The sequence below is a fragment of the Eleutherodactylus coqui genome, chromosome 4, assembly GCF_035609145.1.
Source record: "Eleutherodactylus coqui strain aEleCoq1 chromosome 4, aEleCoq1.hap1, whole genome shotgun sequence".
Lineage (NCBI taxonomy): Eukaryota > Metazoa > Chordata > Amphibia > Anura > Eleutherodactylidae > Eleutherodactylus > Eleutherodactylus coqui.
This window is the reverse complement of record NC_089840.1, coordinates 229,042,811-229,114,899: the sequence shown is the minus strand read 5'-3', so window position 1 is coordinate 229,114,899 and position 72,089 is coordinate 229,042,811. Positions and strand designations below refer to the sequence as shown.

The window sequence follows — 72,089 nt, the reverse complement described above, 5'->3', positions numbered from 1 at the left end:
TTTGGCACATGGGCCTGTCGCCAAAATGGTGGAGGCAAGCGCAGAAGCTGGGGAGGGCCTGGGAAATTTAAAATCTCCTTGCTCCTGGCTACTAAAGGTAGCCGAGAACCTGGAGCAGTGACCGAGGGCCGCGGTGAGCGGTTTCCGGTCACATGATTGCCATTATCCATTGGATAATGGTGATCACATAAAAGCTAAAAGACAGTTAAAAGTTGATGAACCATTCGGTTTGGTCCCCATTGTGCATTCAAACAGAAGATTGGGGCTACAACGGGTATGTTTCTGAACACAGGACAAACGGGGGTATCCATTTTGGGGTGAAAGTCTTCATTCATATATATGCTGTACAAAAAAACCTATTTTTTAAAATGACACAGTTGCCAGAAAAATGAAAATCGTAATTTTTTCCTCCTGCTTTGCTTAGATTCATTCAAAAGCTGTGGGGTCAAAATGCGAAGTACACCCCTAGATGAATTCGATAAGGGGTCTAGTTTTCACAATGGGATCATTTGTGGGGGTTCTCCATCGTTTTGGCCGCTCAAGGGCTCTACAAGTGTGCAGTAGGGCCTAAAACAACTTTAAGCAAAATGTCTGTTCTGAAAACCACTGGCTGCTCCTTTCGGTTTGGGCCCCGTTGTGCATACGGACATAATATTAGGGCCACAATGGGTATGTTTCTGAACATTTTGGGGTGAAAGTCTTCATTTATATATGTCTGCTGTACAAATAAAAAACTTTTTAAAATGACAATTGCTAAAAAAAATAAAAATTGTATTTTTTTCCTTCTGCTTTGCTTAGATTTATTCAAAAACTGTGTCGTCAAAATACACAGTACACCCCTATATTAATTCGATAAGTGGTCTAGTTTCAAAACGGGGTCATTTGTGGGGGTTCTCTGTCGTTTTGGTCACTCAAGGGCTTTACAAGTGGGCAATGGAGCCTAAAACATCTTCAAGCAAAATGTCCAATCCACTGGCTGCTCATTTCGTTTTGGGCCCCGTTGTGCATACAGTCAGAAGATTAGGGCCACAATGTGTATGCTTCTGAACACGGGACAAACAGGGGTACCCATTTTGGGGTGCAAATTGTCATTTTCATGTGCACTACAGAAAACATCCTGTCTTTAAAATGACATATTTGCAAAAATATGACATTTTATTTTTTCTCCTCTAAATTGCATTAATTCCTGAAAAGAAACTGTGGGGTCAAAATACTTCTGACCCCCCTCAGTGAATACATTAAGGGGTGTATTTTTTAAAATTGGGTCATTTGTGGGGGTATCTATCATTCTGACACCTATGATTCTTTGCAATCTTGGCTTGGTGCAGGAAAATAAAGTGTTCCTCAAAATGTTAATAATGTTAAATTTGTACGTCTCCTAAATGGTTAAAAAAAGTTAAAAAAGTTTTTACAATGTGCATCCAGAATAAACAGATGGAAATATATATCTTAGCAAAGATTTCTATATTATGTTTGCACATATTTGAGATATTGCAGTTAAAAATGTGAAAAAAAATTATGATTTTTTTTTCAAAATTTTCCCAATATTGGCACTTTTAATAAATATACACAAGTTCTATCGGTCTATTTTTACTGCCTAAATAAAGTACAACATGTGGCGAAAACACAATGTCAGAATCACTTGGATATGCAAAACCTTTACAGTGTTATTCCATGTTAGGCCTTGGTCACACGGGCGTTTTTTGCCGCGACTTGCAGATCGCATGACGGATGCGCATCCACAAATCGCGTGACCGGGGCCGAAAAAATCGCCCAAAAAATCTGCTCCTAGCCGCGTTTCATTAGAAACGGGCCGGAGCAGTGCAGCGCTGTCCAGTCCATTTAAAGCAATGGGCTGCGGGCGATCTCAGGATGAATTTTCGGGAAGAGCTTAAAAATATAAGCCCTTCCCTGAAAATCATCCAAAACTGTGTAAAAAGTAAAAAAAAATATATACTCACCTTCTCCCGGTAGACGGAGATCAGCCGCGGCTGGCCGGCAGTTCTCCTGAACTGCTGTGAGTAGTATTCAGCAGTATTCAGCATCCGGGGATTTAAAATCCCCGCCTGCTGAATGAGCTGCCTCTGATTGGTCACAGCCCTCACCAATCAGAGGCAGCTCTCACTCACCCATTCATTAGTTCATGAATGGGTGAGTGAGTGCTGCCTCTGATTGGCTCAGCGCAGGGACCAATCAGGGGCAGCTCTCAGCGGCTTCAGACAAGTGTAAGCGCAAAAAAGCATGCAATAGTGTGACTTTTGCGCAGTGAAGGTCACGCTATCACGCGTATCTGCGCTTTTGACTGTACTTTCTGCGCTGCCAGGGACCATTCACATTGGCGAGCTGTGATTTAAAAAGCTGTGTAGCCTTAATTAGGCCCTGTCATGTGGACCTGTTGTGGGGGCACATTTGTGCACACCCATAGACTCCTAAGGCATGTCATGGAAAGTGAGAATGAACTCATTGAAAACAATGGGTTCTATCCTCTGCCTATTGCGCCCGCGGACATGCTCATGTGAAGCTGCCCTTGTGGATGTTGATGCTGATTTACCGCAGAATTGCTGTAGATGATTCCCTTTGCAAAGGGTTAATTCTGCAACAATTCTGTATCAAATCTGCATCAAAATCTGCATGTAAGGGCGGCTTCACACAGATGTATTTTTTGCACACGCAATACGCAGGGAATAGAACCTATTGATGTCAATAAGTTTCCCCATCACGTGCAGAAAATTACGTGGTTTGCTCTATTTTTGTGCACATTTGCGTACCAAAAGTCCCCACAGAAGTCTATGTGGAATGCGCAAATGCGCACGCAATATGCGAGGGGATGCGTAAAACACTGCGCAACTCCCCTGGAAAAAGAACCCATCTGAACAGTATTAGATGACGTAGCTGTATAAATCGGGGCGTACTTCTCTCCCTGAGCAAAAAAACCATGACTTGCGCCCAGAAAAAGTGCAGTAAAATATGCAGAGAGGTACGCAAAAACGACTCGTTCACGGCTTCACATGAGCGTACGTGCAAATGCGCGTGCTTCAGCGCAACGTATTTGAGCTGTGTATGAGGCCTTTTTTTCCCGCTCTGTCTCTTAGCGGCGTTGCATATAAACGCTGCACATGCGCGTAATATGCAGTAAAATAACACATGCTGTGTTCTATTTTAAGCACGTAATATACGCAATAAAAAACCGTTAGTGTGAGTGAATCAATAAAAATCTATGTACTTTGACTAATAAGCGGTGAAATTACGCTCGCGTGAGCCTGCCCTCACTATACTCTTTGAGCGCGCAAATCGTGTGTATTTGCATCTGCAAAAAAACATGCACTGATGCTCCGGTTGATTGAAATGAGCAATTAGTGTAATTAGTTCAATATGCGCTCTTTCCAAAATAGAGCGTGCTGTGTATTTTTTTTTGCGCAAACGATATGTGAACGAACCCATGGCTGCGCTATTTTTGACTGCTATGCGCAACAATGACAGATTGTATTTTAGACAGCTTATATAGGAGTGTGGTGCGGGCTACTTTTGTGTGGCCCATCCTGTATAAGCCATATATTTAACATGTAAATGCAAAAACTATAGCGATACCTGCAAGTAACAAGCTTACAAAGATGGGTCAGAGTACGGGGCATCCCCAAAGAGCCTGCGCTCAGCCAATTTCTATTGTCTTCTTCCTGACCAGAATGAACTTTGCATCACATCTGCTTATATGATCAGATTATGTTTAATCACATTTCCTGTCCACTCCCCTCTCTGGAAATGGCAATACTGGAGCGTCTTCAATGTATCACTGGCTGCAGCCAATAAAAGTGGTGACCTTTGCCGCCTCCACAGCCGACCTCCATGCCTCTCCCTAAGAACTCAGTGTAACAACTTCAACATCTCTTAACTTAGATTGCTTCCTACTGCTTATATACTTAAGACACACAGAGACGGCATTAACTCCTTGCATATCTGGCAGGAAGATAATCCCTAGATACATATGTGTATAAAACATTTTGCATAAAACTGACTAAAATAACAGAACGATACAAAACGTATTTATCATATTTCACATGCAGCGGATTCATTGCAGAAATGTCAGTGATTGAAAATGACTTCCATTAATATGAATGGGGAGGTTTCTGCAGAACATGCATGGATTTATTCAGCTTAAGGATTTATTCACATCTATCTATCTATGTCATATTTATATCTATCTATCTATCTATCTATCTATCTATCTATCTATCTATCTATCTTATATCTATCTTCTATCTCATATCTATCATCTCACATCTATCTATGCCATATTTATATCTATCTATCTATCTATCTATCTATCTTATATCTATCTTCTATCTTCTATCCATCATCTCACATCTATCTATCTATGTCATTTTTATATCTATCTGTCTCATATCTATCTATCTATCTATCTTATATCTATCTTCTATCTCATATCTATCATCTCACATCTATCTATCTATGTCATATTTATATCTATCTATCTGTCTCATATCTATCTATCTTATATCTATCTTCTATCTTATATCTATCATCTCACATCTATCTATCTACGTCATTTTTATATCTATCTATCTGTCTTCCATCTATTAATCTATTTATCTATCTTCTACTATCTATCTGTCTATCTCATATCTATCTATTGATCTATCTATCTGTCTTCCATCTATCTGTCATCTATCTATTCATCTATTTATCAATCTTCTACTTTGTATCTATCTATGTATCTATCTATCTGTCTTCCATCTATCTTCTACTATCTATCTATCTATCTATCTATCTATCTATCTATCTATCTATCTATCTATCTGTCATCTATCTATTCATCTATTTATCTATGTTCTACTATCTATCTATCTATCTATCTATCTATCTATCTATCTATCTATCTATCTATCTATCTATCTATCTATCTATCTATCTATCTATCAGCACCAGTCTTCTGTAATACGCTACCCCAAACTATCTGGGCAATCCCTGACACACAAAACTTTAGGTGTGCTCTAAAAACGCACCTCTTCAGGGAGGCATACCACATCTCCTACCTAAACCAAACCCCTCTATACTCCTGATAACACGCTCCCTGTCCTACTGATTGCAATACATGCTGGTTGTCATCATTAGCCCCCTGAAGTCATACTGTATCAGCCACTATACGGCTCAACTTGACCATTGTTTATGTGTATAGCATCCTACACCCCCCACCTCACAATACCGCGCACATCCCCAGCCCCCTTTACCTTCTGTATCACCCCATTATTTGTAGTAAGTAAGCTCGTTGGAGCAGGACCCTCACCCTCCCTCACCCCTATTGTCCCCATCAATTGATTACTATGTAACAGTGGTTTTGTCTGTTTGATTTGTTTCCCCCTGCTTTGTAAGCGCTGCGGAATATATTGGTGCTATATAGATAAAGATTATTAGTATTATTATATCTATCTATCTATCTATCTATCTATCTATTTCCTCACTATCTATCTATCTCATATCTTTCTACGTATCTGTCTATCTATCATCTCACATGTATGTATGTATGTATGTATGTATGTATATATCAAGCTATCTCATATCTATCTACTCAAATCTATGTCATATCTATATCTCTATCTCATATCTATCTATGTATCTATGTATCTATCTACTCACATCAATGTCATATCTATCTATCTCTCTATCTCATATCTATCTATCTATCTACTAACATCTATGTCATATATATCTATAGATATGACTATAATGGGGTCCGCCTGCTTTCTGCCCAGCTTTTGAATGGAAGAAAAAGCAACGCATGCTGGATTTGGAGGCTCTGACGCAGATGTGGACTACGGCTTTAGGCCTCCTACACACAGGCGGAATTGTATTGTGAAATCCGGAGCAGGATTCCGCCTCAGGATTCTGCAGCAAATCCAGCCCATAGCATGAGAAAACGTGATTTCCTGCCCACGAGCGGAAATCGATTGCGATTTCATGCTCGCGTGGGAGAAATTGCAGCATGGTGCGATTTTGTGTGGGCTACGCACGGCCAGCTTTCATCAAAATCAATGGAAACCGTCCGTCCCGCGGCCATTCTGCAATCCTCATTGCAGAATGGCTGCAGGAGCTGTGTCATCGCCTTAGTGATGGTGCGGCGTCCTCTCTACTGTGGATGACCGGCCAACGCTCTGGCCGGCACATTTGCAGCAGAGGAGGCCGCATCATCGCCACAGCAACGGCGTCCTCTCTACCGTGCTGGCCGGCACATTCGCAGCAGAGGAGGCCATGTCATCGCCATAGCGACGGCGTCCTCTCTACCGTGCTGGCCGGCCGGCTCTCCGGCTGGCACATTTGCAGCAGAGGAGAAGACCGGCGGAGCAGTAAGCTGGGGTCACCGGCCAGGCGCTGCGGGAATCCCACATACGGGGTCCGACCCGCCCGTGTGCAGGCATCCTTAAACTGTGGATTTCACACTATGCAGTTCTTATGGGTGAATTCATTGGCAAATCTGCAGCAGCATTTTGTAGCAATCCCGCATGTAAAATGCATATTTTGCTGTCGCATTTTTTCCACTGCAGAAAATATATCCCAAGTGGACAGACCCTATTGTGGATTTGTGCAGTACAATATGTAATATAGTGGCCGCAGAGTTTTAGGACTCCTTGCGGTACTTTTTATAAATACTGCCTCTGTGGGAGAATAGGAGGTCACACGGAGTGCATATGGGTTCATGAACTGATGGTGACATACTCTTTTTTAACATTTTTCTGCTAAACCTTGGAAGCGAGCCAGTAAAGCTGAAGAGGAAGCTGCATGTAGTATTTCACTAAAGCAGAAATGGATTGGCAAAATATTTTAGTATCATGTGACATTTACTTACTGCATGTGAGATATAGTAGCCACTGAGTCACTTCACACAATGCACACAAGCAGCTAAAAATCTATTACCATTAAAGGGGTCTTTTTTATAGTTACGACAATATGCGATAATCTGTCAATTGTATAACAGAGAATATACTGTATTGCATATCTGTCTATCTATCTATCTCATATCTATCATATCTGTCTATCATATCTGTCTATCATCTCATTTCCAATCTACCTATTGATCTATCTAATTTATCTATTATTTCCCTTCCATTCAATCTATATATCTCATATCTATCTATTTCATATCTATCCATCTTTTATTTATATATCTATCATCTATGTATCTACCTCTTCATTTATCATTTCACTTTTAATCTATCATCCCAAGTCTATCTATCTAATCTATATTTTATCTCTCTATCTTCTAATCTATCATCTCAAATCTATTTATCTATCTTCTATCTTTCTAATATCTGTTTATCTTTTATCTCACTTCTAATCTATCAATTTAATCTATATTTTATCTATCCATCATCTCACGTCTGTCTATCTGTCTATCATCTCAATTCTAATCTATCTGACCTATCTTCTATCTATCTTCTCATTATCTAACGTCTCACAACTATTTAATCTTTTATGTATCTATCTCTTCATTAGAGATGAGCGAACACGTTCGGCCCCGCCCCTTTTTCGCCCGAACACCGAACTTTGCGAACACCTCGGTGTTCGGGCGAAAAAGTTCGGGGGCCGCCGTGGCAGCGCGGGGGGGTGCGGCGGGGAGTGGGGGGGAGAGGGAGAGAGAGAGGGCTCCCCCCTGTTCCCCGCTACTGCCGCCCGCGCCGCCGCGCATCTCCCCGCCCCCCGGCGGCACCCGGACACTTACGCGCGAACACTGCAGTGTTCGCTAAAGCCGGTGTCCGGGTGCGGATGTGTCCGTAACGGACACGTTCGCTCATCTCTACTCTTCATCTATCATCTCACTTTTAATCTATCATCTCAATTCTATCTAATCTATATTTTATATCTATCTCATATCTATCTATCTATCTCATATCTATCTATCTCATATCCATCTATCTCATATCTATCTAATGTCATCTCAGTTTTAATCTATCATCTCAATTCTATCTCATCTATATTTTATATCTATCTATCTATCTATCTCATATCTATCTATCCATCCATCTCTCTATCTATCCATCCATCTCATTATCTATCTATCTCATATCAATCTATCTCATATTCATCTATCTCATATCTATTTATCTAATCTCATCTCACTTTTAATCTATCATCTCATTTCTATCTAATCTATATTTTATATCTATCTATCTATCTTTCTACCTCCTATCTATCTCATATCTATATATCCATCCATCCATCTCATTATCTATCTATCTATCTATCTATCTATCTATCTATCTATCTATCTATCTACAATACAAGCATCTTACAGAGAGGACTAGTGTCTGTTTCCCACCTCCTTATGCACTCTTCACGCAGTGAGTAAATGTGTGTACAGACGCAGCTTGTGGGGGTTTCCAAAGCAGGGACATTCATCTGAATATATTAAGCTATGACTCAGTGTTCCACTCTTTGTGAAAAATAAACTTTAGAACCAAATGGTCGCTGGAAAAAAAAACATACAAAACAAAGCCCACTCGCAGGATACATATTTTTAGTACGCTTTCTATACTAAAATAAAGATTCAGTTAAAAACGAGTGAGTCTTGTGGAAAGTCTAAAAGGAAATTGTGACAGTGTGAGCCCACTAACCATGAAGGGTCTACAGTACCACCAAAAACAGGTTACCGAGCTACACGTGAGTGACAAATGCTCAACACATATAGTTCTTATGCGTAGCTTAAAGGGAAAATGACTAAGAAAGCACTAATATGGGAATCTACAATTCTGTGAGGACGTAATAACACACATTCAAGAAAACATTCGGCTAATTGATTTTCGAAAAAAATAAAAATGGAAGAGGCTGTCTCATCTAAGCAAACACTTTCCATATGTCCACATGTATTAGGAAAAATGCATATCATAAAGCTCTATTAGAGTGGAGAGCTGCTGCAAACAGCCACTCTTGCTGTGGTGGACCCACCCAACTTATCCATGCCATTGGAATGGCCAACATATAATACTGCATTTGCCTTGTAGCAGCTGGATAGGAGTTGACCTCCAGGCTAGCTTTAACATAAAAAGGGGTGGTCATGATGAAACCATTTTAACCCCTTAAGGACCAGCGTATTTTGATCCTAAAGGACGAGATACTTTTTGAAGAATTTTACCCATGTGCTTGTTTTACTGCCCAATTTGTTTTATTTTTGCGTTTTTTTTTCTTTCTCATGACACTTAGAGCTGGTTTTTTTTTCTAGCTTTTTTCACTGAGTTTTCTTGGGGGTAAAAAGTGTTTTGTTTCAGACGTTTTAATATATAATTAGTATAGTTTTGGATTATAAGGTGCATATGGTGACGGTTTTGGTCGGTGTTGGCGGTGGGACATTTTCTATTTTATGTATATATTTTTATTTTATTCTGTATTTTTTTTTAACTTATTTTTGTAATGATTTTTTTAACATCCATGTCCCCCATGACGTCATATAAGGCCACTGGGGGTCATTCACATTGTCTTTTTTTTAAATTTCACACTTTTCCACTCTAGCTAGGGCATCTATAGGGGCCACATCCATAGCAGCCCCAGTTACAAGGGAAAACATTCCCCTGTAGTGACAGTAGTCACTGTGAGAGCTGATCTAGGTCTGCTAAGAGCCTGCAGCACTGCCATAGCAGGGGGCACCCAGTGGTCACGTTATTGCAGCGTTAAATAGTGGAGCGATATGTAGCCTGGAAAGGGGAAGGCAAAAGTGGTTCTCCCTTTTCCCCTGAATCCTTGTCTCTATCTAACAGCCGAAGATCTGACCTGCTCCCACTTGACTGCAGGAACAGAAGCTTTAATCCTATGCTATAATTTTGCTATCAGCTGGGATTAAATCCCAGGACTAAGCGCTGTACATTTACCACGCTGGTCCTTAAAGAGTTAAAGGGGTTGTCTCACGCCGAAACGGGTTTTTTTTTTTTCAATAGGCCCCCCGTTCGGCGCGAGACAAACCCAATGCATGTGTTAAAAAAAAATAAACGTTTAGTACTTACCCGAATCCCCGCGCTGCGGCGACTTCTTCCTTACCTTACTAAGATGGCCGCCGGGATCTTCACCCACAATGCACCGTGGGTCTTCTCCCATGGTGCACCGTGGGCTCTGTGCGGTCCATTGCCGATTCCAGCCTCCTGATTGGCTGGAATCGGCACACGTGACGGGGCGGAGCTACGAGGACCAGCTCTCCGGCACGAGTGGCCCCATTCACCGCACAGAAGACCGCACAGCGCAAGCGGGTCTAAAATCGCCAGAAGACGGCGATTTTAGACGGATCCATGGCGACGGGGACGCTAGCAACGGAACAGGTAAGTGAATAACTTCTGTATGGCTCATAATTAATGCACGATGTATATTACAAAGTGCATTAATATGGCCATACAGAAGTGTATAACCCCACTTGATTTCATGAGACAACCCCTTTAAGAGGAGAGGTTAAGGGACCATGGCACAGTAAGATTATTAGGTGATATAGAAATGATCCAATAGAAGAGTCCTACAAAATAATAAAACTTTTATATCCTGTTTTTTTAACTACAGCTAGTAAGTAAAAAAACAATGAATCATAGCTTTTGTAAAGGTTACTGTAATAATTAATGGCATTCTCATAAATATAGCTAAAATAACAGATCACAGGATTTCCTGGACTTGTCCATAGAGATAAGTGAAGTAACGACTATAGGTTGACTATAGAAAGTGCTTTAAATTCTGCTATAAGAATAATAACAATAATTGAATCCGTTGTTTTATCACAGCAATCATTCATGTAATTCATCTAAAGTAAAACTTATTAGATCAGATATTAGACTTTTTGCAGCCCCTCGTCTCTGATTGTAGGCTAAAGGTGGCCATATACATTAGATAGAAGTAGGTTGATGGTTGAACAGCTGGTGAACAATGGTTTCACAGACACAGGCATGCACATTTTAATCCATATTGGCTGTTAGAATTTAGTTCATGTTCAATTATCCCGGGTGACGGACAAGTGATCTTTTTCGAGGAACAGCCTTTTAAGGAAAGAACTTTCATGGATTACAGATTTTCCATCCAGCTATTGCCCTAAAATTACTCTTCTTTCCGGACAATGACCGTCTATCATCAGTTGGCTAGCACAACTGTTCATTCTTATATTTCACCCAACGAATGACGCTTCTGATTGAAACCAATTGAAACCATCCACTCTCATCAACCTAAAGGTGCCGATAAAAAATTAACAACTAATAGCCAAACCATCATTCACTTGTTTCCCCGAGGTTGCCCATGCACATGAATGTTCAACTAGGTCGAGTGTTCTTCATTTTTTTAGCGAGGTAAGCTGTAGCCATACAGCTTTGGAGCCAGCTTATCTCTTGGGGAACAAAAGGATCAGGTGTTGAACGTCACCGTTCCTTCTTACCCCTGAAACCATCAGTCAGAGGAAAGCCCATCCACATTAGAAAGTCATCTGGCCTGGCTGTTATACACTAATGTGTATGGGGGCTTTTAGTCTAATGTGTATAGGCACCTTTACCTTTTAGCTGTAACTTGGTCTTTCTACATCCAGTGGAAAGATTCAATCTTTCACCCCTATATTCACCCCTAGTGAATATAAGTCTATACTATGTTCATTGTGAATGGAATGTGAGGCTGATGATGTTCAGTTGAATTTGTTTTTACAAAGCTGCAAGTGCTGAACTGAACAAAGGTGACCCCTAGAGATGAGCGAGCATACTCGCTAAGGGCAATTTCTGGAGTGAGCATTGCCCTTAGCGAGTATCTCCCCGCTCGGAAGAAAAGATTCGTCTGCTGGCGCGGGGGAGTGGTGAGTTGCGGGAGTGAGCAGGAGGGAGCCGGGGGGAGAGAGGGAGAGAGAAATCTCCCCTCCATTCCCCCCCCCAACTCTCCCCCGCCGCTCCCCGCCCCCCGCCGACACCCGAATCTTTTCTTCCGAGCAGGCAGGTACTCACTAAGGGCAATGCCCACTCGAGTAATTGCCCTTAGCGAGTATGCTCACTCATCTCTAGTGACCACCAACCAACAGGTCCAATGTTTATGAACATATGATGACCAACTTAATTTCAGCACTGTGAGCGGCATTACTAAATTGATCTAAGTAATGCATGAATAATACATTTTGTTAACCTTTGAGGACCAAGCACCGTAGATATACAGTGCTTGGTCCTGGGCTTTAATCCAGTGCCATCGTAAATATTCAATGCAGGTTTTAATCTCCTTCTCCTGCAATCTAGTCAGAACTGGTCAGGTGCTTGTCTGTCAGAGACAGCAGAGGACCCCGAGGAGAAGACAGAAACAGTTTATAACTGCTTCTGCCTTCTCTTTTGCAGGCTACATAGATCCCAATGAGTGTTATGTAGTGAATAGAGCAAGTGTCAGTGCTGTTTCCTCCATAGGACTGGGCTATCAAGTGATCACTCACGACCCCCTCTGTGGCCGAGCTGCTGGGTCTCAGCTGACCCCAGGTCAGCTATGCCAGTGACTACTCACACTAGAGGGAGATTTTCCCTGTAACTGGGGCTCCTAAAGATGCTGCCCACATGGATGCCCTATTTACAAGGGAAAACTGAAATGAGAAAAAAACTGACTTTGTGAATGTCTCCTAGAGGTCTTATATGATGTGGGGGAAAAAAGTAAGTTTAAAACTTTACAGAATAAAATACAAAATAAAATACACTTTAACCCCTTCCCTCCCCATGACGTAAGGGTATGTCATGGGAGCGGGGTACTTCCCGCAAAATGACATACCCTTACGTCATATGGACAGCGGGAGATCATAGCAGATCTCGCGCTATCCCACAGCGGGAGCCGGCTGTCACTAGTAGCCTGTCTCCCGCTGCGACAGCGGGGTTGCATCGGAGATGCGCCCCCTGCTGTTAACCCCTTCCCTGCTGCGATCTAAGTAAATCGCGGAAGGGAAAAGGTTCATAGAGGGAGCATTGAACACGCTTTTTATGCTGCATAGCAAAAAGCGTTAAAAAAAACTTTAAAAAACTGGGGGAAAATGCTAATTTTTAGCATTTTGCCTCCCAAAAAACGCAATAAATGTGATTTAAAAAACGTATGTACCCCAAAATGGTACCAATAAAAACTACAGCTCTCTCGCAAAAAATAAGCCTGCACAGAGCTCCATACATGGAAAAATAAAAAGGTTATAGGATTTTGAATGCAGTGATTTTAGAAAAAAATAATAATTTCCAAAAAAAAGGGTTTTTATTGTGGAAAAGTGGAAAAACCTAAAAAAAAATAGGAATTTTGATATCGTTGTTACCGTACTGACCTGCAGAAAAAAATGTAGTGTATCATTTATGCTGCATAATTAACGCTTTAAAAAAAAATAAAAATCTATGGCAAAATTGATGAGTTTTCTCTCCCTACGATCATAAAAAAAATAATAAAAGTTTTACAATGTAGTCTATGTACCCAAAAATGGTACCAATAAAACTACAGTTCGCCACGCAAAAAACAAGCCCTTATACGGCCGCATCGACTGAAAAATAAAAAAGTTATGGCTTTTGAAAAATGGAGATGAAAAAATACCAAAAATTGTTTGGTCCTCAACGCCAAAATAGGCCATGTCATTAAGGGGTTAATGACAAGTTTTAGCTCATCTATATACTAGCTCTCCATGGTACTCCCATAAATCACTTCCTAATGAGGTTTTAAAAGAGATTGAGGTATAAAAAGTCAGAAATATCTTTTACTATGTGTTGTCATGTGGCCATTTGGCTTCCACTAAAGACGCTGGTCACACTATACCAGGCTTTGTATCCCCTCACTTATTGAACCATTTACATTCAGATGAACTGGTGAGTCAGGAGATTGTCATACAACAGCTTGTACGCACACCTTCCAGAAATAGTGACAATCTGGTCATGGAACTTCTATTCTTCAGATTTAGTATATTTTGCAATCATTCTGTTCCCTTTTCTTTGGAGGGAAAAAAAAAGTTACAATGCTTAGAGGAACAGATAATTTCCCACAAAATCTGAGCCTTGTAGCAGAGTGTCTTTTCAATGAATCTGTATTTTCATGAGTAGATCCATGTACAGAATAGTAGGAAATCCTTCTTTCTTCCTTTTTCTGGGATCCATTCCCATTAACTTGTGAAGTGAACATGAACCTACCATACGAGGGGCTGCTGATAAGTCTTTGGCTTTACCCAGAAAGAAACGAGATAGGAAGATGAAACTTTACATTTATTCCACATACTCTCCACTGATGTCAACACACTTCTTACATCGGTATTCCAAGTTCTGCAAGCCATGCAAAAAGAAGGATTTCGGTTGTGCCTCAAGCCAGTCATCCGTAGCAGCCATGGCATCAGAAATGGTGTGACATTTGGTCCCCGTAAGGTGTTTCTTCAGGTTTGGAAACGGATGATAGTCAGAGGGAGCTAGATCTGGTGAATAAGGTGGGTGGTCGACCAGCTGGAAGCCTAGCTCCACCAGTTTTGCCGTGGCCGCTTGTGCAGTGTGAGCGGAGGCATTGTCTTCCAGGAACAAGATTCCTTTGGACAGCTTGCCGCGCCTTTTGGCCTTCAGAGCTGCCTTCAATTGGTCCAAAAGTTCAATGTAATACCTTGCATTGATGGTGGAACCATTTTGAAGGTAGTCCACTAGCAGCACACCCTCCCAAAACACAGACACCATCACCTTAGTGGCTGATTTTTGCACCCTGAAGTTCTTTGGGCGTGGAGAACCACTGTGCCTCCACTCTTTTGACTGCTCCTTGGTTTTAGGGTCATACAAATAAATCCAGGTCTCATCCATAGTGACCAGTCGATCCAGGAAGTTCTTATCAGTCCAGAAACACTGACAAATAGACTGCGAAGTTTTCACTCGCATGCATTTCTGATCTGTTGTCAAACAATTGGGGACCCACTTTGCAGATAGCTTCTTCATGTTCAAATGTTCATGGATAATGACACAAACACGTTCACCAGAAATCCCCATGATGTCTGCTATTCCTTTAGCTGAAATTGACCGATTCTCCAGTATGAGGTTGTGCCCAGCATCGACGATCTCCGGAACAACAACCTCTCTCGGTCGTCCAGGACATTCCTCATCATCGGTGCTGAAGTGGGCCGTTTTAAATTTGGCAACCCAGTTCTTATCTGTAGAATATGAAGGGCATTGATCCCCCAATGTCTGCCATATATCACCATGAATATCTTTCGCGGACTTTCCTCGCAGAAACAAGAATTTTATCACTCCTCTGCCCTCCATTGCTGTGAATATCGCCTTAGACTCCGCCATTTTGTTTTCCCCTGTGCCTAGATCACTGTTTCCATAAGCTACAAACACAAAATTTTGAAAACATATATTAGACACATAAGGCTTTCATGTGATGTAACATTCGTTACCATAGAAACAAAAAAAGAACACAAAGCCAAAGACTTATCAGCAGCCCCTCGTATAAACATGGTGGTTATACATCTGTGTCGGTGGTTCCGGTTCCATTTGGGGAGCAGGAAAGGGGAATCCCTGTGGTCAAACGGCTCTATCTCAGGATGGGACCAAACAGTGCAGAACAGATCCCATTGACTATAATGGGGTCTGTTTTTTTTTCAAGTTAGCTGCCTGTCTTTTAGATGGAAGAAAAAGTGCTGCATGTAGTGCTCTTCCTCCCGGTATTATGAGCCGGATCTAGGGCGGTACGCCCGATCGAAGGTTCCAACACAGATGTGAAACCCACCATAGTGCTCACCTTTTAAAACAATGCTACTTTAGGTCCAAAATTCTCTGCTAATTAATTTCTTTATTTTTTATGGCACTGTGAACTTCCAAGTCCCTTGTCTAAACATGGATTTAAAACCTGAATATATTTTTAAAAATATATATTTGACAGAAAAGGAGATTTAAAGTCGGGGCTTCTGCCACCAATAGATGGAACATGCTGCTCCCTGTAGTGGTGGCTGCAGGCGGACAGAATTTTATCATTCAAACAGGTATGTTCAGGACTGGAAAAAAAGATTCTGATGTCTTTCTAGAAATAGCACCCCATCTGTCCATGGGCTGTTTCAGTATCTGGTATTGTATCTCATCTCCATTCAAGTGAATGGAACTGAATTGCAATACCAGAGACAGCCTATGGACAGACGGGTGCTGTTTCTTGAAAAACAGAAGACCCTTTTTTGTAGTACTGGAATACCCCTTTGGCTCTATGTCCATGCAGTTCCTGTAAAACTCTCTATCAGACAAACAAAGCTTGGATCGCTATAGGTATATATCAAAAAGCCAATCAGCACAGAGATTTTAAAACGTGACTAAACTTTTTACAAACTTCTGACATGTCACAGTGACAGGTCAGAAATTTTGATCTATGGCAGTAAAGATGCTGGGACCCCTACCAATCTCTAAAACAAATGCACAGAAGTTCTCATCTCAGAGCTATGCCCATTTAGCTGTTTCCGTCACTGCTCTGAAAAGTGTATGGACTCCATAGAAGGGCATGGAGTCCGTACACGGCTGGCGGTGACAGAGGAACAGGCAGAGCACTGAGATGATAGCTTCAGCTGTTTATTTTAACAATTGGTGGGGTCTCAGCACCGATCAAAAGTTTTGACGTGTCACTTTGACATGTCAAAAGCTTGTAAAAAGTTTAGTCACACTTTTACCTATTTCAATTAGACATTATGTTCCACAGACAACATATTGTGAAATTAAAGGAGTATTCCTATCTCAGATATTTAATTCACAAGATATGCCATAAATCTCTGATAAACATGGGTCCCACCTCTGATACCCAGACCTATTGCCAGAAGGAGAGAACTCTGACTCCATCCATGGCTCACCTATGTGGACATTGGTGGGCTGAATTATGGAAACATGTGAACTGGTTGTTCTGTGTTGTTCTCATAACTTCCATAGAAGTCAATAGGACTGTGCATAAACAGTTTGCACTGCTTCTACATCTAAGAGATTATGAAAACTCTGCAACTCTCATTACCTTCTAGAGACATTATCGAAAAACAGAATAGAACAGCTACTTTGTCTGTTTCCGTAATTCTTGCCAGTGGTGGCCACCACCACACCAGCGATGGAAATATTCCTGTAAGAGCTCTTTCTTATGTAAATTAAAGGGGTCGCAGGGTGGGAGATGATTTTTAAAAAAAAATCCAAATCTGTCAAAACAATAAGAACAGTGGCACACACCCATCTTTTCCCCCCAGCGCTCCAGCCCCACAGTCTTCACGGCCTGAGTTTACAAACATCTGACTGTTGCAGCCAATCAGAGGCAGCAGGGGTCAGGTGCTGTTCTCCTGGTATCAAGAGAATATTGCCTGACCACTGTGGCCTCTGATTGGCTGTAGTGATCAGGTGGCAGCTGTTCATAAATAAAGTCCAGGAGGACCATGGGAAGAGAATGGCTGAATAATGCTATTGTTTAATAGTTTTGAAAGACTTTGATCCAATAAAATAAAAAATTGTCTCACGCCTAGACAACGTCTTTAAGAAAATCAGTTCTGCTACATTTGCAAATTACCATATATACCCGAGTATAAGCCTAGTTTTTCAGCACATTTTTTTGTGCTGAAAAAGCCCCCTCGGCTTATACTCGAGTCAGGGGCGGTGGTGATGCAGTAATCTCCCTGCTGTCATCCCCCGCTGTACTCTCTGCTCGGCTCTGTTATCCCCCGCTGTCAACACTGTGATTGGATCGAGCGCCAGCCAATCATAGCCGGCGCTCGATCATTCACAGCCAATCAGTGAATGACATTCACTGATTGGCTGTGAATGATCGAGCGCCGGTTGTGATTGGCTGGCACTCGATCCAATCACAGTGCTTACTTATACAGTACTGACAGATGACAGAGTCGAGCAGAGAGGACAGCGCGGAGAATTCAAGCAGCTTGTCGCACAGACACAGATCCCAGCTGGGAGGTGAATATGGAGGTTTTTATTACCCAGTATATACTCAAGTATAGCTTGGCTTATACTCGAGTTAATAAGTTTTACAAGTTTTTTTGTGGTAAAACTTATTGACTCGGCTTGTACTCGGGTCGGCTAATACTCGAGTATATACGGTAATTGCCAATTCAATATGAACAGTTATATAATTTAACTGATTCAGTAGCAGCCGCGATCCCAAGTGATTGCTCTACGCTTTTTGATCGAATGTACTGTCAACATAAAAATGTTGATAGTACACTGCAAACGGGGACAGCGAAGCATGTGACTATATAACTAAATGGTTACCAATCAGATATTGCCAAAAGATTTATTGCTCATTTGTTGCTGAAGTTATTATTGGGATCTTGCAGAGATGAATTCTCTTGAGAACAACCTTCCATACATAATAAAACAACACTACAAAGTAACCCTGCCACATTCAACAGCTTTCATTAGAACATTTTTTTTTTTTTGCACAAAAATGCATAGCGGGGATGAAGGCAATTAACTTCCCTTTTGCATTAGGAAAAAGGAACTGTAATGATATACTTTCTTTATTTTCAGGAGGAAAAAAAATCATACAGCTGGTTGGAGATTTTGTGACTTCATACAGGCTCCAAATTAACTGTAATTAGGCTGTTAAACACAATACCATTATGGAAAGTGAGGTATAAATACATGTGCGTCCAAGGCAAACTAGGATTATTTTTTGCAGATGATATCATGGGGAGGAAATCTTTTAGTACATATGATTGCACCTACTTGAACAATACACATGTGGTTCTGCCGCGAATCTTTTCGGGGTAAAAAAGCGGAGAATTTTCAAGCCGCAACAAGATGTGGTTATTACTGCAAACATTTACCCTTGGACACATAGAAAGCTCATTGTGTGCAAAAAGCCATCGAAATGTGATAGGACAAGGGGGGCCTGTGTAACACAACTTTCTAATTTGCACGCCTACGCCGTGGCTTGTTAAATCAAATTGATTTGCTTTTAAAAAAAAAAAACAAACATTGCGATTTTTGCTTTTCTAAGAGGTAATTTAGGAAACTTTAGTTTAGTGATGTATTTTATTCTTTAGGCAATCACAAAATTAATAGGAAACATCTTACGGCTAAGAGCTCTGGAGGGTCTTGGAAAGATGATTACTTTTAATCCCTTTTTAATCTTTGATATTTAACATACTTATATGCCGTATTGGTTAAATAATCCCGAAAGTCCCAAGTTATACTTTGTGCACGCTACTTGCCAGTTATCTAGTGCTTAGAGCCTTAGACATTTCGAGCTGTAATGTATTTCCAGTCATTCTACACCCAAAAATTTATTTTTCATAAAATCGGTTTGCCATTGTGGTAAGGATCTATCCACACCTCAATTCGTCATATGTATATTTACCTATAGAGGGGAGTCCCGAGCGGACAGCCACTTCTATGACGTCCATTTGTCGAAGGCAGGAAAGTGCAACCCAATTTTTGCTGCATAGCTTAAAACTTTACTACTATACATATTTACATCCCTTGGAGAGCACAAATACTTTAACTGTTGCAAACTGTCCGGTTAACCATTTGCAGTCTTTTTTTCTTATTACTAGGCCTTATGGCCATATAGGGTAGCAGTCTCTATATACAAAGTCTCTGTGACTCCCAAGGGAAAACTCCCTGATACAGGTGCAATGACATAGTTGGCTGGCTTGGCTCAGGGTTTCTCCTCACCTAGAGCAAACTGTCCGGTTAACAATTTGCAGTATTTTTCTCTTACTACCAGGCCTTATAGCCATATAGGGTAACGGTCTCTATATACAAAGTCTCTGTGACTTCCAATGACATGGCTGGCTAGCTTGGCTCAGGATCCCTCCTCGCCTAGAGCCGTGTCATTCACCTGCAGTTCTGTGGCCACTAGGGGCTGAGGTGTGGGCCAGAGTAGTAACTCCCATTGACCCAGAGGCACTAACTCTGTTGCTGCGCTCCTCTTGGATCCACTCATTTTTTCTGGGTTGCAGTTGTCTGTGGCTGCTTGCAACCGCAACTGAAGTGACACTTCTGTTTTCCCTACCCATGGATCACAGGCATATCCCAATATCTCTACAGCTGGAGGGAGACTATCTTTCCTCTTGAACCACTACTTTTTAGCAGCCCACTTCAGAAGGCAGGCCGCTCATTTTGTCCCTAGCCAGGGACTAATTACACGTAGATCTCACTAGTCTTCTGGTCTTTTGGGTTGTACTACCAGCCAAACTTGATCTCATCAGAAATTGAAGGCCCAGCTGCATTGAAGTGAATGGGAATTTGACCTGCAATAGCAATTCCAGCCACTGCAGTGAGAATGGAGCTGTTTGCTTCCTGTAGAAATCAGCTAATTGTATGAACATACCAACCCAGCAAACAGCTGATCGGCAGGGGTCCCGGGTGGCAGACCCTCACCAATCTATTGTCTACTGTCCTGCTGATAAGCCATCAATAGTTTACAACTGGACAACCCCTTTAAGTTAAGTTCACACTTAACTTCTGAAATACAACCTAAAGGCCCATATACACTGGACGATTATCGCTAAAAATTTGCTAATCGGCGATCGTTTTAGCGATAATTGGTGCGTGTAAATGGGCGCGGGGCACCCGCATTTCGGCACTGTTGGCTGATCTCAAAATCAAGCTCACCTAAAAATCATCACTCACTTTTATCTTAGTTCTCCATGGGAAGTGCTGATAGCATTGTTTCCCTGTGGAGAACAAAGTATCTGAGCGCAGATAATAGCCTTGGGCAATTTAACTGTGTTCAGGGAAGGCTTCATTTGCATATATTATTGGTATTTAAGTAGCTACTTAAATACCAATTATTTTTTATGCAAAATATTCGCTCAAACTGTCCTTTGAGCAATCTTTGAGCGATTATCTGCTCATGTAAATGGGCCTTAAGGACTGATTCACACAGGAGTATGTAAGCAGTGTATTGCACAGGTAATATGCAGTGTAAAGAACCCATTGATTTCATTGAGTTTGGTCACGTGTGTATTTTTCACATGATGTTCGGTTGCATTAACATTAAACTCAGCATGTCCTATTTTGGTGAGTGTTTCACATCGAAATAGGCTATAGAAGTAAATGGGGCAAAACAATAGGCTCATTTGCATGTTTTTGCTTGTGCGTGTAAATACGCAGTGTATTTAAGAGCACTAAATCCCCACAAGAACTTCCGAAAGCTTCACTGTCTGTTTTTTCCCTCAACTCACTTCCAGTGTGCCCTCAACGGAAGACAATACATGAGAAGTCTGGTTATAGGGACTAGCTGTCTGACAACCCCATATAGAAAACGCTAATTGTTAGGCTGTGTCTCTCTAGAAACCAATACTACAGCAAAACGTGGCTCATGTCCCTGAATTATGGGAAATTACATATTTAGAATGTCTACTGTATAATTATCATGAGGTTTATATAATAACACGGTGTAGAGGCCAATCATTGGATCCATTTAGGACTACCCTTTCTCATTATATGGCATGTTTAAATAGCCAGGAGGCTTCCCCTATTAGTCAGAGCGGAGTTTATTCATAGTAAACAGAAGATCTGTACACAACACTATTGTTTTACTACAGACGAACTGCTAGGATTTGTTAAAGGGACCCTATCATCACCTATGAACCACATAAACTAAAGTAATGGGTTCATAGAAGAGTACTGAATCTGGGGTTGCCTCTCTTATACTTGCATTTATTCTTTCCCCACTGCTGCCTCGCTGTCCACTTGTAAAGCTGCCACTCCATGCATCTTGAGGCCTATGCATGCATGTGCACATAATGAAGGGACTGGTTCTCTCATTATGTGCAGCACCAAAGCAGTCCGCAGGACTGGCAGTTTTGCAAGCAGGCAGTGAGGGAGTGCGGTGGGGAAAGTAAGTATAAGAGAGGCATCCCTGGACTCAGCAATGCATGCCCTATGAGCCCTTACCTTCATTTATGGGAAGTGTTAAGCAAAAGGAACCATTACAACTAGAGGCGTAACTTAAAGCTTCTGGGCACCAATGCCAAAGCTGTAACAGGGCCCCCAACTATAAAGCTTTATTCATACTTCTAGGCTTACTATATGGAGAAGTTAGGCCTTATGGGCCCCCTAAGGCTTCTGGGTCCGGGTGCAACTGCATCCCCTGCATCCTGTATAGTTACGCCCATGATTACAACCCTGATTCAGGTCAAACTTTTCAAAAAGCTTGGTTCAGCACAAACCAAACCAAACTTTTAGAAAAGTTCTACCCGATACTTAGACAGTGTTATACACCAGTTTTAGGTGTTTGGGTGAACTCCTGGTTCGGTTTGAACTTATTAAGACCGAAGCAAGTTTTTTGCAAAAGTTTCGCGTATTGGCCGAAGCAAACTTTTCAAAAGTTTGCCCATCACTTTTTATGGGGTTCATAGGGGATGATAAGGTCCCTTTGAGTTTCAATAGTATGGTTCATGAATTTGCAGCTTATTAGTATGTATTTGTGTACATGGAGGGGAAGGATTGAAGGTTTTTTTTAGTGGAATCCTATCAGCTTTGATACCTAACTGCCACATCCATCTTCGGACAGGCAGGACTAGGCCTTCAATGCTATGAAAAGTACATCACCTGACAGCCAGACCAATCCTCATTAAAGGGGTTGTCTCGCGAAAGCAAGTGGGGTTAAGTACTTCTGTATGGCCATATTAATGCACTTTGTAATATACATCGTGCATTAAATATGAGCCATACAGAAGTTATTCACTTGCCTTCCCTGCGCTGGCGTCCCCGCCTCCATGGCTCCGTCTAATTTCAGCGTCTAATCTCCTGATTAGACGCGCTTGCGCAGAAGGGTCTTTTCCCATCTCTTCGGCCCGGCACGAGCGGCATTCTGGCTCCGCCCCCTTGTGCACGTCATCGCGTAGCTCCGCCCCCGTCACATGTGCCGATTCCAGCCTCCCTGATTGGCTGGAATTGGCTGTATTGCCGGCTGCATTGAATTCAATGGGCAAACATCGTTCTTCTCTGCCACAGCTGTTACAGCTGTGGCAGAGAAGAATGATTTGTCTTCTATATGTTCTCAATGGGGTCGGCGCTGCTGCAGCCGGCCCCATTGAGCGCATATAGAGAAGAGAACAGGAATCGCAGATCGCAGATAGGTGCGATCTGCGATTTCTGTTCTATAATTTATCGGACGAGCGCATAAAAAGCGCTCATGTGTCCGATACCATTGCAAAGCAATGGTTTTAAAAAATCGCCAGACGCATGCGCAAATCGCGCGAAAAAACGCCCGTCTGACTAAGGCCATAAGCGTTAATCATGCAGCATAAATGATACAATGCCTTTTTTCTGTGGGCCGGTACGATTATATTGATACCAAAATTCTTATATTTTTTTCGGTTTTTCCACTTTTCTGCAATAAAAACCCTTTTTTGGAATTTTTTTTCTAAATCGCTGCATTCAAAGTCCTAAAACTTTTTTATTTTTCATGGACGGAGCTCTGTGAGGGCAAATTTTTTGCGAGACAAGCTGTAGTTTTTATTGGTACCATTTTGGGGTACATACGGCTTTTTTGATCACTTTTATTGCGTTTTTGCCATAGTTTTTTAGCATTGTTTTAAACGCTTTTTGCCCCGCAGGATAAAAAGCATGTGCAACTTATTGTAGACGCAGTTACGAACACGACGATACCAAATATGTGAAATTTATTTACTTTTTTGAGTGCTAATATGAGAAAAAGCCCAAAAGAGGGGTTTGTTTCACATTTTTTTTACATTTTTATTTTTTGTACATTATTTAAATCTTTTTTTTTTTTACACCATTTGTGTCCCTCTGGGGGACTTACAGCACAGCACAGCACCTAGAAAAAGCCCAAAAGAGGGGTTTGTTTCACATTTTTTTTACATTTTTATTTTTTGTACATTATTTAAATCTTTTTTTTTTTTACACCATTTGTGTCCCTCTGGGGGACTTACAGCACAGCACAGCACCTATGATCGCTATGATAAGGCATGGCAGGACTTCTCTCCTGCAATGACTTATCACCTGTTATAGCGATCATAGGAGGTGGTAATACAGGACGCCTGTAGGTCGTGTCTTGTTACCATGGCAACCAGCCGAGTTCTCTGCAATTACATCGCGAGAGCCCAATGACGTCACAGAGGAAGTGTGCTCCCTCTGTGAATCCTTCCTGTGCCACGATCTACATGTTGCAGTGGGAGGCTGGCTTTTTACTTACAAAACAGCCTGGTCGTTAAGGGGATAAGAAGAGTCAAATATTATGTACATAATAAAATTCTAATTAATAAGAAATTAGAGTATTAGGTTGTGCTGCTGGAGCCTGCAGTTCTCTGGGAGCACACTGCCACATGTGTGGGAAGTTTGAGCTGGCTGGGTGTGGAGTTCTCCAGCCAGCCAATCTCTACTGGTCTGCTGCATATAAATGCCAGCCCATCTGGCTAGAGGTTGCTGGTTTGCTCAGTTCCCTCACAATACCCTTGTGTTTGCATCCAGGTTTCTGTAAGTGTGAACAGCGACGTGTTCTGTGTGTTTGTGCAGGTGGCTGGACATGTTGTGAACAGTCTTACTCCATCTGGTATGCATTCCATTGTGTGTTGGAGGGAACTATGTCCTGTTCTGCTTAGATCATTTTCCATCTAGGGCAAGCCAGGTCCTTAGGTTTTAGAGTGGGGCCATCCCTTTTGAGAGAATTGTCCCGCTTGCATGCAGGATTCATGGAGTAAGTTATCTTGTGAGAGTAGGGACCCACGAGACAATGAGGACCCTTGTCGCAGACTTGTGGGCTTAAGTATATTGGACAAAATACAAACCCATACCTCGTACGTACTGCAGCGAACAATCGTTTGTTTGCGGACGACGCAATTATAGCCCTTACCAACACACAATCTCTTATTACAAGCTAAACATCACCAAATCTCAAATCTTAGGCATGTATATACTTGACTCTGTTAATTCCAGTTTAAAAAGCAAATTCTCATATTCCTGGGTATCAGACTCACCTATTTAGGGATTAAAGTATCTTCCCATCTCGAACACTATTTGCGAATAATTACATTCTATTACTCCAAGATATTGAGCATGATTTAACCAATTTTCTTAAATATGATGCATTATGGATCAGCAGACCAGCAACCATTAAGATGCTAATAATTCCAAAAAATCATATATATGTTTAAGACTCTCCCTATCCCTGTTTTACCTCCTTAAATTACAAAAAATTCTTAACAAACATGTCTAGAAAGGGCAATGCCCCCATGTGGCAGCCCACACTTTATATCTTCCCATCCATAAAGGAAGATTAGGCTTACTACAAGTTTCTTATTACTACTATGCGACCATAATTGATAAAGCCAGATACTGAAATCCAAACCATCACATAACATTGGGTGAATATGGAAAAGTCATTTCCAAACACTATACCTGCGATGTTTTATTATGTCTAATAACTCTGGGAGATTCTGCACCTAAATCTCCTAATATTCCTATTGACACTGGGATCACAGCATGGAAACGTCTAATAATTTCCAAATCTGTTATCAGCTTCAGACTACCTGAATTATCTTTAGGTTGGGTTCACACAGGGTGGAATTGCCGCGGAATTTCCGTGTGGACTTTCCGCACAGAAATTCCGCTGGCAATCTTAAGCCCGAGCCCAACCAGCAAAGTGGACGACATTTACAAAAATCTTGTCCACACGCTGCGGAAAAGCCATTGCGGCCAAGCCGTGTTGAAATTGATTTTCAGTGCGGAATTTAAAGCCGCAGCCTGTCAATTCTATCACCATTTCCGCAATGGCCTCTCTCCTCTCTATAGGAAGAGATGGCTGCAGCAGAATACAGGCGGCAAAGCCTCTTCAAAAACCACGGGATTTGAAGCTGCATTTCTGACATGGAAATCTCGCGGTATTTCTGTGCGGACCCACTAAGGTCATACCGCAAGATTACCGTGGGATTTCCATTCCCGTGTGACCGCAGCCTTAGAGGAATAAAACGTTTACATTAGTAAGCTCACTTTCAAAATGTACATGTCGTTTAGAGTTGACTAAGAAGCTTCTCTGACGTTGGTATCTTACTCCAATACGCCTTGTTGCCATTTATCCTACGAGCTCAGATAAATGCTGGAGATGCTCTAATGGCAAGGAAACCTTGGAACACATTTTTTGGAATTACCCAAGTATTGACTGTTTTTGGAACCAAACTAAGTTCTTTCTTAAAAATACTTTAAGTATTCCAATAATATAGAGCTGCTCCTTAGCACTGCTGCACATAGGCATTGCAAGTTTAGCCCCTACTGATGAAACCATAGTTTTTCATATCCTAGTAGCAGCAAAGGCTTTGATTGCAAAATTTTGGCCTATGTTAGCAACATTTGCAGGTCTGAGGGTACATTAGCAATAGAGATGAGCGAGCATACTCGCTAAGGACAATTACTCAAGCAAGTATTGTCCTTAGCGAGTACCTGCCCGCTCAGAAGAAAAGATTCGGGTGCCGGCGGGGGGCGGGGAGTGGCTGGGGAGAGCGGGGAGGAACGGAGGGGAGATCTCTCTCTCCCTCTCTTCCCCCCGCTCCCCCCTGCTCACTCCCGCAACTCACCGCTCACCCGCGCCGGCACCCGAATCTTTTCTTCTGAGCGGGCAGGTACTCGCTAAGGACAATACTTGCTTGAGTAATTGTTCTTAGCGAGTATGCTCGCTCATCTCTAATTAGCAAGTATGCATGGGAACTATGCAAAATATACTGTGGATAAATTAACCCCTTTATTCTTCGACCTTGTGTTAACATTACATAAGCTCACTGAGTTTATAGATAGAACCTTATCGGAGGAATTTCATATTTGCAAGCCAATTGTCATCTATATAGTTTTAATTGTAAATGAAGAAAAAGAGTTCTTTATTAGAGATGAGCGAACGTACTCGGTAAGGCCGATTTCGCAATCGAGCACCGCGATTTTCGAGTACTTCACTACTCGGGTGAAAAGTACTCGGGGGCGCTGTGGGTGAGCGGGGGGTTGCAGAGGGGAGTGGGGGGGAGAGTGAGAGAGAGAGAGAGAGGGCTCCCACCTGTTCCGCGCTGCTACCCCCCGCTCCGCCACGCCACGCCACGCCCCCCGAATCTTTTCACCCGAGTAGTGAAGTACTCAAAAATCGCGGTGCTTGATTGCGAAATCGGCCTTACCGAGTACGTTCGCTCATCTCTATTCTTTATACGTAAAATTATCTATCGGCTACAATTATCTTTTGATGAGACTTTTTATCATTATTTAAAATTGTAACTAACTTTTCTTGCTCAATAAAATGTATTAACAAAAAATAAACATCCCGTAACCGAAATACCCCTTTGACTCGCATGAAAATCTACAACAATGAATAGTACAATACATTTGGAGGTCTCTATTAGTATAATATAGGCTTAAATGATAAAAATCTAGATTAATAAAATTCCAAAAATAACAAAATATCCTAATTCTAATACAGATGTGCGATTGCCAAATTTGTGCTAGCTTTTATTATACACATTAGCACTTCCTAAAAAGCATATACAGTATATAGGATTCTCCATACGCAGGGATTTAAATGTTGATGACATTTGTGAAATATTGAAATGGTTACCAGTTACTATGTATCTTTTATGTTCAAACGGACCGGCGCTCGTTAACAAGACACAATACAGTAGAAATAGAATTGAATAAAGAATCATTCTAGAGGCTTTAATCGCCGAAAATGCAAAGTTACTAATATCTTGGCTGAATGGACAAGGAATCCTAAAACACAATGAAATCTTTATAGAAGTATGCACAGCATTGACGTCAGAGCACAGTGCCCCATTAGCATAATGCCGCTACGCTGAATGGCAAAGGCATTGGCAGATGTCATTTTCCACGTAAATCACTTTGCAACAAAAAAATCTTCACAACTGCAGCGACAGTGTGGGGCATGCTCAACTTAACCTAGAGCCTTAATGAGAGCCATTCAGTGAGGACTTCCCAGAGAGAAGACGATGGGTCAGCTAGTAGATCTAGGATAGGAAGCCACGTCACTGAAAAGACCCATTCTGCTAGCTACAACTGGAATACAGAATTGGTCAGTGACGATCGTTTCAGATATTAAAGCTTGAAAGTAATTTGATGTATGATGTCATTACATGGCAACCTTTCTTCAAACAGGCCTTACAGTACACGCTCTAGTATGGGAGAACAGAATAAGGTTCAAGACCTGACCTTTGAATCAGTCCAATGCTGGGTACATTTGTAAATGATGATATTGGACAAAGCCTTACTGTACAGTCAAAATGTGTTTTATGCAGTTCTCATATAATGTACATTCATTGGCTGGTCATCTATAAAGTGATTGTATTTAACCCCTTCGTGGCCATATTACACCTTTTTTACCGCTATTACTAATGGGCTTTAACCCTTTCCGATCCACTGTCTGCCTTCTGAAGACATTCTGATTGAAGGCTGTACAATTTCTGATGTCGAAAGACGTCCAGCAGGGTATTCTTACTGTGTATTACTGGCCGCTCTGTTGTCGGCGGCCTCTCCAGCATGTCCCATACAGCAGTACTGGCTTTAGCCAGCAGATGGCGCCATTGTATAATGGCAGAAAGAGAAAGCCCCTTAGGAAACCCTGAATCCAAAATTGGATTGCAAAGGGTTAAACCTGCCCATACATCTTTTTAAGGTGGTGGTTTGATGAACTACTGATAGCCAGGCTCCTGCTCTAACTGCCATGAATGGAGAAACCTCAGATCCTGGCTGTTTAACCCATTACATGTCACAATCAATAGCAACTGAAGCATCTAAGCAGATGACGGGGGAGGAGGCTCTTTTTTGTAAGCCATAGGCACCCTGCAATGCAATGGCAATGTACCAATAGGTACCCATGGCAGTTGAAAGCCTGACAAAGGCTGCTGTCATAGGCTTAGTAAAATGCACTACATAAGTAATACAGTGTACTATCCTAGCGATCTACAAATATATACACAATGATAAAGACACAACTGGTTAGTATGAACAATCATACTAATTATTGTTCATCCCTATCGCAGTGATTGGCAAATGCTGGAAAACAAATGAGCACCGGTCAACATGCTTGTCAATTGGCGCCTGTTACATTGGGTTGACAATCGGTCCATGTTAAAGGACTTTTAGACAATTACTAAGGTCAATCCAAGAATGTAAAGATTCGGCACTAAAGGGGCAAAACCAGATGTGAAGTCAGAAGATGGATCAAACCATTAGAATGACCATGATACCACAAAGCAAACTACAGTAACAGGAGAAGTGTTGGAATGGCCAGAGCTAAGATAGAGAAGAAGCAACTATAATTCTACAATGATTAAAATTTAATTAGGAAAGAAACAGCTGTCTCTAGACACGCTGCATTGAGATTAAGTGGAAAATAGATTTTGCCATCAGAATCTTCTATGTAATATACTACAGTGCACTTCAATTCTGAAAAAAGTCAAAATCAAATTTCCATTAAAAACCTAAAAGAAGAAAGAGAGCCATATAATTACGAATGTTTGTCTTTGTTGCAGTCAACTAGATCAATCCTGATTATAATGAGTCACTTTAATCTAATTTCTAAACTAGTTACACCACTCCAAAAATGTGTCTTATGTCATAAAACTAAGACTGGGATTCCCCTGTAAAGCGATGCCACGTCTCTCCTACAGACATTCCTTTAGAGCAAGGGTACGACATTTTTGGCACGTCACGCTACGGAGCGATAAAGCAACATCCTCCTAAATTATTGTATATTGTTTGCTTGGGATATAAGGTAATCCTTGCAAAACAGAAAAAAAAACTGCTTTGTAGAGGAAAATTTCCATTTCAGCATTCTCAAATAGTTTGGTCAAGGAAACAGATGGTACTGCTGCTGTGCCATCTAACGCAATATTATTTGACCCTAGGGGGAAGTTCTAGCAATGCCATGTAATTATTGTAAACTATGAAAATGACTCATCTGACAAGAAGGTGTGTCTGTCTTAAAGTAGTCACAGTCTGTAAATCATTTTGACTAATCTATGCACCATTCGCCAGATACGAGCCGTATTCGGTGGGGCTATTGGGACTTAGAGGTAATGGCAAATGTGCTTGGTGCTGCCCATTGTTCACTGTCCAATAAGTATCACCATCTTGGTGATTTTTCAAGGAAAGATTTCTGATGTTACCTAATTTTTTAGTTGGGATTATTATTATATTTTGTATATATTCCTTGATCAGATGTCCCTCCCCATTTCAATGCAGAACTCCATTTCTTGCCACTCCAGTCCTAGAAGAAGCTTGAGTGGTCACGTGTCATTCATTTGTATTACATCCACTGGCTGTGGCTGGCAGTACCTCACCTTGTCGCACCTTTCCCCTTCTCCAATCATGGCTGTCAACATGTCCTGTGCAGCAGACTGCTCCCTTGGCTGTTTTGATGCCCCATTTGGTAAAACGAAAAAAAGGGGTTGGTACCATGTTAGCTAGTAGAGAAAAATGTGATTGTTCTCAGTAAGAGAAATCAAGTAATCTTGTAGTAGATATGATACTAGTTAGTGATGAGCGAGCATAATCGCTAAGGGCAATTGCTCGAGCGAGCATTGCCCTTAGCGAGTACCTGCCCACTCGAGATAAAAGGTTCGGGTGCCGGCGGCGGGCAGGGAGCTGCGGGGGAGAGCGGGGAGGAAAGGAGGGGAGATCTCTCCCCCCTGCTGACTGCCGCTACTCACCGTTCCCCCGCACTGGCACCTGAACCTTTTGTCTCGAGCGGGCAGGTACTCGCTAAGGGCAATACTCGCTCGAGCAATTGCCCTTAGCGAGTATGCTCGCTCAATACTAGTCCTTAAGGAGAGCACCCTGGGTGTGTGTGGAGACACCAGGGGAGTGAGAGAATGGAATGGACTCTCCCCAAGGAGAGCACCCAGAAGGGGTGCTATTCCCAATCATTGTTTTATAGACTTGGTAAAAATTCTTACATTGATTTGAAGGAATGCTGCCATCCATTAGGTGGCGCTGCAGAGGTATTGTTTCATCTTCCTTGTTTGCAGGTCTAAAGGAGAGATTTCACATTTCTTTCACATTCCCTGTTACTGGGCTAATTATTTACTGTTATGGTCATCCCTCCCTGGTGTTTATCTAAATGCTATTAATGCCAACATGTCTGTGCCCTTTATCTCAGGTATTTTTATTTAGTGCAAATTAAGTTCACCTTGTTCGTGCCCTCCCATATGATCATGTGTATAGTAAATACGTCTTTGGATTTGTTCCGTTATGTTTGAGGAAGGGCCCTGAGAGGTCCGAAAGCTCGCTATAACATCATGTATTTTTGTTAGCCATTAAAAGGTATCATAACTACAAGATTACATGATTTCTTTTGCTGAGAACAATCACATGATGCCCCATTTGGCATGCACATGCATTAAGCCCACCTCTTAATGGGCCGGAGTGTGCACCAGAATTTCTATGTGTTGCATGACAAGTGGCTTCAGTAGTTCTACTGCTGCCGTCTGTAGCCTGTGAGTGGCTGAGCGGTCATGTATACAGTGAACACTATGTGACAGCAGCGGTTTCTTCTAAACCAAAGCAGTGGGGATCGGGCTCCTGTGCTGAAACTGATGAAACATCTGACCAATGAGTATTGTTATTCTTTTTGTCTTTTAGCCCATTCCGTCTATAAATATTTTTTTTACTCTTAAGAACCCACACAAAATCACAGCATGCTGCGATTTCTCCCCCACGAGAGGAAAATCGCAATAGATTTCCGCTTGTGGGCAGGAAATCCTGATTTGCCATAGCATGCTATGGGCTGGATTTGTTACAGAATCCGGAGGCAGAATCCTGCTCCAGATTTCGTAATACAAATCCGCCCGTGAGCAGGAGGCCAAAACTGTGAGAAATGGAACATTGAAGATCATGTGTGAAGTTCTTTTATTAACATAGACAGATCACTAATAAATCCCTTTTTACAGCCATGCTCTAGCAGTGCGTTTTGCTCATAAATAGTGATGAGCTAGCATACTCGCTAAGGGCAATTGCTCGAGCGAGCATTGCCCTTAGCGAGTACCTGCCCGCTCGAGAGAAAAGGTTCGGGTGCCGGCGGCGTGCAGGGAGCTGCGGGGGAGAGCGGGGAAGAACAGAGGTGAGATCTATCCCCCCCCCCCGCGCTCCCCCCCTGCTGACTGCCACAACTCACCGCTCCCCCGCGCCGGCACCCGAACCTTTTCTCTCGAGCAGGCAGGTACTCGCTAATGGCAATGCTCGCTCGAGCAATTGCCCTTAGCGAGTATGCTTGCTCATCACTACTCATAAAGTTAAGAAGTAGAGATGAGCGAACACCAAAATGTTCGGGTGTTCGTTATTCGGAACGAACTTCCCGTGATGCTCGAGGGTTCGTTTCGAACAACGAACCCCATTGAAGTCAATGGGCGACCAGAACATTTTTGTATTTCGCCGATGCTCGCTAAGGTTTTCATGTGTGAAAATCTGGGCAATTCAGGAAAGTGATGGGAATGACACAGTGACGGATAGGGCAGGCGAGGGGCTACGTGTTGGGCTGCATCTCAAGTTCACAGGTCCCACTATTAAGCCACAATACCGGCAAGAGTGGGCCCCCCCCCTCCCAACAACTTTTACTTCTGAAAAGCCCTCATTAGCATGGCATACCTTTGCTAAGCACCACACTACCTCCAACAAAGCACAATCACTGCCTGCATGACACTCCACTGACACTTCTCCTGGGTTACATGCTGCCCAACCGCCCCCCCTCCCCCCCCACAGCACACACCAAAGTGTCCCTGGGCAGCCTTCAGCTGCCCTCATGCCACACCACGCTCATGTCTATTTAGAATTGCGTCTGCCATGACGAGGGACCGCAGGCACACACTGCAGAGGTTGGCACGGCTAGGCAGCGACCCTCTTTAAAAGTGGCAGAGCGATAGCCCACAATGCTGTACAGAAGCAATGAGAAATAGAATCCTGTGCCACCGCCATCAGGAGCTGCACACGTGGGCGTAGCAATGGGGAACCTATGTGCCACACACTATTCATTCTGTCAAGGTGTCTGCATGCCCCAGTCAGACCGGGCTTTTTAATTCATAGACACAGGCAGGTACAACTCCCTATTGTGAAGTCCCTGTCGACCCACAGCATGGGTGGCTCCCTGGAACCCACCGGCGGTACACAGAAATATCCCATTGCATTGCCCAACACAGCTGAGGTAGTAATGTCGTGCTTAATGCAGGTGGGCTTCGGCCCACACTGCATGCCCCAGTCTGACTGGGGTTCTTTATAAGTGTACAGATGTAGTAAAAACTCCGTGTGCACCTACAGCATGGGTGGGTGCCAGGAAGCCACCGGCGGTACATAGAAATATCCCATTGCATTGCCCAACACAGCTGAGGTAGTAATGTTGTGCTTAACCCTTTCCAATCCAATTTGTATATGGTTTTCCTAGGGGGCTTACTCTTTTTCTGCCGTTATACAACGGCGCTATATGCTGGCTAAAGCCAGTACTGCATGAGCTGACACGTAGGATAGGCTCCGACAGCAGAGAGGCTGGCAATATACAGTAAGAGAACCCCGACGGACGTCTACCAACAACGGAGCTGTACAGCCTTAAACCCTAATGTCTTCACAGGTCACACAGTGGACTGGAAAGGGTTAATGCAGGTGGGCTTCGGCCCACACTGCATGCCCCAGTCAGACTGGGGTTCTTTACAAGTGGACACATGTAGGTTAAACTCCCTGTGGACCCACTGCCTGGGTGGGTGCCAGGAAGCCACCGGCGGTACATAGAAATATCCCATTGCATTGCCCAACACAGCTGAGGTAGTAATGTCGTGCGTAATACAGGTGGGCTTCGGCCCACACTGCATGCCCCAGTCAGACGGGTTCTTTAGAAGTGTACAGATGTATTAAAAACTCAGTGTGCACCTACAGCATGGGTGGCTCCCTGGAACCCACCGGCGGTACACAAAAATATCCCATTGCATTGCCCAACACAGCTGAGGTAGTAATGTCGTGCTTAATGCAGGTGGGCTTCGGCCCACACTGCATGCCCCAGTCAGACTGGGGTTCTTTACAAGTGGACACATGTAGGTTAAACTCCCTGTGGACCCACTGCCTGGGTGGGTGCCAGGAAGCCACCGGCGGTACATAGAAATATCCCATTGCATTGCCCAACACAGCTGAGGTAACGTCAGCTGTAATGCAGGTGGGCTAAAAATTAATTTGATTACACTGTAGGCGAGGGCCCACAAAAATTGCTGTATCAACAGTACTAATGTACATCCCAAAAATTGGCCATGGCCAGCCAAGAGGGCAGGTGAAACCCATTAATCGCTTTGGTTAATGTGGCTTAAGTGGTAACTAGGCCTGGAGGCAGCCCAGTGTAACGAAAAATTGGTTCAAGTTAAAGTTCCAATGCTTTTAAGCGCATTGAAACTTATAAAAATTGTTCTGAAAAATTATTTGAGTGAGCCTTGTGGCCCTAAGAAAAATTGCCCGTTCAGCGTGATTACGTGAGGTTTCAGGAGGAGGAGCAGGAGGAGGAGGAGGAGGAATATTAGACACAGATTGATGAAGCAGAAATGTTCCCGTTTTGGATGGTGAGAGAGAACGTAGCTTCCATCCGCGGGTGCAGCCTACGTATTGCTTACGTATCGCTGCTGTCCGCTGGTGGAGAACAGAAGTCTGGGGAAATCCAGCCTTTGTTCATCTTGATGAGTGTTAGCCTGTCGGCACTGTCGGTTGACAAGCGGCTACGCTTATCTGTGATGATTCCCCCAGCCGCACTAAACACCCTCTCCGACAACACGCTAGCCGCAGGACAAGCAAGCACCTCCAGGGCATACAGCGCTAGTTCAGGCCACATGTCCAGCTTCGACACCCAGTAGTTGTAGGGGGCAGAGGCGTCACCAAGGATGGTCGTGCGATCCGCTACGTACTCCCTCACCATCCTTTTACAGTGCTCCCGCCGACTCAGCCGTGACTGGGGAGCGGTGACACAGTCTTGGTGGGGAGCCATAAAGCTGGCCAGGCCCTTAAAGACTGTTGCACTGCCTGGGATGTACATGCTGCTCGATCTACGCACATCCCCTGCTACCTTGCCCTCGGTACTGCGCCTTCTGCCACTAGCGCTGTCGGCTGGGAATTTTACCATCAGCTTGTCCGCAAGGGTCCTGTGGTATAGCAACACTCTCGAACCCCTTTCCTCTTCGGGAATCAGAGTGGGCAGGTTCTCCTTATACCGTGGATCGAGCAGTGTGTACACCCAGTAATCCGTAGTGGCCAGAATGCGTGCAACGCGAGGGTCACGAGAAAGGCATCCTAACATGAAGTCAGCCATGTGTGCCAGGGTACCTGTACGCAACACATGGCTGTCTTCACTAGGAAGATCACTTTCAGGATCCTCCTCCTCCTCCTCAGGCCATACACGCTGAAAGGATGACAGGCAATCAGCCGGTGTACTGTCAGCAGCGGGCCAAGCTGTCTCTTCCCCCTCCTCCTCATCCTCCTCATGCTCCTCCTCCTCCTCCTGTACGCGCTGAGAAATAGACAGGAGGGTGCCCTGACTATCCAGCGGCATACTGTCTTCCCCCGCCCCCGTTTCCGAGCGCAAAGCAGCTGCCTTTATGGTTTGCAGGGAATTTCTCAAGATGCATAGCAGAGGAATGGTGACGCTAATGATTGTAGCATCGCCGCTCACCACCTGGGTAGACTCCTCAAAATTACCAAGGACATGGCAGATGTCTGCCAACCAGGCCCACTCTTCTGAAAGGAATTGAGGAGGCTGACTCCCACTGCGCCGCCCATGTTGGAGTTGGTATTCGACTATAGCTCTACGTTGTTCATAGAGCCTGGCCAACATGTGGAGCGTAGAGTTCCACCGTGTGGGCACGTCGCACAGCAGTCGGTGCACTGGCAGCTTAAAGTGATGTTGCAGGGTGCGCAGGGTGGCAGCGTCCGTGTGGGACTTGCGGAAATGTGCGCAGAGCCGGCGCGCCTTTACGAGCAGGTCTGACAAGCGTGGGTAGCTTTTCAGAAAGCGCTGAACCACCAAATTAAAGACGTGGGCCAGGCATGGCACGTGCGTGAGGCTGCCAAGCTGCAGAGCCGCCACCAGGTTACGCCCGTTGTCACACACGACCATGCCCGGTTGGAGGCTCAGCGGCGCAAGCCAGCGGTCGGTCTGCTCTGTCAGACCCTGCAGCAGTTCGTGGGCCGTGTGCCTCTTATCGCCTAAGCTGAGTAGTTTCAGCACGGCCTGCTGACGCTTGCCCACCGCTGTGCTGCCACACCGCGCGACATCGACTGCTGGCGACATGCTGCTGCTAACACATCTTGATTGCGAGACAGAGGAGGAGGAGGAGGAGGGTGCTTTAGTGGAGGAAGCATACACCTCCGCAGATACCAGCACCGAGCTGGGGCCCGCAATTCTGGGGGTGGGTAGGACGTGAGCGGTCCCAGGCTCTGACTCTGTCCCAGCCTCCACTAAATTCACCCAATGTGCCGTCAGGGAGATGTAGTGGCCCTGCCCGCCTGTGCTTGTCCACGTGTCCGTAGTTAAGTGGACCGTGGCAGTAACCGCGTTGGTGAGGGCGCGCACAATGTTGCGGGAGACGTGGTCGTGCAGGGCTGGGACGGCACATCGGGAAAAGTAGTGGCGACTGGGAACTGAGTAGCGCGGGGCCGCCGCCTCCATGATACTTTTGAAGGACTCAGTTTCCACAACCCTATACGGCAGCATCTCAAGGCTGATGAATTTTGCTATGCGGACGGTTAACGTTTGAGTGTGCGGGTGCGTGGCGGCGTACTTGCGCTTGCGCTCGAACACTTGCGCAAGCGACGGCTGAACGGTGCGCTGAACTACACTGCTGGATGGGGCCGAGGACAGCGGAGATGAGGGTGTGGGTGCAGGCCATGAGGCGGTAGTGCCTGTGTCCTGAGAGGGGGGTTGCATCTCAGTGGCAGGTTGGGGCACAGGGGGAGAGGCAGGGGTGCAAACCGGAGGCGGTGAACGGCCTTCGTCCCACCTTGTGGGGTGCTTGGCCATCATATGTCTGCGCATGGTGGTGGTGGTGAGGCTGTTGGTGTTGGCTCCCCGGCTGAGCTTTGCGCAACAAAGGTTGCACACCACTGTTCGTCGGTCGTCAGGCGTCTCTGTGAAAAACTGCCAGACCTTAGAGCACCTCGGCCTCTGCAGGGTGGCATGGCGCGAGGGGGCGCTTTGGGAAACACTTGGTGGATTATTCGGTCTGGCCCTGCCTCTACCCCTGGCCCTGGCCACCGCACTGCCTCTTGCAACCTGCCCTGCTGATGCCCTTGACTCCCCCTCTGAAGACCTGTCCTCCTGAGTAAGCGTTGCACACCAGGTGGGGTCAGTCACCTCATCGTCCTGCTGCTCTTCCTCCGAATCCTCTGTGCGCTGCTCCCTTTGACTTACTGCCCTTACTACTACCTCACTGCAAGACAACTGTGTCTGATCGTCATCGTCCTCCTCACCCACAGAAAGTTGTTGAGACAGTTGGCGGAAGTCCCCAGCCTCTTCCCTCGGACCCCGGGAACTTTCGAATGGTTGGGCATCAGTGACGATAAACTCCTCTGGTGGGAGAGGAACCGCTGCTGCCCAATCTAAGCAGGGGCCCGAGAACAGTTCCTGGGAGTGTTCCCGCTCCTGAGCAGGTGTCATTGTAGTGGAGTGAGGAGGCTGGGAGGAAGGAGGAGCAGCAGACAGAGGATTCGGATTTGCAGCAGTGGACGGCGCAGAACTGCGTGTTGACGATAGGTTGCTCGAAGCACTTTCTGCCATCCAGGACAGGACCTGCTCACACTGCTCATTTTCTAATAACCGTCTCCCGCGTGGACCCATTAATTGGGCGATGAATGTGGGGACGCCAGAAACGTGCCTCTCTCCTAATCGCGCAGCAGTCGGCTGCGACACACCGGGATCAGGAGCTCGGCCTGTGCCCACACCCTGACTTGGCCCTCCGCGTCCTCGGCCGCGTCCACGTCCTCTAGGCCTACCCCTACCCCTCAGCATGCTGTATTACCAGTGATTTGATTTCACAGGCAGGAAATAAATTGGCGCAAGACTGCAGGCCAAATATAATTTTTTCCCTTTTTGGAAAACGAAAGGCCCCACTGCCTCTAGTGAATGAATAATCTAAGTTTAATAACTGTGCTGTGTCCCTGCTAATGTGTCACAGAACGTGAGGGTAGCAGAGTTATTATAACTCTGGCAGAGCAGGTATTTTTTTTCCCAATTAAGGAAAGCAAATGGCGAAGCCATCAGTAAAGCGTAGCTGGGTGCGTATGATTTAGCAATGTTTTTCACGCAGCTCACACGTGTCCACCGCCCGTAAGGACGGACAGAGGCTGGACAAATAGATTTGTTTCCACTTGTTTTTCCACCAAAAGGCAGCACTGCGTATATTCAATGAACATGAGAAGTTTAATAACTGTGCTGTGTCCCTGCTAATGTGTCACAGAACGTGAGGGTAGCAGAGTTATTATAACTCTGGCAGAGCAGGTATTTTTTTTCCCAATTAAGGAAAGCAAATGGCGAAGCCAGCAGTAAAGCGTAGCTGGGTGCGTATGATTTAGCAATGTTTTTCACGCAGCTCACACGTGTCCACCGCCCGTAAGGACGGACAGAGGCTGGACAAATAGATTTGTTTCCACTTGTTTTTCCACCAAAAGGCAGCACTGCGTATATTCAATGAACATGAGAAGTTTAATAACTGTGCTGTGTCCCTGCTAATGTGTCACAGAACGTGAGGGTAGCAGAGTTATTATAACTCTGGCAGAGCAGGTATTTTTTTTCCCAATTAAGGAAAGCAAATGGCGAAGCCAGCAGTAAAGCGTAGCTGGGTGCGTATGATTTAGCAATGTTTTTCACGCAGCTCACACGTGTCCACCGCCCGTAAGGACGGACAGAGGCTGGACAAATAGATTTGTTTCCACTTGTTTTTCCACCAAAAGGCAGCACTGCGTATATTCTATGAATAATAACTGTGTTGTGGCCCTGCCTATACAATTCTTTCCCTGCAGTATCAATGGAGGGTGGAATGCTCTGCAGAGGCGATTTTGAGAAGCCCAAAAAAAATGCAGCACAGCTAACAGCAGCCTGGACAGTACTGCACACGGATAAATATGGCCCTAGAAAGGACCGTTGAGGTTCTTGAAGGCTACACTCACTCCTAACACTCTCCCTGCCTATGCAGCACTTCTGTCCCTAATGCCGGGTGCAACGCTCTGCAGAGCCGATTTTGAGAAAAAAAAAATGCCACTGCTAACAGCAGCCAACACACAGCTATCAGTGGCCCTAATAAGGACCTTTGGGGGGTCTTGAAGCCTACACTAACTACCAATTCTTTCCCTACAGCAGCTCCGGTATAAACAGCACTGTCCCTCATCTAACTCACACCGCATCTGAGGCGAGCCGCGGGAGGGGCCGACTTTTATATTAGGCGAACACCTGATCTCGCCAGCCACTCACAGCAGGGGGGTGGTATAGGGCTTAAACGTTGCAGGGGGAAGTTGTAATGCCTTCCCTGTCTTTCAATTGGCCAGAAAAGCGCGCTAACGTCTCAGGGAAGGAAGTGAAAGTAACCAGAACACCGCATGGTGTTCGTTACGAATAACGAACATCCCGAACACCCTAATATTCGCACGAATATCAAGCTCGGACGAACGCGTTCGCTCATCTCTATTAAGAAGTAATCTAGCCTTTTTTTTTTTTAACAATATGACTTAATAGTATACGTAGAAGAATGTCAGCATCTTGCAGAAAAGTCTGTTTATCAAATCGGTGAAGGCAAGGTTTACTGTCGACATGGTAATGGTCTGCTATTAACAGTACAATTCTAGAAAATAACTGAGCCCTCAAGATATTCTTTGAATACCTTCAATTATAAAGCAGGCCACTAAAGTATATATTTAATGAGGTACCACAATGCTATTCTGATTATCAAGGCAACAGGAAACTTCTCGTGAGAAGAGCGGAAAGAGCGAATAGTGCACTCTATCCCATAACAACTGCTTCCCATTGAGGAGCAATTCCTCTTGCTAATTGCATCCATGTTTGCTTAGAAATACACCCTCCTACCAAAAGTATTTGGACACCCCTATTAGTAGAACGGATCATGTCTTATTCGCACGTCACTATCCTAATCCATGCTGAGTAAGATGCGAACCCTTGGAGGTGTCAACCACAGTTTGTAACGGGAACTGCACGCTATCAGATATACAGGTTATACTGCTGCACACAAGTCATCTATCACAAAGTGTGATGGATTGCCCCATCTACAATACTGCAAGGAGCATCGGGATTGGACAGTTGAGCAATGGAAGAACGTTCTATGGAGTAAGGGAATCATACTACTTCATTTTCAAATCAGATGGATGTACCTGGGTTTTGAGGACCCAGGGGAAAGCCTTCTGCATGAGGTGTATTGTGCCAAAAGTTAAGCACAGTGGAGGTTCACTTATGGTCTGGGGATGTTTTACGTGGCATAGTCTTGATTGAAGTGGCAAGAACCATGAACACGGAGGTGTACCTTGCCATTCTAGACAATAATATGCTGTTGACAATGAGGCAATACTCTGGGAATGGTGTAGCAATACTTCAAACAAGAAAATGTGCCTTGTCACAAATCTAACGCTGGTTTATGTTGGTTGGAGGATATGGATGTCCGACAACTGTGCTGTACAGAGTCCCAATGTCAACCCTACTGAACACTATTGCGACACACTGGAACGTTGGGTCAAGAAATGTGAACAGCGTCCATCTACTTTGAATAAACTCACCAGACATTTGTAGGGTGAATGGAGGAAAATACCAGCTGAATATCAGATATTAGTTTGAAGTATGCCACAGATGTATTCAGTGTCATTAGGGTCAAAGGTGGTGCCTTTAAGTATTACCATACATAAATAAATACTACTTTTGGTTCTTGCTCAGGTGTCCAATTACTTTTGGTAGGATAGGGTATTTTCTCCTCAAAGGGATTGTCTGGCCATAGAAATAAAGGGTCTACTTTTTTCTGTCCAGAAATGGTGCTACTAACCTCCAAAATAAGGAAATGCCTTACTGGCCTCCTTTTGACTATTTAAAGGCAATGGTTCTGTTCTGGGTTCTGTCTGAATACTACCGTATTTCCCCGAAAATAAGACTCCGTCTTATGTTAATTTTTGCCCCAAAAGAGGCACTAGATCTTACTTTCGGGAAGGTCCTAGTATACTTACCTAGAAAGCTCCGTTCAGGTCCCTCCTGCTCATCTTCATAGCTCCGATGTACGCTTCCCCGCAGTCATCGGTGCTTGTACGACATCCCTTCCTGTTTACGAGATTCATAAATCCCACCTTCACCCTGCGATGGCTGTTGATTGGCTGAGCAGCGGTCGAAGAACCAATCAATGCAGCAGTGGATGAACCAATCACAGCCATTGTGTTACGCCTGTCAGCTCATAGTTAATGTTGCCAGCACACCTTGTTCTGTCCAGACGAGCCAGGGTTAACAGCTCCTGTGCCTTTCAGTCAGGTTAATTATCCTGCTATGTGTCTGAGAGGTGTGCTGGTGATTGACAGGTCTATCTACCTATCGGCTCCTCCCGCCTTCCTATAATATCCAACTCTGGCTGCCTGGGAGTGGCCGATTATTGTTCAGTCTGGTCCTGGACTTTAAATATTGTTCAGTGTCTGCTGGTAATCTGGTCCTGGTAGCGTGTGCCTTTCCCTCAGGGGTTCCAGTCTGCCTCTGGTTGTATCCTGTTTCTGTCAGCTTGTCTGCTAGACCTCGCTTGTCAGCCAGGCTTTACCATCTGCCTCTGTCCTGTTTGTAGTGTTTGTGTTGGTTCTTGTCATCTGCCTTTCCTGTCGGTGCTAGTGGGTAGTAGTCTCTTGCATAGGTACGCTGGTCCCTGCCTGTCCCCCCTAGGAAGTGTAGGGTCAGAGTTGGCGGCCTGGACGTGTCCACCATCAGGGCTATCTCCAGGAAGGGACAGTGACGTGGGTGAAGATCAGGGAGCCCCACGCCGTGCGTACCTAGGCACCCCACTAGTACCGTAACACATTTCATTGGTTCATCTATAGCTACACTGATTGGCTGTGCTCCGGTCGATGAACCAATCACACCCATTGCTTCCTGAAGGCAGGACTTATGAATCTCCTAACCAGGAAGTGATGCTGTACGAGCACCAAGGACTGTAAGGAAACGCGCACTGCAACTATGAAGAGGAGCAGAAGAAAGCTGGACCAAGCCTGTTAGGTAATGTATTCAATTTTTTTAAGTAAAGTAACTAGGGATTATTTTCAGGGTAGGGCTTATATATTTCAAGCCTCTCAGAAAATCCCGCTAGGTCTTATTTTGGGGGAAACATGGTACTTCTTGCAATTCAGATGGATCCCCAAGATGTGAAGCCACAGTGTACACAAAAACGCTGTGTGAATAGACCCTTGCAAATCTAAACAGATACATCTGCTCTTCGCCCAAGAAGTAGTCACTGTTCTGGTTGAGTGGGATCTAAATCTCCTAGATAGATTCAAGAAAAGAGACAATTGCTAACAGTATATAGATCCCAAGAAAAACAACTGATCTAACTGAAGGACTTAGCTCCTGGAAGCGCTAAGGAACCTCTTCACCTAGACAACGCGACATAAAAAAGTAGCTAAGTACCTTTAGGGTACCCAGTTTGAGGTGTTTATCTAGACCTACTTCTCCAATCCCGGCTTACAGGCAAACAGGATTCCTTTAACCCTTCGAAATCCTCCAATTGTCTGTATACTTTCAAGTTTCCCAAAGTGTGACCACACAAAAGACTTCCCTTGCATGGGATGGTACAAATACTTCAATGTAATACTTCTAGGGACATAGGGGATGTTTTTGAGCATATCAGAGTTGACGATTTAAAAAACAAAAGAAAAAAAACCTCCACGTGCCCCTTGTTAAGTACAGTATAGATGCATAGCAAGATATGGGTGCTGTAGTTGAGATTCTCATGATGCCAGTCTCGAATACAAAGTTCCCTTGTTATACCCATAGGTGTGTAAACCCGGGCTGCTGTATGCAATGTCACAGTCAGAATATATTCATACATGGCAAACTTGTGGCAGAGATTTGCCTGACACTCCCATTCATTTGCATGGAGTTTGCAGAAATCCATGTGCTTGCCGCCAAAACAATCTCATTCAGATGACTAGAAAGGATTCCAGAAAGACATTTCTGCATCAAATCTGCCATGTGTGTGCCCGCCCAATAGTGTTTGTGTACATCAGTATGTCTTCAGGTCTCCATGGAATAGAATGCTAAAAATATGTGAGCTATGATTTAATCCTGGCTTCGGGCACTGCAGCATCTAACTGTAGGGATGGAGGTGCTTTAACCTTCATTGCCCTTCAGGCTAGATTCATATATCATGAATGCATTGTGGAATTTGCAACAAAATTACACAACATTTAATACAATGTAGGCGAAGGGGGTTTAACGAACCCTATTCTCTTACAGTGTAGATGATCCACACTGGATTATAGACCCGTGACACTATCACATACTGGTGGGGGGGAGAATGGATCTTGTATTGCCTTAACCAGTGCAAAATTCTTAAGAAATGTATCTCCATCATTATCTGTGACGGCTGATGAGTAATCTGTTATGGCCCAGATCAAAGGTGAGAAGTACAGCGGGCTCTTCCCTCAGCCAAATGCTTTCAGCAGATGGAGCGTTAGCAGCGGTGGAAAGTCGGCTTCAAAATTCACCACTTCATTGAGAAAAGGTGAATTCTGCAGCGGAAACAGCGATAAATTTGACATGCTGTAGAATTAATTTTCGCTCGGGTTTTGTGCTGATTTTTTCCCACAGCTTGTGGATGGGATTTTCACAATCTCAACCACTTTGCTACTACTGTAAATGCCACGGAATTTCCGTACAGAGGATCTGCATGGAAGTTCCACAGCAAATCCGGCTTGTGTAGATGCAGTCCAAAGGGGTTTTCCAGACAGCACCTGACAGGATACACAGGGGTCCGAGCAAAAGCACAGCTCCAATCCATGTAGTGGCTGGCACTCGTAATGGCAGGTGCAGCTCTTCTTGGATACAAGATGCAATACATTGATATCAAGCTAGAGGCGGTACAACAGGGTACTAGAGCCTCCATGCCCAACCGTATCACATCTTGTATCCAAGCTAGAGGCGGTACAACAGGGTACTAGAGCCTCCATGCCCAACCGTATCACATCTTGTATCCAAGCTAGAGGCGGTACAACAGGGTACTAGAGCCTCCATACCCTCCGGTATTACATCTTGTATCCAAGCTAGAGGCGGCTAAACTGGGTACTAGAGCCTCCATGGCCGCCCGTATCACATCTTGTATCCAAGCTAGAGACGGTACAACAGTGTACTAGAGCCTCCATGCCCTCCCATATCACATCTCGTATCCAAGCTAAAGGCGATACAACAGGGTACTAGAGCCTCCATGCCCACCCGTATCACATCTTGTATCTAAGCTAGAGGCAGTACAACAAGGTACTAGAGCCTCCATGGCCGCCCGTATCACATCTTGTATCTAAGCTAGAGGCAGTACAACAAGGTACTAGAGCCTCCATGCCCTCCCATATCACATCTTGTATCCAAGCTAGAGACGGTACAACAGGGTACTAGAGCCTCCATGCCCTCCCGTATCACATCTTGTATCCAAGCTAGAGGCGGTACAACAGGGTACTAGAGCCTCCATGCCTGCCCGTATCACATCTTGTATCCAAGCTAGAGGCGGTACAACAAGGTACTAGAGCCTCCATGCCCTCCTGTATCACATCTTGTATCCAAGCTAGAGGCGATAGAACAGGGTACTAGAGTCTCCAAGCCTGCATGTATCACATCTTGTATCCAAGCTAGAGGCAGAACAACAGGGTACTAGAGCCTCCATATCCCCCATATCACATCTTGTATCCAAGCTAGAGAGGGTACAACAGGCAATAGAGCCTCCCTTTAAGGGCTCAGTTTTCCCCAATATATTTCCTTTTGCTCTGATATTACAATCATATATATAAGGTTTAATTCCGACAACTCCTAGGTTCTTGCTTTTTCTGTGCCAATGAATTGCATATTATAAATATGTAATAATTAATTTAATGTAGAAATTGTTGCACGTTTCCTTTCGTAGTAATTTAGGAGAGTTTTGAAATGCCCTATAAATGTAATATTCATCTAAGCCCCTATTTATCAAAAATACAGGATGTGGAAACAACAACTTCCTAAACGCACAGCACATTCCATAGTTTGGGGTTCTGAAATTGTATTCTAATAAATATATTTAATGGCCCATCTAAATAGGGTAATTATTAGAGATGAGCGAGCACCAAAATGCTCGGGTGCTCGTTATTCGAGCTTTCGTAATATTCGAGAGCTACATTTGAGTAACGAACGCCATTGAAGTCAATGGGAGACTCGAGCATTTTTGTATTGGACCCGCCGGGTGCTGAGCTCTTTTTTTTGCTTCTCTCTTTCTCTCACCAGCCAGCCACATACTGCTGTGGACGTGCGCACGCTGGCACGTCACAGCAGTGGTAATGCGGGGAGGGGTCGAACATGGCGTCGTACTCGCTCGAGTAACGAGCACCATCAAGTATGCTAATACTCGGACGAGCATGTTCGCTCAACTCCAATTATTTTTATATTACCAGTCGGCCAAATGAACGTTCCGAAGAACGCTTGAGCCCGATAATCAGGCAGTGTAAAAGAACCATAGTCCTCACATCTGAGGGGAACTTCATTAACTTCTTCTTAAGCTGCTTTATAAGGACTATGCCAACAAAATATCACCTATTCCCAGTATAGCTGATAAAAGGTAGATCACTGGGGTCCAGCTACTAGGACCCCAAGACCAGTGCACCCCAAGGTGTAAATGCAGGGGCCGTACACACACGTGTTCACCACTCCATTCACACTCAGGGGAATGATGGTGTTACCCAAGTGCGTCGCTTCGCTCGCTTTATAGATCGTCAATGGAGCAGCAATCACTCACGCGCACCGTGCTGCTTTCATGATCCCTTGGGTCTAAGGATCCTTTAGACCAGCCAATTCTCATCAGAACGAGTGCCGTCACCGCTAACTCTTTTGCGCAGCCTGTTTAGACAGGCAGATATATCGTTGTCTCTTTGAAACAGGAATCATTCAGTCCCTGTATAAGCGAATGAGAAGGACTGAAAGATCGCTGTTGAAACTGAACGATTAGCAAACGAGCCAATGATGATTTTAAGCCTGGAAAAAAAAGGACAAATAAAAAGCGTACAATTCTCGTTAGTCGTTCCTTCGTATTTAGATCAAACAATTAGCGTTCACTTTCGCTCATTTGAAGGATAATCGTTCCATCCAGAAGCATACCAAGTGGCGGGATGTCCAGCGATCAGTCATTACCGCCTATTAAAGAGAAGACAACACCCCCCCCCCCCCCGCCAACCCCAACCACTGCCATTTTTTTTTTTTTTTACTGTAGTCACTGTGAAGATCAGCCTTATGCTGTTTAGACTAAACGATTATCATTCAGAAACTCATTCAAATGAACAAAACTGCACAATAATTGTTTCGTTTAAACCGCAAGTCAACGACTGAACGACGAACAAGAATCACGCGGTTCTCATTCAGCTTCAGCCGGCATAAAAATTGTTGCCGACTCCGACTCCCATTCCTAAATGAAACACTGAACAAGAACGGCATGATTCTTGAGCCTAAACAGGCAGTCCGTGCGAACGAGCTGGTGATGACGTCATCTACTTGTTCTCTCGGTCAAATGAGAATCGTGAGATTCTCATCCCGTGTAAAAAGGGCCATTAAAAGCCACTACTGCAGCAGAAGGACAACTCCATCTTCTGGGGACTACACTGGTACTCAAGACGTTGCCGAGATCATCAACTAATGGGGCTATCCAACCTTGTAAAACTGATGACCTATCAATGCCTGATTAGTGGGGGTCTGCCTCTTGGGATCCCCACTGATTAAGGGGCCATGTCACTCGTACAAGTACCCCCGCTTCTTCAACATTCACATCAGCGCACACTTGTACTCGAATTGCAAAATGCCTTAATATTGATACTTCAATGGGACAAACCTGTAGTACCCAGGATGGCCACTATCTATAATACAGTGTTCTACATGATCGAGGTCAAGTTTAAACATTGAAGAGATGGCTGTGAAGCCCCTTCAATGAACTGATCAGTGGGGATTCCAAGTGGCAGACCCCCACCAATCAGATATTGGATAAGCCATCAATTTTTATTGGAGGTTAAATAACCCCTTTAGTGCTCTACAGTCTAAAGACCCTTTCACACGCAAAGATAATCTTTCATGACGACAAAGATTGAAAGATTTAGCGATTTACATAAAGTGTTAATGGCCATTAACACTATCATCTTCATTTGCATGTAAAAGAGCCTCCAGAAGTTGTTTGCAGAGCCCAGCATGTGATTCATCTCACGCCCAGCTGTATTGTTCAGCTCATGGCTGACAGCAGATTACATTGTTATATGCCGACTCCCATAGAGATAACAGCTTGCCGTCTACTGAGAGATAAATGAGTTTGCTTCATCTCGCAGTAGCTGAAGGATGGGTTTTAAGTTCACCTTAAAATAAGTAAACAATGCCTGCATTTACATGTAACGATTATCGCACAGTTTCGGTCGTTTGAATTTTCAGCGATAATAGTTACGTGTAAATGGGCCTTTAGACCCTACGTGTAAATGGGCCTTTAGACCCTACATCCAAACATTAAGTGTTCGACTCACAAAAACCAGTCTTTTGCAAGAAAAAATACATTTATATTAAATTTATATAGTTTGTGAGATTTAGCAGAATAGAATTTAACAAGGTGTCTCAATTACAATTAAACATGGCGGAATACAGAAGGAACTCTAAGAGGAAGATTGGCCACATGAATCCTACGAGGTCCGATGAGCTTAGCTGTAAGGCCCGTTCACAGAGGTCAGTCCAATACACTTCTCTCGTTACCCTATGACGTATAAATACTATACATTAGACAGCGGCAGTAACAAAGTCAACAATTCCTATAGTTGCTGTTTAAATAAAAAACGAACATGTAGTGGTGGGCGATGGCGGCAGACGTCGTAATACTCCTATGATCCCGTCTGGTGATACGCATCCATTATAATGAAGGACACGGGAGGAACGTTACAGGGTAGTCAGTCAGTGGATCTTTAGAGTCTCCCCCGAACCCAAGATGATGCATATTAAGAACAGGACTCTTCCTAAGGGCAGCCTATAGGAAATGTCCAGGAAGCGAGATCCAGCACATTCCATAGTAGGGCTGCTGTAGGCGCCATTTATGGTCGGGTCCATATATCACAGCTTTAGAACTAAACAGGCCTGGTAGTGACATCTACATCACCGTAACACAGGCTGCAGGGGTGGAGCAAACATTAACGCAACACCTCAGGGTTCTTGCACACGTCTTAAAGCCCCCATGCACATCAGACTTTAGTCGTCCAAACACGCCGACAAGGGTGGGCTGGATGACCCCCCGATGTGATAAGGGAGCAGCTCAGCTTCGCTTGACTGATGATGTGAAAGAATGATCAGAGACATTGAATTTTAAAGCCCAAGCGGTTGTTCCCGGGGAGGTAAGCCACTGCCAGTGGTTTGGCCACAGCTTCCCTTCCTCAACACATCAACACTCAAGCCAAGCTGAACATTTGTGGTTATAAGGGAGTGGCTGAGACAACTGTTGTTCATCCAATATAAGGGCCGCTTATGCCACAATTGCTGTTGATTCCCGCTTTGCCAATCGGAATCAAAATCCACATTCAAGTCATATAGATTTGCCGGCGGTGGATTTGTGTCACGTGTGGAAGCGCCCAACGTGTTACTAGCACACGGCTGAAGCAAACTTCAACTTGACTTATCAATAGCGCATTTTAAAGGTGTATATTGAATCATGACTGCTTTCTTCCAGAAACAGCGCCGCACCCATCCACAGGTTGTGTTTGGCATTACAGCTTAACCCCTTTGTGCCCATCTATATACGTAATGTCCAAATTGTTGACGCACTGTGCAGCTAGTACGTGTAATCTATATGTCCTCCACTTTAGTGACCAATCTTGTGGTATAGCGCTCTACTGTGTTTCCCTGAAAATAAGACAGTGCCTTATATTAATTTTTGTTCCAAAAGGTTTAACTTTTTTACATGTACAGCTGCCTGGACACTATTTAAATTGACTTTTTTAATTAACTGTTAGCAGGGCTTAATTTTGGAGTAGGGCTTATAATTCGAGCATCCTCAAAAAGCCTGAAAAATCATTTTGCATCCTCACAAATTCTGGAAAATCATGCTATGTCTTATTTTCAGGGAAACAGGGTAGTAAAGATGTGGCGACGGCACTTTGTCATTACCCTAGTGTTTACCCTCAGAATGGATCGAGTTGAAAATCTGAAATGGGGCCTTGGTCATAAAGGGGTTAACCTCATGCACTGAAAACGGGCAAAGCTGCAATACCGTATACAACCTGTAAACAGATGTGGCGCTTTTTTTTGGGGGGGGGGGGGGGAGGAGGAAGAGAACAAAACTTTTTTTTAACCTTGTACTCCTTTAATTATTGACTTAAAGTTTAGAACAACTTTTGTATGTAACTCATTAAAAGGGGATTCTGGGCATTTAACCCTTTGCAGACGACCCATCGTCAGGAGAGTCATCAATAGTCGACTGGCTGGGGACGGCCGCTCAGGACCCTCCGGTGACTAGCTGATTTCACTAACCACAGTGGGGCCACCCGTCCGCATAGGGGTTGTAGCCGGAAGTGCACTAGAAGGTATAGCCCCCACCGGTTTTAACGGGAGCTATGCCTTCTATTACACTTGTGGTTCCAACAGCAACGCGGACAGCGCCGGCCGCAGAGAGCCAAGGGGTTGAGAACAGTGAACTGCTAGGGTCCTGAGCGGCGGACCTGCGTCGACCAACTACTGATGACCGATCATCAATGCAGCAAGGGGTTAAATGCCTAGAACATACCTTTCTCCCCGCTGCAGTGACACTACAACTCCCAGCACACCCCGACCTCTACGTAATAAAAGTAGCGCCTTCTAGCCCCACCAGAATTTCCGTGAAGCCCCGCCGTTACTTCTGATAAGCGTCACTTTGCATAAAGCAGCTACTGCAGGACTACAACTCCCAGCATGCTCCCAGTGTACGATTTTGATTTGTAGTTTGACAACAGCTATGCAGAGCAAAAAAAAATAAAAATTTGCAAAAACTTTTCGCCGTATGATTGGGGATTTCCACTAGCGCGGATGTAAACTACACACGTTCAATAAATTACAGCGCCGATCTTCATTAAACATGGTCAGGATCACAGAAGGGGCGAGAGAAGCGGCGGCAGGAACGTAGCTAAGGCTTTACGGAGGGGAAGACGTGCGGCGGCGCGGTGCGTAGGACAGCCTCCATATTGTCCGCAGCAGCGCTATGCACTGACAAGACTCAGTCCTACTCTATATACTGTATACCTCCGGCGTCCGCACCGCGCCACGAGCGCCAATCAGATAGCAGTAAAGTTCGGAACAATCTTTGTACTTTTAACATATTCAATCGTTCTCGTTCAAAGATGCCGATGAACTGTGAAAGAGGTTCTGCAGCAGCTGCATAGTTGGAGGACGCCTGCGGACAACGGCCCGGCCGGTAGGTGGAGGTAGAGCGCTCACACGGACACCTTGGGCCCCGGGTAGGGCTCTCCCCCGCACCAGAACTCATCGGGTTGCGGGATCTCCAGCAGCCACACCTCCCGCGGGAGGACCCCGGAGGCCTCGGCCGCGCTGCCCCCGCTCTGCTCGCCGGAAGCCGGGGCCAGCTTGTAGTAGTGACAGTCCCTGCCGTCGTCCGGGTCGTAGGGGGGCGCCAGGATGTCCAGGAAGGCGGCCGGCCCGTCCACGGCTACGATCTGGTGCAGGTTGTCCCGGTGCGGGCTGAGCAGGCAGGGCGGGCTGCTGTCGCTGTACTCCCCGCTGGAGCGCAGCATGGCCCGCAGCACCGAGCCCTTACTGGCGGCCGGCGTCGGCTCCACCTTGTCGAAGCCGCTGATGCGCACCTTGCCGTAAAGCACCTTGAGCATGCCGTGCATCCCCGGGTGGTCGTGCAGGGGGATGCCGGAGCCGCCCTTTAGCAGGAAGACCCCCATGCTGAAGCCGTCCGTCTCACAGATGTGCATGTAGGTGACGGGCGGGCTCTGCGGGACGGACGCCGGGGCCTGCGCGCCTTTCCGCGGGCGGATTTTTAAGTCCTCGGCGCGGATCTCGCTCATCAGTTTCTTCAGCTGCGTCACATTGTCCGCAAAGCCCTTCCCGTCCCCGCTGCTGCCGGGGCCGCGGAAGGTGAGCCGGGCCTGGCGGGCGATCTTCTGGATCAGGGAGTTCATGTCGTCCCTCGGCATCTCCCCTGCTGCCGGCTCCTTCCTACATCCCCCGGTCACCGCGCTCTTCCCTGTCCTTACACCCCGCTCGGCTCCCTCATGATCCGACACCCATTCATGCAAATAGCGGACACACGTCTCCTCCGGACACGGCGCTCTGCGTACACTGCCGCAAGGGCTTATGGGGGTTGTAGTCCGGGCCCAGCCTTTAGTTTCCTGTTATGGCTTTTGTTTAAACGAATGACCTAAGCTCGGTGCGGGCGGTCTGCGCAGAGACACATCTGTCTATACAGAAGGTTAGAAGTCAGGGGGTCCCTGGGGGCTGTTAAGAGGAGAACACATAATGGAGAGTTTGATTAGGACTACATTTCCCCTAATGCTTAGCGGCGGGGATTACGTACTGTGTGATAGGTCACGTGGGGAGGGTCGCTTTGAAATGATTTGTGCTCAAGTCCATTGACTTTGACATTGCCTTGAACTGCGGGCTGCGTGTGTAATGTCCTATAGTTTACGTTTCCTGCATGCCTCTCCTCAGACATCACCCTAAATAAACCGCTGGTGAACGCATAGTTGTTTTTTGCAGCATTCTTCACACTTTACGACCATATTCTGGTGGTCAAGGAAAAGTAGAGCTGTTGCCCCTAGCAACCTGTCAGGTTACTGCTTTCATTTTACAAAAGGCCTGTGCAGAGATGAAAGCTGGAGTCTGATTGGTTATTATATTTGGTCGCTTCAGTAAGGCCGCTCTCACGCTAGCCATGTTTTACCGCGATTAGCATGGCATCCCAAGTGGCGCAGTACATCGCTCGCATTGGTTTCAATGGGGCCTTGCAGAGCTGCACTCGAACACAGCGTTTCTAACGCCATGGTTTTTGAGCGCTGTCCTATTTCTCAGCATTTTCGCTTTTTTATGCATCTCATCGCCCATCGCGATGCGATTATGGGGTGCGTTAAAAAGTGCTGTGAAATGCTGTACCAGGCGTTTAAAGACAGCTCGAAATCGCGGTAAAATGCAGCGGTTTAAAGCGGCGTTTTTCTGAACGCATTCGTGAGAGTTGTGGTACAAGGTGATTTTTCGTTGTTTTTACCTCATTTTGAAATAAAAAATAAATAAATAAATCTTGGTATTTGTATAGCGCCAACTTATTACGCAGCGCTTTCAGGTAATTATTACTTAATTACCCCCCACCAAGCTGGGTTCTCATTTTACCGACCTCGGAAGGATGGAAGGCTGAGTCAACCTTGAGCCGGCTACCTGACGCATGTGGGGATCGAACTTGCAACCTTCAGGTCGTAGGCGAGAGCTTACACTCTGCGCCACACGAGGCTCAAAATCTCATTAAAGTTGAATATTTGGGCACAATTGTGCCCTCTGTGTAGCCCCCCGTCAAATGTTGGGGCTGGACTGCAGCTTCAGGTACACGATCCCAATCAATGGCGCCATAATTTCACCCCTCCCACAAGTCCGTTGTCTCGGTGTAAGGCCACTCTCACACATGCGTTTGTAGAAACGCAGCGTTTTACAACATTTTTGTGAGCGTTTGCCTGTTTTTTCTGCATATTTTGTTGCAGTAACAACGCAGGCAAAGCACGCCGATGATGTCACCATTTTCTCGCCGCTCCCGGTGGCGCAGTAAGCAGCTGTGTGCAGTGTTTTTAATAAGTTTGTAACGCACCCCATTTATTTCAATGGGCGATGCAGGACGTCAAAAACGCGCTGAACGTCCGAAAATAGAGTATACAGCGTTTGTGTTAGCGTGCGTGATAGACGCTGCGCTAAAACACTCGTCTGAAAAGCCCCTTTGAAATGAATGGAGGCTTGGTGTAGCGTTTTTAGAAGGCGTTAAATACGCCTGCTAAACGCTGTACAAAACACCTGAGAGCGGCCTAACGCTGGATTCCGCCCCGTCTCTTCAAATTGTACATACATACAGGGGCGGACATACTGTCTGTGCAGCTATACAAGGGCCCAAGGAGGTTGGGGGGCCCGCTGACTCAAACTAGTACCGCCACCCATCCCAGCCAGTGGGGGACTGGGCGATGAACCCACCAGGAGAAATCCTGCTGGGCCAGTGCAGGGGCAACTATAAAATTACGCACATATATATATTTATCCTACCCGGAAGTCAGCCAGGTATTACAGTGGTTCCAACTGTAGACGCCAGGAGCAGGAGGAATGATGCAGGTGAGTATAAGGCCGGCTGCACACAGCCGAAATTGCATTGCCGAATCCAGAGCGGGCGTCCGCCTCCGGGTTCCACAGCAAATACCGCCCATAGCATGTTACGGAAAAGCGTTTTTTCCTGTACACCAGTGGAAATCAATTGCGATGTTCCGCTCGTAGAGGAAAAATCATAGCATTCTCTGTTTTACTGCAGATTCCATAGAACTCAATGGAAGCTGTCCAATCCATGGCCCTTCTGCAATGACATTCCGCTGCGGCTCCCGCATGCAGAATCCAGCCTGGTTGTGTGCAGCCGGCCTAACAGTTTTTTTGCATATAATGGGGCCATGAGGGGCATTATTTATGACTTATTCATTACTTAAGGGGGCTATGAGGGGAATCATTTATTACTTAAGGGGGCCATGAGGGGCATAATTACTTAATGGGCCATGAGGGGCATACCTTCTAAATGGGATCATAAAGGGCTTTATTACTTAATGACCTATAAAGGGAATAATTAATTAATTAACAGGGCCATGAGGGGCATTATTTATTAATTACTTAAGGGACCATGAGGGGAATAATTCATTACTTAAGGGGGACATGAGGAGCATTATTATTTAACAAGCCATGAGGGGCATTATTAATTACTTAACAGAGTTATGAGGGGCATTGCTACTAGCCGGGGCGATAAGGTGCATTATTTTGTTACTTAATGGGGACATGAGGGGTATTACTACTAAATGGAGCCAGGAGGGGCATTATTACTGTGTGGCGGCATTTGTACTGTGTGCGGGGCACTTAAAAAGGCACTTACTGTGTAGGACCTACAGGGAGCATGAAAACGGGAATACTATTAATCTGTGGGGCAACATGAGTGGGATTAAAACTACCTGAGGCACTATGGATAGGCGGATTGTGTAGACATTTGGAGAACAAATCTGTACTCAAGCCTGAGTCAACACAAATACTACTGTATACCCCCATCATCTACCGTCTAAACTACTGCAACATTTTCCTCCCTGGCTGCCCATCCCACACTCTTGCGCCCTTCCTGTCTCTCATCAACTCTGCTGCCCAGTTAATCCACCTTTCACCTTGTTATTCCTCTATCTCTCTCTTCCACCTGTGCCTTAAAGGGGTTGTCCCGCGGCAGCAAGTGGGGTTATACACTTCTGTATGGCCATATTAATGCACTTTGTAATGTACATCGTGCATTAATTATGAGCCATACAGAATTTATTCACTTACCTGTTCTGTTGCTAGCGTCCCCGTCACCATGGTGCCGTCTAATTTCAGCGTCTAATCGCCCGATTAGACGCGCTTGCGCAGTCCGGTCTTCTCCCTGGTGAATGGGGCCGCTCGTGCCGGAGAGCTGGTCCTCGTAGCTCCGCCCCGTCACGTGTGCCGATTCCAGCCAATCAGGAGGCTGGAATCGGCAATGGACCGCACAGAGCCCACGGTGCACCATGGGAGAAGACCCGCGGTGCATCGTGGGTGAAGATCCCGGCGGCCATCTTAGTAAGGTAAGGAAGAAGTCGCTGCAGCGCAGGGATTCGGGTAAGTAATAAACGTTTTTTTTAACACATGCATTGGGTTTGTCTCGCGCCGAACGGGGGGCCTATTGAAAAAAAAAACAACCCGTTTCGGCGCGGGACAACCCCTTTAACTCAGTGTTCCCCAACTCCAGTCCTCAGGGACCACCAACAGGTCATGTTTTCTGGATTTCCCAAGTATTGCACAAGTGATGTAATTATTGTGAATGCCTCAGACATTGCCACAGCTGTTCTTACCATAGGATATCCTGAAAACATGACCTGTTGGTGGTCCCTGAGGACTGGAGTTGAAGACCCCTGCCTTAACTGACTACCCATTGTCCAGAGATTCCAGTTCATAATACTATGACTGATATATGAAGGCGTCCACAGCCTGCACCCTGCATTCATCCTGATATCTCCCAACACCTAATCTCCGGTCCTCACAAAACCTCTTCTTCTGCTCTCCTCTAGTCTGCTTCTCACACAATCGTCTCCAAGATTTCTCCCATGCATCACCTCAGCGCTTAAATTTGCTAGCCCAACACATCCAACTCCCCGCCACCTATGAAAGCCTCGAGAAAAACATAAAAACCTACCTCGTAACTGCATCTGTAAATAGCAAAAGTCATACAACAAAGTTGTGCTTCTGCTGAAGTTAGGGCTGGGCAAGGTTGTCAAAAATTAAAATCTCAAATTTTTTTTTTTAACTTATGGACGTTTCTTGATTTTATACTTTTTTTTAATTTTGATACCATATTTGTAGGTTTTTTCATGTGTTACTTTTTCACAACAAAACCTCTTAGGCTGGGGTCACACTTTGGCCGCAGCGAAAAACCGGGAGATTTCCGCCGGGAGAACCGCCGCGGAAAACCTGCGGCGGCTTTGAAGCGGCCCGGCCGCTCGCTCTTCCGCTGCGGCCGGCACTCCCATAGAGGAGAGCGCGGCTGCAGCGGAAAGAAAAAAGAATGGACATGCTGTGGTCGGCAAAGCCGCGGCTGCGGTCCGCAAAGCCGCGCCGCGGTTTCTGCCGGATTAATCGCAGCGGATTGGCCGTTCCGTGTGGACGAGATTTCTGAGAAATCTCGTCCACATGGCCGGCTAATCCCAAGATTAGCGGCCGCAGGCGGATTTGCCGTGGTGAAATTCCGCCGCAAATCCGCCCTGTGTGAACCCAGCCTTAAAAAAAAACAATAATTTGCATCGCCACATTGTAAGACTCATAAGAGTTTTATTTTACTTTCACTACTGTAGCTGTGTGAGGGCTTGTTTTTTTTCTGGATCAGTTGTCGTTTCTATTGGCACCATTTTGGGGGACATATGTTTTTTTGATCACTTTTTATTGTCTTCTTTGGGAGGTGGAGGAATAAAAAATAGCAATTCTGTCATTGTTTTTAAAACATTTTCTATGCCATTCCCTGTATGGGATAATGGAAATAGTATTTTTATAGTACTGATTATTATGAACGTGACGGTACTAGAGATGAGCGAGTGTACTAGCTAAGGCAAACTACTCGAGCGAGTAGTGCCTTATGCAAGTACCTGCCTGCTCGTCTCAAAAGATTCAGGTATCGGCGGAGGAGAGTGGTGAGTTGCGGGAGTGAGCGGGGGGGGGGGGGGGGGGGGGAGTGAGAGAGAGATCTCCCCCCCGTTCCTCCTGCTTTCCCCCGCCGGCACCCGAATCTTTTGAGACGAGCGGGCAGGTACTTGCATAAGGCACTACTCGCTCGTTTGCCTTAGCGAGTTCGCTCGCTCATCTGTAGATGGTACCTCTTTTTTTAAAAAAAATTTTGCCATGAAAAACAGTGCTTTGTAGGGAAAACCCTGTGTTTTTTCTTTACTGTTTTACATTTTATTACATTTTTTTAGAACCTGTTTTTTGCCCCTCAAAGGGGCTTGAAAATACGATTGGGGATGCCGGCTCATCAGAGAGTACTGTAAGAAGTCACTGAAATAGCAGCCGCCCAGCCCCACACTCGATCACTGATCACTGCCGGACAGCCTAGCGCTGGCGTGTATCATCGATAAGTAAATGGACTGGGCAGCTCCTGCATTAGTTGTTTCTGGTAGGAAACCAACTGATGTAACAGGCGCCCTGCACATTTACCCGGGAGATGAACCTTTCACAGCATAGTATGTAATGTAATAGAGGGAGTTGGAAAGTCCTGGCTCAAAATAGAACTAGTGAAAGGTTTACTAGTTCTGTATTTGCACCAAGGCTTGTCTGCTATCTCATTCACATTACATAGTGTAAAAAGTTCAGCTAGGGCCGAGTAAAGGTGCGTTTAGACGGAACGATTGCTGCAAGTAAATGAAAGCGAACAGATACTTGTATAGTTTAAACGCGAGCCAATGACTGAATGACGACCCAGCGCTTCGCGTTCGTCATTCAGTTTCAACCGGCATAAAAGCCATTGTTGGCTTGTTGGCTTCTCGTAGCATTTAAACATTGATCATTACTAGAGATGAGCGAGCGTACTCGCTAAGGCAAATTACTGGAGCGAGTATTGCCTTTTGCGAGTACCCGCCTGCACATCTGAAAAGATGCGGGGAGCGGCGGGGGAGATCTCTCTCTCTCTCCCCCCTGCTCACTCCCGCAACTCACCGCTCACCCCCGCCAGCACCCGAATCTTTTGAGACAAGTGGGCAGGTACTCGCAAAAGGCAATACTCGCTCGAGTAATTTGCCTTAGCGAGTACGCTCGCTCGTCTCTAACCATTGTTTCACATGAGAATGTGAAACACTGAACAAGACATTCACGATTCACAATGATGATTTGCTTGTCTTAACAGGCAGCCTGAGCACGAACGAGCTGGCGATGACGTCATTGGCTCGTTTGTTTGGGCAGATGAGAATCGTGAGGTTCTCGTTGGGTGTAAAGGAGCATAAATGTGCATGGCGTCTGTCACATTAGGTGATTTCACATTGACAAAAGCACCTAGTTAATTTAAGAAGTGAACTAGGATGACAGTCGCTAATATGTGAGAGCGCTGCCCGGCCAAAAGGGATACTAATGAAGTGCAGGGCCCGGGTAGTTGCCCTGTTATCTTGCTGTGAGCATCACTGCTGAGCCGGTACTCCGTCTCTTTCTTTCCTCCATACCCTTGCGTTCTGCCAGTCTACTTTGTGTTCTAGATCCTTGGAGCTTCACCTTGCCTGCAGGTGGTGGAGAAGGGAGGCTGCTCACAGGGGAGGGAGGAAAGTAAAGCTACCGTCTCCAGAATTAGCTCCGGCCAACCCATACAGCTGCCAGAACTGTCCTATGAAGACTGGACAGATGCTGCTGAGTCTGAGCTGGCCACTCTATTGGGACACTTATTTCTTTCACGTAGCGTGGTGTGGCGTCCGCTCTCTTTAGCAAAAAAAAACCAAAAAACAAATTTTGCAACTCTATCTAAAAAGAGAATCGTGAGACTCCTAAGGGGTAAATGACCAATTAATCAAATTCATTTGATTAATCGCCCAGCCTTAGTAGCGTGAAACTTCTATGCTCTATTTTACATAGGGGTGGATTAGGCATAGACTCCACTGGCAAAAAACCCATCAGGCCAGTCAAGTCCTGAAGCCAGTGCTCTTGAATAAATACAAAAGAGCTTATACTCACCTTTTGGCTGCTACATTCTGTGCCACTCTTGTCCCCTAGTTGACTTCATATAGCGTGATTACTTCATGTTATCACTTCGGCCAATCCCTAGTCTCATGGTTGGTGTGTATAAATGATATATACCACTATACTGTCACTATATGGTGGTAATATTGGTCTTTTTGTATGGTGTTTTTTTTCCATAGTAGTATGGTTCATAGTCTGGGGGTATTATTTGACCCGCATAAAGTGTTATTGGTAATAGTGATTGTTGTAGTGGTCTTTATTCAATAACAGTATGGTGATATTAATCAGTCACTATATGGTGGTAGTTAGTGATTATGATGTGTCCTTCTTTTAGTTGTTCAGAAGTTGGGAGGTCTGTGGTTTTTCAAAAATTTGCTTCAAGCTGTGCACACTGCATAGGGTTCTCCCCTCCAACCACCAATGTGACTAGCAGTTTTTCTGACCTTTGCCTACCTGTGTCGCCTCACTGCTGACGGTTTTGACATCCCTAAAACATAAGGCCGCTTGGTAATTTTTTTCCAGGTCCGGCTTGGGTTGCCAGGTTTTCCAGGGAAAATACTATTAATGACCTACCCTCAGGATAAGTCATTAATAGTTGATTTGCTGGGGTCTATCGCTCGGGATCCTGACTTATCAGCTGATTCTTCGCTCCTCTAACAGCACCGCAATTACACAGGGGTCAGAGTGGAAGTAGTGGAAGTCTATGCTCCGACCCTTGTGTAGTGGCCAGCTCTTGTAACCGCAAGCACAGTGGGCAGGTGTACTTACCTCCCGTCTATATGTCTGCTGCACAGCACTAAAGTAATAGAATAAGGGTGGAATTTTATCCTTATCTGGGTGATGTGCCATGAACTTTCTTACTAACTGTGTAGGTGGATTTCTAGGTGGACCTTATCCATTGAGCACCACTGATGGAAGAAATATATAATATGATAACCAGCCTGTAATGCCAAAACAGAATCTCATAAGTAGTGCCTGTTTGTCTTTTCTAATGCTGGTTGAATCTTTTGGTGACTGACTTTTGCATGCCCATACACCTTAGATGTTTAGTGGCCAAACCCACCAATTATAGCAGGTCCAGCTGATCATCTAATGTGTATGCAGGCCTCCCAACTGTACCCTGATGGCAGATATTGGGGGAGATAAGGATTGTTGGGTTACTACTGCCTGATCCTGATCTTTTTGTTCTTGTGGAGATAAGCTATTGCCAGAACATTTAGAACACATCCACACTCGCCCCATTTTGTATGTGGGTGTTGAGTGAGGTAGCTGGAGGCTAAACGAGTGTTTGTCAGACACTTGTATAGGATCATGAAGTAAAATTTAATGAATATCCCATTCTATTCAAAGGACATTACTAGAGATGAGTGAACGTACTCGGTAAAGCACTACTCGTCCGAGTAATGTGCTTTATCCGAGTACCTCCCCGCTCGTCCTGAAAGATTCGGGGAGCGCCGCTGCTGACCGGTGAGTCGCAGCGGGGAGCAGGGGAGAGCGGGCGGGAGAGAAGGAGAGAGAGATCTCCCCTCCGTTCCTCCCCGCTCTCCCCTGCAGCTCCCCGCTCCGCAGCGCGTCCCGAATCTTTCAGGACGAGCAGAGAGGTACTTGGATAAAGCACATTACTCGGACGAGTAGTGCTTTACCGAGTATGTTCGCTCATCTCTAGACATTACTATAAAGTTCTCTTTATGCTGTTAGATGTTAAATTAAAACAGACCCCAGACTGGTGTGAACAGGAAGATGTACATCCATCTGGTGGGGATGAACGATCACATTAGTTCGTGTTTAAAAAAAAAAAAAAACGAGCACTATCAACATGCGTATCGATCAGCGTTCATTACATCAGCTGAAATATTGGCCCATCTAAAAAGACCATTTAAGGGGTTGTGCCAGAATTTAAGTTAGCCCCTATATACAGAATAGGGGATAGCTTGCTGATCAGTGAAGGTCTCTCTGCCGAGACTTCCGCCAATCTTGAGAACAAGCCTCCCTTGTCCCGCTCCTCTGTCATGCGGGGGTTGCTTCTTCCCCCGCAGTGATGTATCCAGCAGAGCTTAAAGTCTTTGCTAAGGTGCTTTACATTTTGTACCTTGTGAGTCATATTTGACATTGAGGGGTAGTCCGAAATCACATCGCATTCAAAAACAAAGGAGATACAGTACAATAAACAAGCAAAAGCAAGAAATCATGTAATTGGAAACATATGTAGATACATACTTAAGTGCAAAGTTCAAAGACTGGACTGGTCTGGATATGTCTTCAGTATTGTCAGTAGGGTCATAACTCAAGTCTCTTATGGTAAACCACACAGCTGGTGGTCGTGAGCCACTGATTGGGAACCACTGCTATAAGCAATACAATCTAGATCTCAGGGATTGGGGGCAGTCTGACAGCAGTTAAGGGATTGAGGTGGGTGTCATAAATTAGCTGGTAGGGGGTTTCTAGGTTGCAAGAGGTTTGCAAATAGGTTGATAAGAATTCACAATCTTTTCTCGAAATGGATTATTGCATTGAACTGAGTTATACAATGTGTAACCATTCCTCAAAGTGCACATTATGCATCATAAACAATTTCAAAGCTGTTTGGCTGCTTCCTCCGGAGTGTTTATGTACCATTATTTATGTTTGAACGTTTAGGGGTTGACGCTGAATTACCTCTTAGTTACGTAGGAAATTCTATAGCGAGAAAAACAAGCTAGTTGTCACGACTGAATTACCCAAATTTGGCATTTCTGTTATCTTAAGAGTTTATTCTTATATTTTACAGTGTCGTTATCTGGAGATAAATCATTCCAGCTGTAGTAGTAAAATTGTATCTAATAGGCTAAAAAGTATGTATACACACTGGGATTCGTGACATTGGATAGTGGTGGGAAAAGGCTTATTCTTTCTGCATAGTGGGAGATGAAATGTCACGGAGGAACGTTGTGATACAACTGACATCATGTAAATTACATCGGAGGGAGACACATGGTGTTTTGTTCAAAGATAGCAAAGATGAAGAGGGGCAAACAATTAATTCATATAGCATAGATAATTTATTTTAGTATTAGAGGCAATAGAATTGCACATTGTGGTTTAACAGTTGTATTACGTAAATGATTGACCCAAGAGCCTACATTCATTGTTTAGTTTTCGCACCACAGACGGGAATATTGGTTTTTCCATGAGGGTTTTTGGTGGCAGTTAATATGAAATACTGTACTTGAGGACAGAAATGCATTTTTTCCTTGTTAGGAAAAGGGATGTCAATTAGTGCTTACCAGGTCTGTAAAATGGGAAGGTTATACTGAATGGATCTCCAGTGGCCAGTTACATCATAGACGTATGAACCATGAAGTGTCTGATTTGAAGTGGCCAAGTGGGAAACTATTATTTTAATTCAGTTGCATATTTATCCTTTATAAAGGCCCATTTAGACACAACAATTATCACTCAAAAAATGTCTTTTGAGCAATAATTGTTGTATCATTTACAACGCAAGGTGATCGCTCAAACGTTGAGTGATCACCTTGCGCTCCAAACGGAGGATGCAGAAGACAAGCGGGGCTGCTTGTCTTCTACATCCAGCTGTTCCCTGCTCTGAGCACCCGGCTGTTATACAGCCAAGTGCTCTGAGCGGAGGATGCAGGAGACAAGCGGGGTGGCCCCGCTTGCCTTCTGCATCCAGCTGTTATCTGCTCCGAGCACCCGGCTGTTATACAGCCGTGCACCCTGAGCGGGATATGGAGAACACAGCTTGACCGCTCTGTTCTTCATACCCAGCCTGTCATCAAGGAACGGAATACAGCTGAAACTATAGTATCAGCTGTGTCCCGCTGTGAATCCCTGATAAGGCTCATCGTTGTCTTTCAGCACGCTGAAAGACAACGATGAGCGATGGCTTAACGAAAACTGCACGATGTCCGTGCAGTTAGACACACCGATTATTGCACCGATGGCTTTTGAGCGAATTTTGAGCAATAATCGCTGTGTCTAAATGGGCCTTAACTGTAGGGTGCTACAGACTGTGAGGCAATGAACAGTATTGTTGTATATTGTGGTATTAGAGTATATTTAATTTTAGTTCTTTTTTTAAATCCGTTTTTTGTTAAAACATTAATCATCTAGTCCGATCACCTAGAACAGAAGATCCCTCATCTACTACTATCTGCTCTGCCATGGAGGCCAGCAGAGGGTGCATTTAGAAGGAATGATTATCATTCAAATGAGCAAAAGTGAAGAATAATCATTCAATCTAAACGAGCGCCAACGATAGAACGATGAATGCTAATCGTTTGCTTCTCGCTTGTTTATTTTATGCAGGCATGAAAATCATCGTTGGCTCATTCACTTATCATTCGGTTTAAATAGCGCTCGTTCCGTTGTTCTCATTCACTTATACAACGAATGTGAAAGACTGAACGATTTCTTGTTTCAGCGAGCCTTCAATGTATCTGCCTGTATAAACAGGCTGCATGAGCAAAGTAGCCATCGATGACATAATTCGCTCATTCAAACGATAATAATCAGGTGTTAAAGGACCCTAAGTTACACTGACTGGTCAGTGAAGGTCAAATGGGTTCCTGTGGTGGGATGCTATAACTGGGCTAACATTTATCACACATCCTACAAATGTTTAAAGGGGTTGTCCCGCGAAAGCAAGTGGGGTTATACACTTCTGTATGGCCATATTAATGCACTTTGTAATGTACATCGTGCATTAATTATGAGCCATACAGAAGTTATTCACTTACCTGTTCCGTTGCTAGCGTCCTCGTCTCCATGGTGCCGTCTAATTTCAGCATCTAATCGCCCGATTAGACACGCTTGCGCAGTCCGGTCTTCTCCCTGGTGAATGGGGCCGCTCGTGCCAGAGAGCTGGTCCTCGTAGCTCCGCCCCGTCACGTGTGCCGATTCCAGCCAATCAGGAGGCTGGAATCGGCAATGGACCGCACAGAGCCCACGGTGCACCATGGGAGAAGACCCGGGGTGCATCGTGGGTGAAGATCCCGGCGGCCATCTTAGTAAGGTAAGGAAGAAGTCGCCGCAGCGCGGGGATTCGGGTAAGTACTAAACGTTTTTTTTTTTTAACACATGCATTGGGTTTGTCTCGCGCCGAACGGGGGGCCTATTGAATAAAAAAAAAACCCGTTTCGGCGCGGGACAACCCCTTTAACTTTTATAAGCCTTTAAAGAAATGTACGAGGACTACATTGGGTTTTTCCCTAGTGTGGTGTACACTAATTAAACCACTGTGAGAAATGTCACATTAATGGTGTTTTCCGGGCTCTATAGTAAAGACCTCGGTCAGTCTGCCTTTCAAGCATCCATTGTCACCGACAAAACATAGGGTATGGAGTAAAAGCACATACCTCTGACTACTGTGTAGTGGCCGGTGGTGGTAATCTCCGGTAGTCCCATAGAGATGAATGGAGTGGCAGAGTACATGGTTGATTTCTGTTCCATTTATACAGGAAAAAATGAAACTTCGGTTCTCACAATTGGTGAGGGTCCCAGTGGTCGGTCTCTACAGATAAGTTGTTATCTTGGGATAACCTCTTCAAGTGTGGATATGATCTATTATATGGCCATGCAGTATACCTGGATGGCAAAGGTGTTTTCGGCTATTGTCATGTATAACACCGATTTATAGAATGAGAGTGTGTAGTTTCCAGGCAAGCAGTAGCCACTTATGTGCAGTGAGTATTCAATATGGTGAATGACAGGTTTAGAAACAGCAAAGAGCCGATTGCATCAAAGTTTTGATCTCAGGATAACAAGAGTTGATCTAAGATCAAGTAGAAAAACGTTGCACCAACATAGTTTAGTCCGTGGTCGTGGTTCTAATCTAGGTTCAATTTGATACCCCGATTTTGGTGGATCAAACTAGTTAAACTTAGTTTAGCAACCGAAATCCCAGATGGCGAATTCGGCGGGTAGATTTTCCTGGGTGGTGAAATTACACCCACATTTAATGCCAGTAGCGGGCATGTTTTTACTAACAATGCTGGGAAGATCTCTATGAACTCTGCAAATATCACCTGACTGCAGTCACCAACAATCTTTATTATGCAGATGACACAACTCTGCTTGCAGAAACAGAAGCAGGTCTAAAGCGGCTGATATGCAAGATTAAAACTGAAAGTGAAAAAATGGGCCTTTACCTAAATTTAACGAAGACTAAAATTATGACAACTGCAAAAAATGGTCAAATTCAAATCAAAATCGACAATGAGGTCATTGAATGTGTGCAAGACTTCATCTTCCTTAGCTCAAACATTGACCAGGCTGAAGAATCTACGCCAGAGAAAAAATGTAGGATAGCATTGGGGTGAAGCGCAATGCTAAACTTTGACAAAATCTGGAAAAGTAGGGATATCGACATAGCAACTAAACGCAGGATTGTGCAAACCACCGTTTTCCCCATAGCCATGTATGGATGTGAAAGCTGGACTGCGAAAAAAGCTGATAGAAGGAGGATTGATGCGTTTCAGCTGTGGTGCTAGTGAAAGCTGCTGCGTATGCCCTGGATGGCGAGAGTAACAAACAGAGAAGTCCTGAATCGTAGAAGACCCGATATATCACTGGAGGGCAAGATGGCCGGACTCAGACTCACAGATTTTGGCCATGTGATGCGAGCAGAGTCGCTAGAAAATCTATAATGCTTGGACAGATCAGTGGCAAAAGAAGACCCGGCCGCCGAAGAACACGATGGCTGATACTGGCATGGATATCACACAGCTGAAAGAAGTGGTGCAAAACCAAAAAACATGGAGGGAGCCCGCCTTTAGGGTTGCTGAGGGTCGTGAACAACTAAATGGCCAACAACAATAACCAATCACTGTGCACGATACATTTCTTCTAGATTAACCTTATATCGCAGATCACTTGAACTTCGCAAGTCTTAGGTCAAAAGATGTTGGTGCCTGGGGAAACAAAGATGGCTGCACCAGCTTCTCTGACTGCCTCTGACTACCTGGTGTATACTGCGCATTAGTGTGCACCATTAATCTGAGACACAACACCTGCTTTGATTAACCAGTGCTGCCCAGATGAGCAGTGCTGGCCAGTCACTATCTTAGCCTACCAATGCATACTATGCACAGCGTGCTATAGGTAGTCCGAGAAGTGCTTTGGCCATCATTTTTTCTCCAGGCCCAGAGGGTCACTTTAAACCAACTACACAGTTTAACTACACTTTCAGCATTCACGACATGTCATATCCTCTGGAGGTCAGGAAATGTTATTCTACTTAAAAAAAAAATTCTATTCTGTTCATTGAAGCCAATATGAATGCCAGACATGTAAAAATCCCTATTTAAGAATTGACAATATATTTTGCATATTTTTGGATTTATTTCCAATTTGGTTCCATGACTTAAAAAAAAAACTAACTTATTTAAAAATATACATGAGTCAGTACCACAAGAAAAGTCCACACAGGAAATGTAAACTAGAACAATAATACGATATATAAGGTGATAGCTACAAACAGCCTACTAACTAGGTCAGACTGCTTTTATATAAAGGACCATGTACTTGAAATAGATGTCCCATTAACACATCCGTAACATAAAGTGGGAAAGAAAGCATTAAATCTTACTGGTATTTACAGGGGGATTTTAGAGAATTACTCAATCATTCTAAACTGACAAAGGGTATGTGTTAACCTACATATTGGTCCCCCGTATTGTCACTACAGGCTTTATCTGTCTAGCAGTAGTAGCACTGAACAGTCACAGCCCTATTGAAGACACTAACATTTGTCTATACAGGGCAGTATTCTGACGTTTACCCTATGTCACCACAGTGATGGCTGGCGTAATTGAATAAACTGCCTAGCTAATCTATTTTGGCGTGAAGTTTGTAATGTACTTAGCTCTGTGCTCACGATATAAATTAGAGTAATTGCAGGTAATGTCACTGTGAACAGACGCCCCATTTGTTTATTTGCGGAGCTATAGGCTTGGCTAGCACATGGTGTGTGGCAGAAGTTCTATTGAGTAAGGGATATCATATTGAATTCTCTAATTGTCTTTTGGTAGTCTCATATAACAGAAGAACAAGTCATGGGAGCAAATGATTAAGGAACTGAAGGGGAATAAAAAAATATAATTCAGTTTATTTAATTCCGTGCCTTGCTCTACTGGATAACTATGGTGCCGTCACTCAGGAGAAACATGATTGCAGGGATTAAAGATATTTTAATAAGGCTTGGTTTTTCTCTACTTTTATGATTCTGCTAATCCGGCACTTGGAGGACTAGCATTATGTCAGATTAGAAAGTTTTATGTATGAGGTTGCTTTCACATCGGCGGTGGGGGTTCAATTTTCCTGCTCCTTTTGGGGAGGAAGAAAGGGGAATTCCCTGGCAGAATGAGTCTATCTTATGATAGAACCGAATAGTGCTGGACGGTCCCCATCAATATATATGATGTCGGACAAACGTGAAATTTGGCACGACCATCCTTTAGGTCATAAATACTGAGGAGAATTTACCTCACCTCTATGTGTGTATACTGAGCTTAATCTACCTCACCTCTATGTGTGTATACTGAGGAGAATCTACCTCACCTCTGTCTATATACTGAGGAGAATCTGCCTTACGTCTATGTGTATATACTGAGGAGAATCTGCCTTACCTCCGTGTGTATATACTGAGGAGAATCTGCCTTACCTCCGTGTGTATATACTGAGGAGAATCTACCTCATCTCTATGTGTGTATACTGAGCTTAATCTACCTCCCCTCTATGTGTATATACTGAGGAGAATCTACCTTACCTCTGTTTGTATATACTGAGGAGAATCTGCTTTACCTGTATGTGTATATACTGAGGAGAATCTACCTCACCTCTATGTGTATATACTGAGGAGAATCTACCTCACCTCTTTGTTTATATACTGAGGAGAATCTACCTCACCTCTATGTGTATATACTGACGAGAATCTACCACACCTCTATGTGTATATACTGAGGAGAATCTACCTCACCTCTATGTGTGTATACTGAGCTTAATCTACCTCACCTCTATGTGTATATACTGACGAGAATCTACCTCACCTCTTTGTTTATATACTGAGGAGAATCTGCCTCACTTTTATGTGTACATACTAAGGAGAATCTAACTGACCTCTGTGTGCATATACTGAAAGGCTGTAAAGTACATAAGGAACCGGCCATGGACTGCAGGAATGGAGCATGCCTTTAAGGCTGAGAAGGAGCTGCAACCTCCAGTCTGGAGGTAAAGTTGAATGAAAAGGGGCATTATGTTTAAGGGTAAAAAGCCAGGTGTGTGGGAGGGGTGGCACATTCGGCAGAGGCACATTGCTACATGCAGTTTGAGGAGAATCTAATGCTCCTCTATGTGTATACATATTTTATTCTCCGGTTCCTCAGAGGTAACCACCACTTCATAAATTTTTCTGTGTGAACAACAGGTAAACACCTATACCAAATTACCTCGGGTAAAGCCGAGTATATCAGGGGCCTTTTCGGTTTCTGCTCAGCTGCCTGGCATTTTACCAGGAGAAAAAGCACTGCATGCGGCGCTATCTCTTCCGGTATCTTGTGCTGGATCTGCAACGGGACTCCCGAACAGAGGGCCTAGCGCAGATGTGTACCCGACCTTATTCAATGTTTAGTGCCCTGTAAAAGCAGTTTTGGGATCTCAGAGATTTTAAAAGTGTTCTTCAGTTCAGGATACACAAATCAGGTTGTAAATGAATTTTCCCACTAATTACATTTATCACATAATAGGTGATAATGCCCGATTGGTGAGGGTCCCACCATTTGGACTTCTGCTGATCACTAGAAAAGGGTTCCCTCTTTCCTTTTCAACTGTGCGACAGCAGTTAGGAAAAGTTTATATGTAGCGGTGGTCAAGCTTTATTTAAACTTTGTTGAAGTTACAGAAACAGATGAGCATTGTCCTTTATTAAAAATTTGTCCATACCATATTTATCTGTAAGAAGAGGGACAGTGGACTCCGAATCAATGTTCTAGCGATCTCTAGGGGTGAATGTGGCGGAGTTTACAGCAGTTAAGCATTTATCACTTATCTTTTGTATAGGTAACACATGTGATTAGTGGGAAAACCTTTTAAGCTGGTCATATAACTAATGAATAGCACATCTGTGAGACAGATGAGCTCCATGACCTCCATGTGCTGTCTGTGGACTTAAAGAGGTAGTCCCAAAATTGACTTTTAGCACCTATCAATTGGATAGATGATAAATGTCTGATCGGTGGGGGTCTCACTGCTGAGACAGCCACCTATCCTATGAATATGGGACCTATGTCCTCTCTTCTCCACATGCAGGCTCACTGCACCTCCCAAAGTAATGTGAAGATTGTATAGAGCGGCAGTTGAGCATGCATGGTGCCACTCCGTTCATTTCAATGGGGCTGACTCCAGCAGTTCCGTTTAAGATGAATTAACCGCCACTGCACATGCTTGACTGCCATTCCATTTAATTTTCTCCTTACTGCCGGGGTACAGTAAGCCTGTAGTGAGGAGGAGAGAGGGACATGGGACCACTGTTTTCGGCACCAGTGGTGGACTTAGTGGTGACACTCCAACCAATCATACTTTTATCACCTATCTTTCTTGTTTCGTCTAAACGCTCCCCGCTTAGTGTTTTACATAGAAATGTGAAGCACTGAACGAGAAGTGAGCGATTCTCAGTGATGATCTGCCTGTCTAAACATTCTGAACGACTGCAAACAACTGAACGAATTAGCAGTGACATCACTCTCTCCTGTGCTTGTCCAAACGACAATCGGCTTGTGTAAAAGGCGCATTAGATATCTCAGGGACAATTCCCCTAAATAAGTGATATGGAAAGCAATAAAGTATTATTGAAAAAACTGTTGGAGGACTACAAAGGACACATCACAAATGCTTTGTTGTTGTTGTTAGCCGTTTAGTCATTCATGATCCTCGGCGACCCTAAAAGCAAGCACCCTCCATGTTTTTCGGTTTTGCACAGCTTCTTTCAGTTGTGTGATATCCATGCCATCAACTTTGACAATATGAGCCATTGTGTTCTTCGGCACCCAGGTCTTCTTCTACCACTGATCTGTCCAAGCAGTATTGATTTTCTAGCAACTCTGCTCACTTTACATGGCCAAAATCCGTCAGTCTGAGTCTGGCCATCTTGTCTTCCAGTGATATATCGGGTCTTACACAATTCAGGACTTCTCTGTTTGTTAGCAGCAGCTTTCGTCAGCACCACAGCTCAAATGCATTAATCCTCCTTCTATTAGCTTTTTTCGCAGTCCAGCTCTCACATCCATACATGGTTATGGGGCATACGATGGTTTGCACTATGCTGCGTTTAGTTGCTATGCCAAAATCCCTACTTTTCCAGATTTTGTCCATGTTTAGCATTGCGCTTCACCCCAATGCTATCCTATGTTTTTTCTCTGGCATAGATTCTCCAGCCTGGTCAATTTTTGAGCCAAGGAAGATGAAATCTCGCACGCATTCCTTGATCAATGGAACCTTGCTGCTTGGGCAATTATAAATGTTCATTTATGCCCGGCAGCATCTGTGTCATATTATCTCCACTTAAAAACAGTCTCGACATGTCTTATGAAAATATCACAGGGCAGTGTGGCAAAGAATATGAGGGTGCCAGGCCAAATGTGCACCACTCAATGCATATCCTGGCATCCTCATATTCTTTACCTATATGCAGTAGCCACTCCCCTTTCTTAGGTTGGTCATGTGAGCAGTATTCATTAGTACCTTGCACCTACTTCTAGCTCCCCTATCTAGCATTTGGCCTTTCTGCTTCTGCTGGGAGGTTGTGTATTCTGCCTTCTTATCTGTGTCCTACTTCTATTTTTGGTAAGTGAATTTGGCCATACTCCCCTGTAATTTTCTCCCTTTTTGCAACTTTTTCTTTTAAAATATGATTTATAATCCCATGTCATTTAAGGCATGAATTTCATACCATGTATCAATATTTTTGTCCACCCCCTATACTTGAAGAAATAAACTAAGTGGTCTTGAAACCCTCAGATATAATCTGGAATTATCCAATAAAACCATATACAATCGCTCTGCTAGAATAGTGTTTTGTGATTTCTATCAGGCAAAATAAACATAATTGGTTGTTAGCCAGCACAACTGGAAAATTTCTATATTGGCCATACAATATATAAGCACCGTACTGCTTTCCTTAGTATGGGTAAGAACTGAGCTGCTTAAAGGAAGCCTTTAATTGGTGGTTTGAATGTCCCTGGGCATGTGGGAGGTAAATTTAATCCCAAATCTCATTCTTAACATGAAGTCAAGCTACAAAGTGGATCAAGTTGTCCTTTCTTATCCCTATTTGTTTTGTTGGTGGATACTGTGTTGTGATCCATTGAAGAAGGGTTATAGTACAAGCAGTCAGGATTTCATTTGAACTCCCCCAGACTGTGGGAGGTCCAGTTTCAATTACAGCTTGCATTAAACCTGCTGTCTATTCATGGGCCCTTACTAAGGTGAATTTAATCTCTAGACATGTATACAAACAGCTGAATGTATCCGGTTACACTTTATAGTGTAAAATCCAAGCTAACTATTTCCTATTTAGCAGTGGATGTAGCACTGAGCGCATACACATGCTGTTTCACGGCCTGCATGGAAGAGCCTACTCCGCTTGTCCAATTTGGTTGAGCATCCGGTGATGTAATCAAAGTTATTTTGAGAAGGACAATTCGAGAACTATTTATGTGTAAATTCTTCATGTAGCTTCACGGTTTTCCAAAAATTCAGTGGAAAAACTTTGCTTTGTGAGACTGTGAAAGTTACTAGTACAGTTTTTTTTCCCATTCTTACACTTATGCTATTAAGAGGAGACCTATAGAATATTTTCCTTGCATTATGTCATAAATTACTGTGTCTTATTCAAATCTATGCCATTAACTTGAAGAGATTGACTAATGAGAAGAAAACGTGGAGGATTTGCCTACAGATAACAAGCAGGGCTCTGTATTAATTTCCTAATTTGTTTTAGTAAAATGGAAACTGTAATATGATTGAGTGCTATGGGCAATATGTACATTTGTAACTATTTTATGTTTCAGTGCATCTGCAATGAAAAAATGAAGCAATCTTGCAAACTGTTTTAAATGGTGTCCCCATCTCAGCCAAATATGGCCGAGGTGGAAACACCGCTGATTACAAGGTGGCTGGGATGATGGAAATGGCTGAGCTTGGCTGATCTACGCTGTTTCTGTAACTTTCATAGAATTCAATGAGAAAAACAAACACCATAAATCAGCGAGCTAAGTTGTTTTCACAGCTCAGGGGTTGCAGAAATAGTGTAGCTCGCTGTGCTGTGGAGCACCTAGAAGGAGTTGTCCTTTTGCTGCAAAACTCGGCATGCAGTTACATCTCAGGCAAACATGCAAATGATTAGAGTTGTGGTGTGATTTCGGTCTGAGGTCTTAAAAGTGGCTCCATACTTGGCCAACAAAAAGCCTTTCAGGCCCCTTTGTCTGTCGGAAGCATTTCTAGGCACCCGACTGAAG

General features: G+C 44.5%; 1 protein-coding gene across 1 annotated transcript; it reads right to left on the bottom strand.

Moving 5' to 3' along the window:
• Nucleotides 1–47,656: 47,656 nt before the first annotated feature.
• On the bottom strand, nt 47,657–51,532 carry ADO (2-aminoethanethiol dioxygenase). Its single transcript, XM_066600815.1, has one exon. It carries the CDS (start codon nt 51,291–51,293, stop codon nt 50,565–50,567), a length of 729 nt encoding a protein of 242 aa, XP_066456912.1. The 5' UTR covers nt 51,294–51,532; the 3' UTR covers nt 47,657–50,564.
• Nucleotides 51,533–72,089: the final 20,557 nt, after the last annotated feature.

Bases quoted from the DNA above. Each gene is read 5' to 3' on its own strand.
- ADO (XM_066600815.1), bottom strand. From the start codon at position 51,293: ATGCCGAGGGACGACATGAACTCCCTGATCCAGAAGATCGCCCGCCAG.